The following is a 72,089-nucleotide window of genomic DNA, read 5'->3' as shown; positions in this document are numbered from 1 at the left end:
TATGTATTATACATGGAGATCATATCCCCCCTTATGTATTATACATGGAGATCATATCCCCCCCTTATGTATTATACATGGAGATCATATCCCCCTTATGTATTATTCATGGAGATCATATCCCCCCCTTATGTATTATACATGGAGATCATATCCCCCCTTATGTATTATACATGGAGATCATATCCCCCCTTATGTATTATACATGATGATCATATCCCCCCTTATGTATTATACATGGAGATTAGAGATGAGCGAATCGAAGTATCCGAAGTGGAATTCGAGTCGAATTTCGGAAAAATTTCGATTCGTGCCGAATCCGAAAAACAGCCTAATTCGGACGCGCGAATCGAAATTTTTCCGAAAATGGCGGCTGACATGTGCGGCGACGGAGCGGGGATGTCGGGGAAGGCGCGCAGACAAGGCGCGCTGCCCCATAATGCATTCCTCAACGACATGTGATCGCATCAGCCAATCAGCAGCCAGCCAGCCAGCACTGTGTAATGGTCGAGGTATATATAGCGGCCATTTTGGAAATCTTCATTTGCCTGCAGTCATTGAACAGAGGCAGACCGCTCTGTACTAGGGACAGGGACAGAGTTAGGGCCACAGAAACGAGAATAGGGGACAGAGAGAAGTTACTTAGGGACAGAGAACCATTACTCAGGGACACAGACTTGTTAATGAGGGCCACAGAATCGTTATTTAGGGACAAAGAAACGCTAGTTAGGGCCACAGAATTCATACTCAGGGACAGACAGAATTGTTACTCAGTGCCAGAGAATTGTTACTTAGGGCCACAGAAACGTTATTAGGGCCACAGAATTTTTACTCAGGGACAGACAGAATTGTTACTGAGTGCCAGAGAATTGTTACTCAGGGACAGACAGAATTGTTACTGAGTGCCAGAGAATTCTTACTCAGGGCCACAGAATTCATTCTCAGGGACAGACAGAATTGTTACTCAGGGACAGACAGAATTGTTACTGAGTGCCAGAGAATTGTTACTCAGGGACAGACAGAATTGTTACTGAGTGCCAGAGAATTGTTACTCAGGGACAGACAGAATTGTTACTGAGTGCCAGAGAATTGTTACTCAGGGACAGACAGAATTGTTACTGAGTGCCAGAGAATTGTTACTCTCACAGACACAAAATTGTTACTTGCACAGACACAGAATTGTTACTTGCACAGACACACAATTGTTACTCAGGGCCACAGAATTCATACTCAGGGACAGACAGAATTGTTACTGAGTGCCAGAGAATTCTTACTCAGGGCCACAGAATTCATACTCAGGGACAGACAGAATTGTTACTCAGGGACAGACAGAATTGTTACTGAGTGCCAGAGAATTGTTACTCAGGGACAGACAGAATTGTTACTGAGTGCCAGAGAATTGTTACTCAGGGACAGACAGAATTGTTACTGAGTGCCAGAGAATTGTTACTCTCACAGACACAAAATTGTTACTTGCACAGACACAGAATTGTTACTCGCACAGAGACAGAATTGTTACTCAGGGCCACAGAATTCATACTCAGGGACAGACAGAATTGTTACTGAGTGCCAGAGAATTGTTACTCAGGGACAGACAGAATTGTTACTGAGTGCCAGAGAATTGTTACTCTCACAGACACAAAATTGTTACTTGCACAGACACAGAATTGTTACTTGCACAGACACACAATTGTTACTCAGGGCCACAGAATTCATACTCAGGGACAGACAGAATTGTTACTGAGTGCCAGAGAATTCTTACTCAGGGCCACAGAATTCATACTCAGGGACAGACAGAATTGTTACTCAGGGACAGACAGAATTGTTACTGAGTGCCAGAGAATTGTTACTCAGGGACAGACAGAATTGTTACTGAGTGCCAGAGAATTGTTACTCTCACAGACACAAAATTGTTACTTGCACAGACACAGAATTGTTACTTGCACAGACACACAATTGTTACTCAGGGCCACAGAATTCATACTCAGGGACAGACAGAATTGTTACTGAGTGCCAGAGAATTGTTACTCAGGGACAGACAGAATTGTTACTGAGTGCCAGAGAATTGTTACTCTCACAGACACAAAATTGTTACTTGCACAGACACAGAATTGTTACTCGCACAGAGACAGAATTGTTACTCAGGGCCACAGAATTCATACTCAGGGACAGACAGAATTGTTACTGAGTGCCAGAGAATTGTTACTCAGGGAAGACAGAATTGTTACTGAGTGCCATAGAATTGTTACTCAGGGACAGACAGAATTGTTACTGAGTGCCAGAGAATTGTTACTCTCACAGACACAAAATTGTTACTTGCACAGACACAGAATTGTTACTCGCACAGAGACAGAATTGTTACTCAGGGCCACAGAATTCATACTCAGGGACAGACAGAATTGTTACTGAGTGCCAGAGAATTGTTACTCAGGGACAGACAGAATTGTTACTGAGTGCCAGAGAATTGTTACTCTCACAGACACAAAATTGTTACTTGCACAGACACAGAATTGTTACTTGCACAGACACACAATTGTTACTGAGTGCCAGAGAATTGTTACTCAGGGACAGACAGAATTGTTACTGAGTGCCAGAGAATTGTTACTCAGGGACAGACAGAATTGTTACTGAGTGCCAGAGAATTGTTACTCAGGGACAGACAGAATTGTTACTGAGTGCCAGAGAATTGTTACTCTCACAGACACAAAATTGTTACTTGCACAGACACAGAATTGTTACTCGCACAGAGACAGAATTGTTACTCAGGGCCACAGAATTCATACTCAGGGACAGACAGAATTGTTACTGAGTGCCAGAGAATTGTTACTCAGGGACAGACAGAATTGTTACTGAGTGCCAGAGAATTGTTACTCTCACAGACACAAAATTGTTACTTGCACAGACACACAATTGTTACTCAGGGCCACAGAATTCATACTCAGGGACAGACAGAATTGTTACTGAGTGCCAGAGAATTGTTACTCAGGGACAGACAGAATTGTTACTGAGTGCCAGAGAATTGTTACTCAGGGACAGACAGAATTGTTACTGAGTGCCAGAGAATTGTTACTCGCACAGACACAAAATTGTTACTTGCACAGACACAGAATTGTTACTCGCACAGAGACAGAATTGTTACTCAGGGCCACAGAATTCATACTCAGGGACAGACAGAATTGTTACTGAGTGCCAGAGAATTGTTACTCAGGGACAGACAGAATTGTTACTGAGTGCCAGAGAATTGTTACTCTCACAGACACAAAATTGTTACTTGCACAGACACAGAATTGTTACTTGCACAGACACACAATTGTTACTCAGGGCCACAGAATTCATACTCAGGGACAGACAGAATTGTTACTGAGTGCCAGAGAATTCTTACTCAGGGCCACAGAATTCATACTCAGGGACAGACAGAATTGTTACTCAGGGACAGACAGAATTGTTACTGAGTGCCAGAGAATTGTTACTCAGGGACAGACAGAATTTTTACTGAGTGCCAGAGAATTGTTACTCTCACAGACACAAAATTGTTACTTGCACAGACACAGAATTGTTACTTGCACAGACACACAATTGTTACTCAGGGCCACAGAATTCATACTCAGGGACAGACAGAATTGTTACTGAGTGCCAGAGAATTGTTACTCAGGGACACCTAATCGTTGAATTAAATAGTATGTCAGACAACATGCAGAGGAGTGGCAGAGGAGGCAATGTTTTAGGAGCGAGCAGACGTGGCAGCAGAGGAAGGGGTCGAGGCAGCAGTATTCGCAGCCAGAGGCCAGTGCTCCCGGTGTCATCCAGCGGTCGTGTCTCCACCGACAACCCTGCCGTCATTGATTGGTTGGCTCGGTCGTCTTCCTCTTCCCAGGTCACCTCTGACACCTACAGCCAACGGTCGGTGGGTACGTCAGACACAACCGTTAGTTGGCATGGCCCGGGACCAAGCCCACTGAAATCACGTGTCCTCTACCTGCCCCTGTCCTTTGCTGTTCCCTCACCAAGCGAAGTATCGCATGCTGTGGGCTCAGCCCCACTGTACAGTGAGGAAGAGCTAACAGAGGGCGGTCAGGAACGGGGGGAGACATCGGCCTTTTCAGCAGCCAAGCGAACAAGTACTGGCGAGGAGAGTGGCTCGGTAGCCGGTCTAGAGACAGGTCTGTCTCCTGTCTCATGTGCCACTTTCAGGTCTCTTCACACTGCTGGTGTGTTTAATTTTTTGACATAGGGTGCAGGCAGATTACGGGCCTCACATAGCTGCTGCCAGGCCCCTAATCTGCCATGGGCCCCTATATACCGCCTCCTCATGCTGCTGCCAAGTCCAGAGTCTGTCATGGTCCCTGTACGGCCTCCCATTGCTGCTGTCTCCATCGCCACACTCTGCTGCCATGTGCCACTTTCAGGTCTCTTCACACTGCTGGTGTGTTAAATTTTTTGACATAGGGTGCTGCAAGATAACGGGCCTCACATAGCTGCTGCCAGTCCCCTAATCAGCCATGGGCCCCTATACCGCCTCCTCCTGCTGCTGCCAGGTCCAGAGTCTCTCATGCCATGTGCCACTTTCAGGTCTCTTCACACTGCTGGTGTGTTAAATTTTTTGACATAGGGTGCTGCAAGATAACGGGCCTCACATAGCTGCTGCCAGGCCCCTAATCTGCCATGGGCCCCTATATACCGCCTCCTCATGCTGCTGCCAAGTCCAGAGTCTGTCATGGTCCCTGTACGGCCTCCCATTGCTGCTGTCTCCATCGCCACACTCTGCTGCCATGTGCCACTTTCAGGTCTCTTCACACTGCTGGTGTGTTAAATTTTTTGACATAGGGTGCAGGCAGATTACGGGCCTCACATAGCTGCTGCCAGGCCCCTAATCTGCCATGGGCCCCTATATACCGCCTCCTCATGCTGCTGCCAAGTCTAGAGTCTGTCATGGGTCCCTGTACGGCCTCCCATTGCTGCTGTCTCCATCGCCACACTCTGCTGCCATGTGCCACTTTCAGGTCTCTTCACACTGCTGGTGTGTTAAATTTTTTGACATAGGGTGCAGGCAGATTACGGGCCTCACATAGCTGCTGCCAGGCCCCTAATCTGCCATGGGCCCCTATATACCGCCTCCTCCTGCTGCTGCCAGGTCCAGAGTCTCTCATGGGTCCCTGTACGGCCTCCCATTGCTGCTGTCTCCATCGCCACACTCTGCTGCCATGTGCCACTTTCAGGTCTCTTCACACTGCTGGTGTGTTAAATTTTTTGACATAGGGTGCAGGCAGATTACGGGCCTCACATAGCTGCTGCCAGGCCCCTAATCTGCCATGGGCCCCTATATACCACCTCCTCCTGCTGCTGCCAGGTCCAGAGTCTCTCATGGGTCCCTGTACGGCCTCCCATTGCTGCTGTCTCCATCGCCACACTCTGCTGCCATGTGCCACTTTCAGGTCTCTTCACACTGCTGGTGTGTTAAATTTTTTGACATAGGGTGCTGCAAGATAACGGGCCTCACATAGCTGCTGCCAGGCCCCTAATCTGCCATGGGCCCCTATATACCGCCTCCTCATGCTGCTGCCAAGTCCAGAGTCTGTCATGGTCCCTGTACGGCCTCCCATTGCTGCTGTCTCCATCGCCACACTCTGCTGCCATGTGCCACTTTCAGGTCTCTTCACACTGCTGGTGTGTTAAATTTTTTGACATAGGGTGCAGGCAGATTACGGGCCTCACATAGCTGCTGCCAGGCCCCTAATCTGCCATGGGCCCCTATATACCGCCTCCTCCTGCTGCTGCCAGGTCCAGAGTCTCTCATGGGTCCCTGTACGGCCTCCCATTGCTGCTGTCTCCATCGCCACACTCTGCTGCCATGTGCCACTTTCAGGTCTCTTCACACTGCTGGTGTGTTAAATTTTTTGACATAGGGTGCTGCAAGATAACGGGCCTCACATAGCTGCTGCCAGGCCCCTAATCTGCCATGGGCCCCTATATACCGCCTCCTCATGCTGCTGCCAAGTCCAGAGTCTGTCATGGTCCCTGTACGGCCTCCCATTGCTGCTGTCTCCATCGCCACACTCTGCTGCCATGTGCCACTTTCAGGTCTCTTCACACTGCTGGTGTGTTAAATTTTTTGACATAGGGTGCAGGCAGATTACGGGCCTCACATAGCTGCTGCCAGGCCCCTAATCTGCCATGGGCCCCTATATACCGCCTCCTCCTGCTGCTGCCAGGTCCAGAGTCTCTCATGGGTCCCTGTACGGCCTCCCATTGCTGCTGTCTCCATCGCCACACTCTGCTGCCATGTGCCACTTTCAGGTCTCTTCACACTGCTGGTGTGTTAAATTTTTTGACATAGGGTGCTGCAAGATAACGGGCCTCACATAGCTGCTGCCAGGCCCCTAATCTGCCATGGGCCCCTATATACCGCCTCCTCATGCTGCTGCCAAGTCCAGAGTCTGTCATGGTCCCTGTACGGCCTCCCATTGCTGCTGTCTCCATCGCCACACTCTGCTGCCATGTGCCACTTTCAGGTCTCTTCACACTGCTGGTGTGTTAAATTTTTTGACATAGGGTGCTGCAAGATAACGGGCCTCACATAGCTGCTGCCAGTCCCCTAATCAGCCATGGGCCCCTATACCGCCTCCTCCTGCTGCTGCCAGGTCCAGAGTCTCTCATGCCATGTGCCACTTTCAGGTCTCTTCACACTGCTGGTGTGTTAAATTTTTTGACATAGGGTGCTGCAAGATAACGGGCCTCACATAGCTGCTGCCAGGCCCCTAATCTGCCATGGGCCCCTATATACCGCCTCCTCATGCTGCTGCCAAGTCCAGAGTCTGTCATGGTCCCTGTACGGCCTCCCATTGCTGCTGTCTCCATCGCCACACTCTGCTGCCATGTGCCACTTTCAGGTCTCTTCACACTGCTGGTGTGTTAAATTTTTTGACATAGGGTGCAGGCAGATTACGGGCCTCACATAGCTGCTGCCAGGCCCCTAATCTGCCATGGGCCCCTATATACCGCCTCCTCATGCTGCTGCCAAGTCTAGAGTCTGTCATGGGTCCCTGTACGGCCTCCCATTGCTGCTGTCTCCATCGCCACACTCTGCTGCCATGTGCCACTTTCAGGTCTCTTCACACTGCTGGTGTGTTAAATTTTTTGACATAGGGTGCAGGCAGATTACGGGCCTCACATAGCTGCTGCCAGGCCCCTAATCTGCCATGGGCCCCTATATACCACCTCCTCCTGCTGCTGCCAGGTCCAGAGTCTCTCATGGGTCCCTGTACGGCCTCCCATTGCTGCTGTCTCCATCGCCACACTCTGCTGCCATGTGCCACTTTCAGGTCTCTTCACACTGCTGGTGTGTTAAATTTTTTGACATAGGGTGCTGCAAGATAACGGGCCTCACATAGCTGCTGCCAGGCCCCTAATCTGCCATGGGCCCCTATATACCGCCTCCTCATGCTGCTGCCAAGTCCAGAGTCTGTCATGGTCCCTGTACGGCCTCCCATTGCTGCTGTCTCCATCGCCACACTCTGCTGCCATGTGCCACTTTCAGGTCTCTTCACACTGCTGGTGTGTTAAATTTTTTGACATAGGGTGCAGGCAGATTACGGGCCTCACATAGCTGCTGCCAGGCCCCTAATCTGCCATGGGCCCCTATATACCGCCTCCTCCTGCTGCTGCCAGGTCCAGAGTCTCTCATGGGTCCCTGTACGGCCTCCCATTGCTGCTGTCTCCATCGCCACACTCTGCTGCCATGTGCCACTTTCAGGTCTCTTCACACTGCTGGTGTGTTAAATTTTTTGACATAGGGTGCTGCAAGATAACGGGCCTCACATAGCTGCTGCCAGGCCCCTAATCTGCCATGGGCCCCTATATACCGCCTCCTCATGCTGCTGCCAAGTCCAGAGTCTGTCATGGTCCCTGTACGGCCTCCCATTGCTGCTGTCTCCATCGCCACACTCTGCTGCCATGTGCCACTTTCAGGTCTCTTCACACTGCTGGTGTGTTAAATTTTTTGACATAGGGTGCTGCAAGATAACGGGCCTCACATAGCTGCTGCCAGGCCCCTAATCTGCCATGGGCCCCTATATACCGCCTCCTCATGCTGCTGCCAAGTCCAGAGTCTGTCATGGTCCCTGTACGGCCTCCCATTGCTGCTGTCTCCATCGCCACACTCTGCTGCCATGTGCCACTTTCAGGTCTCTTCACACTGCTGGTGTGTTAAATTTTTTGACATAGGGTGCAGGCAGATTACGGGCCTCACATAGCTGCTGCCAGGCCCCTAATCTGCCATGGGCCCCTATATACCGCCTCCTCATGCTGCTGCCAAGTCTAGAGTCTGTCATGGGTCCCTGTACGGCCTCCCATTGCTGCTGTCTCCATCGCCACACTCTGCTGCCATGTGCCACTTTCAGGTCTCTTCACACTGCTGGTGTGTTAAATTTTTTGACATAGGGTGCAGGCAGATTACGGGCCTCACATAGCTGCTGCCAGGCCCCTAATCTGCCATGGGCCCCTATATACCGCCTCCTCCTGCTGCTGCCAGGTCCAGAGTCTCTCATGGGTCCCTGTACGGCCTCCCATTGCTGCTGTCTCCATCGCCACACTCTGCTGCCATGTGCCACTTTCAGGTCTCTTCACACTGCTGGTGTGTTAAATTTTTTGACATAGGGTGCAGGCAGATTACGGGCCTCACATAGCTGCTGCCAGGCCCCTAATCTGCCATGGGCCCCTATATACCACCTCCTCCTGCTGCTGCCAGGTCCAGAGTCTCTCATGGGTCCCTGTACGGCCTCCCATTGCTGCTGTCTCCATCGCCACACTCTGCTGCCATGTGCCACTTTCAGGTCTCTTCACACTGCTGGTGTGTTAAATTTTTTGACATAGGGTGCTGCAAGATAACGGGCCTCACATAGCTGCTGCCAGGCCCCTAATCTGCCATGGGCCCCTATATACCGCCTCCTCATGCTGCTGCCAAGTCCAGAGTCTGTCATGGTCCCTGTACGGCCTCCCATTGCTGCTGTCTCCATCGCCACACTCTGCTGCCATGTGCCACTTTCAGGTCTCTTCACACTGCTGGTGTGTTAAATTTTTTGACATAGGGTGCTGCAAGATAACGGGCCTCACATAGCTGCTGCCAGGCCCCTAATCAGCCATGGGCCCCTATACCGCCTCCTCCTGCTGCTGCCAGGTCCAGAGTCTCTCATGCCATGTGCCACTTTCAGGTCTCTTCACACTGCTGGTGTGTTTAATTTTTTGACATAGGGTGCAGGCAGATTACGGGCCTCACATAGCTGCTGCCAGGCCCCTAATCTGCCATGGGCCCCTATATACCGCCTCCTCATGCTGCTGCCAAGTCTAGAGTCTCTCATGGGTCCCTGTACGGCCTCCCATTGCTGCTGTCTCCATCGCCACACTCTGCTGCCATGTGCCACTTTCAGGTCTCTTCACACTGCTGGTGTGTTAAATTTTTTGACATAGGGTGCTGGCAGATTACGGGCCTCCTATAGCTGCTGCCAGGCCCCTAATCTGCCGTAGGCCCCTATATACCGCCTCCTCATGCTGCTGCCAGGTCCAGAGTCTCTCATGGGTCCCTGTACGGCCTCCCATTGCTGCTGTCTCCATCGCCACACTCTGCCATGTGCCACTTTCAGGTCTCCTCACACTGCTGGTGTGTTCCATTTTTTGTCATAGGGTGCTGGCAGATTATGGGCCTCCCATAACTGCTGCCAGGCCCCTAATCTGCCATGGGCCCCTATACCGACTCCTCATGCTGTGACGTTGCAACAAGGTGGAATTCAACCCTACATATGTTAGACCGCCTTTACGAACAGCAAAAGGCCATCACAGATTTCCTGATGTTAAAAGCAGATAAAGGTACTCCCTGTGTAACTTAGATGTCAGCCATTGGCAGCTCATGCGTGACACCTGCGCTTGCTCAGGCCCTTTGAGGAGGCCACGCTATTCGTGAGTCGGCAGGACTATGGGATGAACGACGTCATTCCTCTGTTGCACGTCCTGGAACAAATGCTGTTAACAATGGCTGGTCAGGGTGCGGTAGACGTGGCGCACAGATCTCAACGCCACATGGCCCCTGTGGGGGCAGGACTGGAAGAAGAGGAGGAGGTAGAGGAGGACATTGGTGCTCAGGAATTATTGAGTGAAATGGGTGGTTTTTCCACTCAGCGGACAGGAGTGGAGGAGCAGGAGCATCTGGTAGAGGAGGAGGAAGAGGAGACAGAGGACCTAGACGCACCGTGGCAGTATGCTGTGGAGATGGAGGCAGGGAGTCCCTCGCATTCCTTGGCACAAATGGCCCATAGCATGCTCGGTTGCTTGCGTAGCGACAGCCGAATAATAACCATCAGACAGAGGGATGACTTTTGGCTGTCCACCTTGTTGGACCCTCGCTACCGTTCAAAAATGGTGGCCTTTTTCACACCTGCTGAGAGGGAGGCCAAAATAACGTACTATAAAAAACACCTATGTAGTCAGCTGGTCTCTGCCTGTCTGCGCCAACGTCCATCCTCAGACACTGTGGGCCCTGTGCGCTCGTGTTCCGCTGCCATGGCAGCAGGGGAGGGGTGGGGTGGTAGGAGCAGTGGCAGCTCCACCAGCAGCGGCTGCCTCAGTCTGCAGTCGATGATGAGTAGCTTTCTTCACCAGCGCAGTGAGGAAACTACTAACCAGCCGCAGCAGCAGCAGCAGCATCAGGTGGACCTGGAGCAGGACCTCAAACAACAGGCTTAGGCCTACTTGGACAGCACCCTGCCAACCGAGGTAGACAATCCCCTTGACTACTGGGCAACGAAACTTGACCTTTGGCCCCAACTAGCTGAATTTGCCCTTGAAAGGCTGTCATGCCCGGCCAGTAGCGTGGCATCGGAGCGCGTGTTTAGTGCGGCAGGAGGTATTGCAACTCCGCGGAGGACACGACTGTCCACCCAAAGTGTGGAGAGACTCACGTTTGTGAAAATGAATCAGGCGTGGATTAGTCTGGATTTCAAACCACCAGTTCCTGACACAACTGACTAAATCCGCCATGAATCATGCCCCAAACATGTGCCACTTTCAGGTCTCCTCACACTGCTGGTGTGTTCCATTTTTTGTCATAGGGTGCTGGCAGATTACGGGCCTCCCATAGCTGCTGCCAGGCCCCTAATCTGCCATGGGCCCCTATACCGCCTCCTCATGCTGCTGCCAAGTCCAGAGTCTCTCATGGGTCCCTGTACGGCCTCCCATTGCTGCTGCCTCCATCGCCACACTCTGCCATGTGCCACTTTCAGGTCTCCTCACACTGCTGGTGTGTTCCATTTTTTGTCATAGGGTGCTGGCAGATTACGGGCCTCCCATAGCTGCTGCCAGGCCCCTAATCTGCCATGGGCCCCTATACCGCCTCCTCATGCTGCTGCCAGGTCCAGAGTCTCTCATGGGTCCCTGTACGGCCTCCCATTGCTGCTGTCTCCATCGCCACACTCTGCCATGTGCCACTTTCAGGTCTCCTCACACTGCTGGTGGGTTCCATTTTTTGTCATAGGGTGCTGGCAGATTACGGGCCTCCCATAGCTGCTGCCAGGCCCGTAATCTGCCATGGGCCCCCGTACCGACTCCTCATGCTGCTGCCAGGCCCGTAATCTGTCATGGGCCACTGTTGTCGCTTGTTGGCATATTCCGCTCGTTCAGATGCTCCTTCTCCTGCTACTCCTCTTCACGGATTCCGTCAGCAGTCTTTCTTGGAATCCGTTTCCAAGAGACAACAGTTTGCGAGCACGCACCCGACGGTGCAGAAGCTGAACGTCCTCCTGTCCAAGTTGCTGCTGCCAGGCTCGTAATCTGTCATGCGCCCCTGTACCGCCTCCTCATGCTGCTGCCAGGTCCAGAGTGTGTCATGGGCCCCCGTACCGACTCCTCATGCTGCTGCCAGGCCCGTAATCTGTCATGGGCCCCTGTACCGCCTCCCCATGCTGCTGCCAGGTCCAGAGTGTGTCATGGGTCCCTGTACGGCCTCCCATTGCTGCTGCCAGGCCCGTAATCTGCCATGGGCCCCTGTACCGACTCCTCATGCTGCTGCCAGGCCCGTAATCTGTCATGGGCCCCTGTACCGCCTCCTCATGCTGCTGCCAGGTCCAGAGTGTGTCATGGGTCCCTGTACGGCCTCCCATTGCTGCTGTCTCTATCGCCACACTCTGCCATGTGCCACTTTCAGGTCTCCTCACACTGCTGGTGGTTTCCATTTTTGTCATAGGGTGCTGTATGGCCTCCCATTGCTGCTGCCTCCACCGCCACACTGTGGCTCCACACTCTGGTTTTGGCCCCGTGACTGCCCAAATGAGTGAAGTGTGCGGTGATTCTAAGATCGACGGCACTCATCTGCATGTCATACTGACTGACAGTATTATTTCTCTTCCCCAGCAGACTCCAAGGGCATTTAAATTAAAGGTACAGTGTTCTGCACTAATATTAAGTCTCTCTGAAGCCTAGAAACACCCTTTTTTAAGTTAAATTCACAGCGAATTTATTCGACTCGAATCGAATATTGTCCACGAATTCGCCGAATCAGTCGAATCGAATTTTTCATTTCTTCGCTCATCTCTAATGGAGATCATATCCCCCTTCTGTATTATACATGGAGATCATATCCCCCTTCTGTATTATACATGGAGATCATATCCCCCCCTTATGTATTATACATGGATATCATATCCCCCCCTTATGTATTATACATGGAGATCATATCCCCCCTTATGTATTATACATGGAGATCATATCCCCCTTCTGTATTATACATGGAGATCATATCCCCCTTCTGTATTATACATGGAGATCATATCCCCCCCTTATGTATTATACATGGATATCATATCCCCCCCTTATGTATTATACATGGAGATCATATCCCCCCTTATGTATTATACATGGAGATCATATCCCCCCTTATGTATTATACATGATGATCATATCCCCCCTTATGTATTATACATGGAGATCATATCCCCCCTTATGTATTATACATGGAGATCATATCCCCCTTATGTATTATACATGGAGATCATATCCCCCCTTATGTATTATACATGGAGATCATACCCCCCCCTCATGTATTATACATGGAGATCATATCCCCCTTATGTTTTATACATGGAGATCATATCCCCCCCTTATGTATTATACATGGAGATCATATCCCCCTTATGTATTATACATGGAGATCATATCCCCCCCTTATGTATTATACATGGAGTTCATATCCCCCTTATGTTTTATACATGGAGATCATATCCCCCCCTTATGTATTATACATGGAGATCATATCCCCTCTTATGTATTATACATGGAGATCATATCCCCCCTTATGTATTATACATGGAGATCATATCCCCCCCTTATGTATTATACATGGAGTTCATATCCCCCTTATGTTTTATACATGGAGATCATATCCCCCCCCCTTATGTATTATACATGGAGATCATATCCCCCCTTATGTATTATACATGGTGATCATATCCCCCTTATGTATTATACATGGAGATCATATCCCCCTTATGTATTATACATGGTGATCATATCCCCCCCTTATGTATTATACATGGAGATCATATCCCCCCCTTATGTATTATACATGGAGATCATATCCCCCCTATGTATTATACATGGTGATCATATCCCCCCCTTATGTATTATACATGGAGATCATATCCCCCCCTTATGTATTATACATGGTGATCATATCCCCCCCCTTATGTATTATACATGGAGATCATATCCCCCTTATGTATTATACATGGAGATCATATCCCCCCTTATGTATTATACATGGAGATCATATCCCCCCTTATGTATTATACATGGAGTTCATATCCCCCTTATGTTTTATACATGGAGATCATATCCCCCTTATGTATTATACATGGAGATCATATCCCCCCCTTATGTATTATACATGGAGTTCATATCCCCCTTATGTTTTATACATGGAGATCATATCCCCCCCCCTTATGTATTATACATGGAGATCATATCCCCCCTTATGTATTATACATGGTGATCATATCCCCCTTATGTATTATACATGGAGATCATATCCCCCTTATGTATTATACATGGTGATCATATCCCCCCCTTATGTATTATACATGGAGATCATATCCCCCCCTTATGTATTATACATGGAGATCATATCCCCCCTATGTATTATACATGGTGATCATATCCCCCCCTTATGTATTATACATGGAGATCATATCCCCCCCTTATGTATTATACATGGTGATCATATCCCCCCCTTATGTATTATACATGGAGATCATATCCCCCTTATGTATTATTCATGGAGATCATATCCCCCCCTTATGTATTATACATGGAGATCATATCCCCCTTATGTATTATACATGGTGATCATATCCCCCCCTTATGTATTATACATGGAGATCATATCCCCCCTTATGTATTATTCATGGAGATCATATCCCCCTTATGTATTATACATGGAGATCATATCCCCCCTTATGTATTATACATGGAGATCATATCCCCCCTTATGTATTATACATGGAGATCATATCCCCCCTTATGTATTATACATGGAGATCATATCCCCCCTTATGTATTATACATGGAGATCATATCCCCCCTTATGTATTGTACATGGAGATCATATCCCCCCGTATGTATTATACATGGAGATCATATCCTCCCTTATGTATTATACATGGAGATCATACCCCCCTTATGTATTATACATGGAGATCATATCCCCCCTTATGTATTGTACATGGAGATCATATCCCCCCGTATGTATTATACATGGAGATCATATCCCCCCTTATGTATTATACATGGAGATCATATCCCCCCCTTATGTATTATACATGGAGATCATATCCCCCCTTATGTATTATACATGGAGATCATATCCCCCCTTATGTATTATACATGGAGATCATATCCCCCTTATGTATTATACATGGAGATCATATCCCCCCTTATGTATTATACATGGAGATCATATCCCCCCCTTATGTATTATACATGGCGATCATATCCCCCCTTATGTATTATACATGGAGATCATATCCCCCCTTATGTATTATACATGGAGATCATATCCCCCCCTTATGTATTATACATGGAGATCATATCCCCCCTTATGTATTATACATGGAGATCATATCCCCCCCTTATGTATTATACATGGAGATCATATCCCCCCTTATGTATTATACATGGAGATCATATCCCCCCTTATGTATTATACATGGAGATCATATCCCCCCTTATGTATTATACATGGAAATCATATCCCCCCTTATGTATTATACATGGCGATCATATCCCCCTTATGTATTATACATGGAGATCATATCCCCCTTATGTATTATACATGGTGATCATATCCCCCCTTATGTATTATACATGGTGATCATATCCCCCCTTATGTATTATACATGGAGATCATATCCCCCTTTTGTATTATACATGGTGATCATATCCCCCCTTATGTATTATACATGGAGATCATATCCCCCCTTATGTATTACACATGGAGATCATATCCCCCCCTTATGTATTATACATGGTGATCATATCCCCCCCTTATGTATTATACATGGTGATCATATCCCCCCCTTATGTATTATACATGGTGATCATATCCCCCCTTATGTATTATACATGGTGATCATATCCCCCCCTTATGTAATATACATGGAGATCATATCCCCCCTTATGTATTATACATGGAGATCATATCCCCCCTTATGTATTATACATGGTGATCATATCCCCCCCTTATGTATTATACATGGTGATCATATCCCCCCCTTATGTATTATACATGGAGATCATATCCCCCTTATGTATTATACATGGTGATCATATCCCCCCTTATGTATTATACATGGTGATCATATCCCCCCCTTATGTAATATACATGGAGATCATATCCCCCCTTATGTATTATACATGGAGATCATATCCCCCCTTATGTATTATACATGGAGATTATATCCCCCCTTATGTATTATACATGGTGATCATATCCCCCCTTATGTATTATACATGGTGATCATATCCCCCCTTATGTATTATACATGGTGATCATATCCCCCCTTATGTATTATACATGGAGATCATATCCCCCCCTTATGTATTATACATGGAGATCATATCCCCCCTTATATATTATACATGGAGATCATATCCCCCCTTATGTATTATACATGGAGATCATATCCCCCTTATGTATTATACATGGAGATCATATCCCCCCTTATGTATTATACATGGAGATCATATCCCCCCTTATATATTATACATGGAGATCATATCCCCCCTTATGTATTATACATGGAGATCATATCCCCCCTTATGTATTATACATGGTGATCATATCCCCCCCTTATGTATTATACATGGAGATCATATCCCCCCTATGTATTATACATGGTGATCATATCCCCCCCTTATGTATTATTCATGGAGATCATATCCCCCCCTTATGTATTATACATGGTGATCATATCCCCCCCTTATGTATTATACATGGAGATCATATCCCCCCCTTATGTATTATACATGGAGATCATATCCCCCCCTTATGTATTATACATGGAGATCATATCCCCCTTATGTATTATACATGGTGATCATATCCCCCCCTTATGTATTATACATGGAGATCATATCCCCCCTTATGTATTATTCATGGAGATCATATCCCCCTTATGTATTATACATGGAGATCATATCCCCCCTTATGTATTATACATGGAGATCATATCCCCCCTTATGTATTATACATGGAGATCATATCCCCCCTTATGTATTATACATGGAGATCATATCCCCCCTTATGTATTATACATGCAGATCATATCCCCCCCTTATGTATTATACATGGAGATCATATCCTCCCTTATGTATTATACATGGAGATCATACCCCCCTTATGTATTATACATGGAGATCATATCCCCCCTTATGTATTGTACATGGAGATCATATCCCCCCGTATGTATTATACATGGAGATCATATCCCCCCTTATGTATTATACATGGAGATCATATCCCCCCCTTATGTATTATACATGGAGATCATATCCCCCCTTATGTATTATACATGGAGATCATATCCCCCCTTATGTATTATACATGGAGATCATATCCCCCTTATGTATTATACATGGAGATCATATCCCCCCTTATGTATTATACATGGAGATCATATCCCCCCTTATGTATTATACATGGAGATCATATCCCCCCCTTATGTATTATACATGGAGATCATATCCCCCCTTATGTATTATACATGGAGATCATATCCCCCCTTATGTATTATACATGGAGATCATATCCCCCCCTTATGTATTATACATGGAGATCATATCCCCCCTTATGTATTATACATGGAGATCATATCCCCCCTTATGTATTATACATGGAGATCATATCCCCCCTTATGTATTACACATGGAGATCATATCCCCCCTTATGTATTATACATGGTGATCATATCCCCCCCTTATGTATTATACATGGTGATCATATCCCCCCTTATGTATTATACATGGAGATCATATCCCCCCTTATGTATTATACATGGAGATCATATCCCCCCCTTATGTATTATACATGGAGATCATATCCCCCCCTTATGTATTATACATGGAGATCATATCCCCCCTTATGTATTATACATGGAGATCATATCCCCCCTTATGTATTACACATGGAGATCATATCCCCCCTTATGTATTATACATGGTGATCATATCCCCCCCTTATGTATTATACATGGTGATCATATCCCCCCTTATGTATTATACATGGTGATCATATCCCCCCCTTATGTATTATACATGGAGATCATATCCCCCCCTTATGTATTATACATGGAGATCATATCCCCCCCTTATGTATTATACATGGAGATCATATCCCCCCTTATGTATTATACATGGAGATCATATCCCCCCTTATGTATTATACATGGAGATCATATCCCCCCTTATGTATTACACATGGAGATCATATCCCCCCCTTATGTATTATACATGGTGATCATATCCCCCCTTATGTATTATACATGGTGATCATATCCCCCCTTATGTATTATACATGGAGATCATATCCCCCCTTATGTATTATACATGGTGATCATATCCCCCCTTATGTATTATACATGGTGATCATATCCCCCCCTTATGTATTATACATGGTGATCATATCCCCCCTTATGTATTATACATGGTGATCATATCCCCCCTTATGTATTATACATGGAGATCATATCCCCCCTTATGTATTATACATGGAGATCATATCCCCCCCTTATGTATTATACATGGAGATCATATCCCCCCTTATGTATTATACATGGAGATCATATCCCCCCTTATGTATTATACATGGAGATCATATCCCCCCTGTATCTATTATGTATATTTGTAGGTTGTCACCAGAACAGGAAGAGAGGGGAAATCTTGCAACGGGGGACACTAGGGGTTTCCTCTCACATTCTGCTTTGGTTGTGGGACAGGAAGTGAAGGGAAATCCCCCCCCTCCCCCGACAGGTTGCAGCCCTCCCTTACTTGATGAAAAAAATTCAAAAAATAAAAGTTTTAGTGAATTTTCTGCTTTATTGAATTTTGTCATTTCATTCATTTCTATTTCTACGTCGGACTCAGCGGTTGCCCGGAGAGGCGGTGACGTCACGTTGGTCGGTCGGCCTCACTTTTGGGAGCCGTACTTCTTGTTGTAGTGCGAGATGATGTATTGCATCTGAAGTTTCACAAATTCGTTGTATTCTAGTTCTCCGTCTCGGTCTTCATCCAGAGATGCCAAAGTCCTGGGAAGGAAATCTGGACCCTGACCCTGAGAGGACAGAGAAAGGGAGGGAATCACACAACCAGTGACACCGAGAGTGCCCATCCTCCACTATACCGAACCAGTGACACCAAGAGTGCCCATCCTCCACTATACCGAACCAGTGACACCAAGAGTGCCCATCCTCCACTATACCGAACAAGTGACACCGAGAGTGCCCATCCTCCACTATACCGAACCAGTGACACCAAGAGTGCCCATCCTCCACTATACCGAACCAGTGACACCGAGAGTGCCCATCCTCCACTATACCGAACCAGTGACACCAAGAGTGCCCATCCTCCACTATACCGAACCAGTGACACCGAGAGTGCCCATCCTCCACTATACCGAACCAGTGACACCGAGAGTGCCCATCCTCCACTATACACAACCAGTGACACCGAGAGTGCCCATCCTCCACTATACCGAACCAGTGACACCGAGAGTGTCCATCCTCCACTATACCGAACCAGTGACACCAAGAGTGCCCATCCTCCACTATACCGAACCAGTGACACCAAGAGTGCCCATCCTCCACTATACCGAACCAGTGACACCGAGAGTGCCCATCCTCCACTATACACAACCAGTGACACCGAGAGTGCCCATCCTCCACTATACCGAACCAGTGACACCGAGAGTGCCCATCCTCCACTATACCGAACCAGTGACACCGAGAGTGCCCATCCTCCAATATACCGAACCAGTGACACCGAGAATGCCCATCCTCCAATATACACAACCAGTGACACCGAGAGTGCCCATCCTCCACTATACACAACCAGTGACACCGAGAGTGCCCATCCTCCAATATACCGAACCAGTGACACCAAGAGTGCCCATCCTCCACTATACCGAACCAGTGACACCAAGAGTGCCCATCCTCCAATATACCGAACCAGTGACACCGAGAGTGCCCATCCTCCAATATACCGAACCAGTGACACCGAGAGTGCCCATCCTCCACTATACCGAACCAGTGACACCGAGAGTGCCCATCCTCCACTATACCGAACCAGTGACACCGAGAGTGCCCATCCTCTACTATACCGAACCAGTGACACCGAGAGTGCCCATCCTCCACTATACCGAACCAGTGACACCGAGAGTGCCCATCCTCTACTATACCGAACCAGTGACACCGAGAGTGCCCATCCTCTACTATACCGAACCAGTGACACCGAGAGTGCCCATCCTCCACTATACCGAACCAGTGACACCGAGAGTGCCCATCCTCCACTATACCGAACCAGTGACACCGAGAGTGCCCATCCTCTACTATACCGAACCAGTGACACCGAGAGTGCCCATCCTCTACTATACCGAACCAGTGACACCGAGAGTGCCCATCCTCTACTATACCGAACCAGTGACACCGAGAGTGCCCATCCTCCAATATACCGAACCAGTGACACCAAGAGTGCCCATCCTCCACTATACCGAACCAGTGACACCAAGAGTGCCCATCCTCCAATATACCGAACCAGTGACACCGAGAGTGCCCATCCTCCGCTATACCGAACCAGTGACACCGAGAGTGCCCATCCTCCACTATGCCAAATACACAACCTCACATCGATCTTCTTCAGTCACTGAGCCTGGAGAACCACACATGGAAAAAGGGACTTCTCTGCTGAAGAGTTCACCTTAGGGCCCGAACAATGACACCCTGACACCTGAGGGCCCGAACAATGACACCCTGACACTTGGGGGTCCCAAAACAATGACACCCTGACACCTGAGGGCCCGAAAAATGACACCCTGACACCTGAGGGCCCGAACAATGACACCCTGACACCTGAGGGCCCGAACAATGACACCCTGACACCTGAGGGCCCGAACAATGACACCCTGACACTTGGGGGTCCCAGAACAATGACACTCTGACACTTGGGGACCCCAGAACAATGACACCCTGACACTTGGGGACCCCAGAACAATGACACCCTGAGACTTGGGGTCCGTAATATTATGTAAATGATGGTCCTACCTCGAGGGTCTCCGGCATGTTCAGCTTTATATATTCTTCCAGCTCATTGAGGTTCATTGTCTCCGGATTTCCTTCTTTCTTTGCGATGTCTTTAAATCCGTCCAGCAAACTGTGTAATATCCTCTCCAGCCAGGGGGTCCGATTGTTCTGCACAAATATATCCGAACCATCGATTATCCCCGACCCCCAATATCACCAACATACATGTATATGTACCGGAGGAGCTGACACTCTAATGTCCCCTCCCCCACAGTCCCATCAGTCTCTGTACCAGAGGAGCTTACACTCTAATGTCCCCTCCCCCACATTCATATCAGTCTCTGTACCAGAGGAGCTTACGCTCTAATGTCCCCTCCCCCACAGTCCCATCAGTCTCTGTACCAGAGGAGCTTACACTCTAATGTCCCCTCCCCCACAGTCCCATCAGTCTCTGTACCAGAGGAGCTGACACTCTAATGTCCCCTCCCCCACAGTCCCATCAGTCTCTGTACCAGAGGAGCTTACACTCTAATGTCCCCTCCCCCCGCAGTCCCATCAGTCTCTGTACCAGAGGAGCTTACGCTCTAATGTCCCCTCCCCCACAGTCCCATCAGTCTCTGTACCAGAGGAGCTTACACTCTAATGTCCCCTCCCCCACATTCATATCAGTCTCTGTACCAGAGGAGCTTACGCTCTAATGTCCCCTCCCCCACAGTCCCATCAGTCTCTGTACCAGAGGAGCTGACACTCTAATGTCCCCTCCCCCACAGTCCCATCAGTCTCTGTACCAGAGGAGCTTACACTCTAATGTCCCCTCCCCCCGCAGTCCCATCAGTCTCTGTACCAGAGGAGCTTACGCTCTAATGTCCTCTCCCCCACAGTCACATCAGTCTCTGTACCAGAGGAGCTTACGCTCTAATTCCCCCTCCCCCCACAGTCACATCAGTCTCTGTACAGAGGAGCTTACGCTCTAATGTCCCCTCCCCCACAGTCACATCAGTCTCTGTACCAGAGGAGCTTACGCTCTAATGTCCCCTCCCCCACAGTCCCATCAGTCTCTGTACCAGAGGAGCTTACGCTCTAATGTCCCCTCCCCCACAGTCACATCAGTCTCTGTACCAGAGGAGCTGACACTCTAATGTCCCCTCCCCCACAGTCACATCAGTCTCTGTACAGAGGAGCTTACACTCTAATGTCCCCTCCCCCACAGTCCCATCAGTCTCTGTACAGAGGAGCTTACACTCTAATGTCCCCTCCCCCACAGTCCCATCAGTCTCTGTACAGAGGAGCTTACACTCTAATGTCCCCTCCCCCCCGCAGTCACATCAGTCTCTGTACCAGAGGAGCTTACGCTCTAATGTCCCCTCCCCCAAAGTCACATCAGTCTCTGTACAGAGGAGCTTACACTCTAATGTCCCCTCCCCCACAGTCCCATCAGTCTCTGTACAGAGGAGCTTACGCTCTAATGTCCCCTCCCCCCACAGTCCCATCAGTCTCTGTACCAGAGGAGCTTACACTCTAATGTCCCCTCCCCCACAGTCACACAATGGATTCTATCCCTCCTATTAATAAAATATTAATACAATAATATTATAGTCCTTGGTAATGAGGGGAGGTAGGTACTCACCCTGATAATGAGGGGAGGTAGGTACTCAGCCTGGTAATGAATGGAGGTAGATACTCAGCCTGGTAATGAGGGGAGGTAGGTACTAACCCTGGTAATGAAGGGAGGTAGGTACTCAGCCTGGTAATGAGGGGAGGTAGATACTCAGCCTGGTAATGAGGGGAGGTAGGTACTCAGCCTGGTAATGAAGGGAGGTAGGTACTCAGCCTGGTAATGAAGGGAGGTAGGTACTCAGCCTGGTAATGAGGGGAGGTAGGTACTCAGCCTGGTAATGAAGGGAGGTAGGTACTCAGCCTGGTAATGAGGGGAGGTAGGTACTCAGCTTGGTAATGAGGGGAGGTAGGTACTCAGCCTGGTAATGAGGGGAGGTAGGTACTCACCCTGGTGCTGTAGGCAGAGAACAGACTCAGGAAGATAAGAAGGACGCACAGCTTGCTGGTGGGAGTCTGAGGATGGGGAGAAGAGGACACAATGAGGAGGATGATGTCGGGTGAGGACGGGTCATATACAATCTCTGTAGATGTCACTTACCATGGTGGGGGGGACACGGGTATCACTTATAATGGTGGAGGGGACACGGGTATCACTTACCATGGTGGGGGGGACACGGGTATCACTTATAATGGTGGAGGGGACACGGGTATCACTTACCATGGTGGAGGGGACACGGGTATCACTTACCATGGTGGAGGGGACACGGGTATCACTTACCATGGTGGGGGGGACACGGGTATCACTTACCATGGTGGGGGGGACACGGGTATCACTTACCATGGTGGGGGGGACACGGGTATCACTTACCATGGTGGGGGGGACACGGGTATCACTTACCATGGTGGGGGGGACACGGGTATCACTTACCATGGTGGAGGGGACACGGGTGCCTCACAATGCTGGATCCAGGGGTGAGGAGACCTTTATAAGGACTGAGATCTGGTCAGACCCTCCTCTCCCCACCCCCTCTCCAGGTTATGTATATTATATTCATTGTGTGGACACGCCCACCTCTGTACTGATACCTCTCTACAGGTGACCTCCTCCGTACAGGTGACCTCTTCCCTACAGGTGACCTCTTCCGTACAGGTGACCTCCTCCGTACAGGTGACCTCTTCCCTACAGGTGACCTCTTCCGTACAGGTGACCTCCTCCGTACAAGTGACCTCCTCCGTACAGGTGACCTCTTCCATACAGGTGACCTCCTCCGTACAGGTGACCTCCTCCGTACAGGTGACCTCTTCCGTACAGGTGATCTGTTCCCTACAGGTGACCTCTTCCATACAGGTGACCTCTTCCGCACAGGTGATCTGTTCCCTACAGGTGACCTCTTCCATACAGGTGACCTCTTCCGTACAGGTGACCTCCTCCGTACAGGTGACCTCTTCCATACAGGTGACCTCTTCCGTACAGGTGACCTCCTCCGTACAGGTGACCTCCTCCGTACAGGTGACCTCTTCCGTACAGGTGATCTGTTCCCTACAGGTGACCTCTTCCGTACAGGTGATCTGTTCCCTACAGGTGACCTCTTCCGTACAGGTGATCTGTTCCCTACAGGTGACCTCCTCCGTACAGGTGACCTCTTCCGTACAGGTGATCTGTTCCCTACAGGTGACCTCTTCCCAACAGGTGATCTGATCCTTACAGGTGACCTCTTCCGTACAGGTGACCTCCTCCGTACAGGTGACCTCCTCCGTACAGGTGACCTCTTCCCTACAGGTGACCTCCTCCGTACAGGTGACCTCTTCCCTACAGGTGACCTCTTCCCTACAGGTGACCTCCTCCCTACAGGTGACCTCCTCCCTACAGGTGACCTCTTCCCTACAGGTGACCTCCTCCCTACAGGTGACCTCTTCCATACAGGTGACCTCCTCCGTACAGGTGACCTCCTCCGTACAGGTGATCTGTTCCCTACTGGTGACCTCTTCCATACAGGTGACCTCTTCCCAACAGGTGATCTGATCCCTACTGGTGACCTCCTCCCTACAGGTGACCTCCTCCCTACAGGTGATCTGATCCCTACAGGTGACCTCTTCTGTACAGTTGACTTTTTCCCTACAGGCGATCTTTTCCCTACAGGTGACCTCTTCTACACAGGTGACCTCTTCCATACAGGTGATCTGTTCCCTACATGCAATCTGATCCCTACAGGTGATCTCTTCCATACATGTGATCTGTTCCCTACATGCGATCTGATCCCTACAGGTGATCTCTTCTGTACAGTTGACCTGTTCCCTGCAGGTGATCTGATCCCTACAGGTGATCTCTTCTGTGGACAGTTGTGAATGTGTAGGCCGTGTGACATTAGTGGCGGAAGGGATTCCAAGCTTGATGCCTCCATGTTTATTCTATGTAGGGGAGAGCAGCGACTGGATGTTCACTGGTCCCCCTCCTCTCTACCTGGTGGCACTCGCCATGGGGGGGGGGGGGGGTCCTGGGGCAACAGGTGGGGGAACATGATAGGAGAAGGGGGTGGCAATCAGGCTGCTGTGTATGTGTGCGCGCATGTTAAACCCAACATGACAGCCCTTGGTGGCAGTGAAGGGGTTAATATATTCTGCGCCCCCCCGTGGGGGGGGGGGGGGGGGGGAGTTCATGTAGCACCCCACCTTCCTAGGTGTGGTCAAAGACTAGCTGTGAGGTCAGAGGGGGGGGGGTCACCCTACCTCCCTCACTGCTGTCCGACAACGCAGTCAGCAAGGAGACGGCTGGTTCCGTAGACGCCTCCCCTCTCCAGGTTCTCACTTGGAGGCATCCAACTGGTGGCCCTCCAGCTGTTGTGGAACTACAAGTCCCATGAGGCATTGCAAGATTGACAGTAACAAGCATGACACCCACCGGCAGAGGCATGATGGGACTTGTAGTTCAACAGCTGGAGGGCCACCAGTTGGACACCCTCTAAGCAGCAGTCTCCTTGCTAGCGGTGTTGTCGTACGGCCATGCAGGGAGGAGGGGAGCCCCCCCCCCCCAACCCCACAGCTAGATGTAGTACAGGTGAAGACGGGACAAAAGGACGACATGTTCCCCCCACCACCACCGGGGAACAGGACACATTACATCGGAGAGACGTCAACCCAACCAGTGTTCCATGGACGGTGACCATGTAGGAGGTGCGTCCCGGAAACGTTGACATTGTTTGAGGATTCATCTCCCCCTCCCCCCGCTATTCCCGGCAATCACTGCCTGCCAAACCCCAGTGACCCCTCTGTGACATGACACCCGCAGATCATCTACAGGTGTCACCGAGTCAATGTAACCATGTATGTATCTCCATTTACCAGTTTGTGGTTTTTATCTTGCTCATCTGTAGGGGGGGGGGGGGGGGGGGGGCTGTGCTCCCTTCCCCCCCAGTCTCAGAGTACATCCACTCTGATGGGGGCCAATTGATGTAAGGGGGCACTCTGATGGGGGCAGCCTAAAGCTATACGAAGTACATTTAAATGTCCCCATCAGGTTCCCCCTTACATCAAGTGCCCTCTTGCATCAATTGGCCCCATCAGAGGGCCCCCACTCTGGATGAAGGAGCACAGGAGGCACCTTTGGACAGCAGCATTGTCAGCCTGGTGGGGGGAGTTCAGCCTAAAGCTATACGAAGTCTCTTGGTGACCAAACCTGCCCGCAGTGGGTATGAAATACCCGTTCTGGTCCATAGGGGGAGCTCTAGTGGTGAAGGCTGTGGATAGGTCAGGGTACAGCCCTGTAGTGGGGCATTCTTGCCTTGCTGGAGACACTAGGAGACTTCGAAGGCCAGGAAATGCCTCAGCCAACCAGACTCCACCCACCACGCAAATAATCACTCACGGGCAGACTGGCGCTTTAAATTCGGTCACCAAAGGCCCCCCCGTGTATTCAGACAACCAGACCGATATCACGTCTTCTCGGGTCACCAGAACAAGAATTTTTTTTATCAATTAAACTTTTATTAGAAGAAAATACAAGTAAATCATCGACAGTAGAACGTGGAATGGTTGGAATACGTGGCCCTCGCCTCCGGCGTCCTCAGACCCTCTTCAGGTGGCTCACAAAGGCAGAGTGACAGGCGACCAGTATCCCACCGATCAGGTTCATGAACTCCTGGAAATTCAATTGTTTGTCCTGTTTCCCATCCGTGCTGCCGTCCACCGACTCCATCAACCGACGCACGATGTTCGGGTCCTTCTGACTCTACAGGAGGCAACAGAAAACATGAATGGAGACGTGATTTGCGCTCTTTATGCTCCACCCCCCTCTGTGGAGATTTGATTCCCAGGAGATCTATAGTCTATCTGCTTGAGGGACTGAAGGTTCAATACTTTGTTCTGCCACTAGATGTCCTCAGTCTCAGCCAGGATCAGTGAACCCATATCATCCCGGACGAGCCCCCAACCTGTGAGTGGACAGTGAAATGAGAAGCAGCACAGGGATGAGCTCTCGTCTGTCTCTCTGCTCTCTCCTATCGGCATGCTTCTTGTGAGAACTTGAACTAAATGGCTCCTTGTACTGCTTCTCCCTCCCTCAGTCTAAGCTCTGCTGTAGAGGGACTGCAAGAGGCTGATACCAGGTCACATTCAAGTACTTACACTTCTGGCATCTCCCCTTTTCTGGTTCCACCCCCTCATCAACATGCTAATGAGATTCTTAAATAAGGCAAGTAATGGCAACTGGAAAATGTATTTAGGTACCAGTGATTTTATCATGCAATGGGGGCAGATCATGGCTGGTGGGAGGGGCCATGTGGGTCAGCCCTGATGCAAGCAGTGGGAGGAGTTATGCAAAATGTCAAAGTCCCTTGGGGGAGTAGGGGTCAGTATGGAGGAGTGGGTAGGGTTCCTTTAAAAGATACCTTGGCAAATGTCTCCATCTACTGCTGGGGTGGTGCATTACACCCATCAGATTGTCAGATTTCCTTTTCTCAGAGTCGACCCAAAGCAAGAAAAATCATGGAGCAAACCAAGGAGCCTATCCAGAAGATACTACAGGAGGTACATACGTCAGTGAAAGACTTGAGTTCCGTCTTCATAAATCCCTCGAACTCGGAGTAATCCATCTGGTCGCTCGCGCCTTTCTTGCCGGCATAGTGTTGGAAGACCAGAATGATGCTTTCCATGGCAGTTTCAATGTCTGTTGGTTTGGTGGCGGTGACAGGGTTCTGGGGAAAGATACGGCAGATGTGCAGTCAAATGTTGGATTTCGATGCTCTGAGCCTCCACTGAAGGCCATAAAAAAGGCAGATATGGAGTCTATATACACTATATAGTCAAAAAGTATGTGAACCCCCCCCTTCCAAATGAGTTAAGGTGTTCCCAGTGAAGGGTACTGAATACTACAGCATAGAAAGATATTGTAGTCCAGCCGTTCTCAACCAGGGTTCCTCTAGAGGTTTCTACGGGTTCCTCAAGCTGTGGCTGATTGACCTCCCATGTGGTGGTGCCTACATAGTTCCATGTGGTGGTGCCTACATAGTTCCATGTGGTGGTGCCTACATAGTTCCATGTGGTGGTGCCTACATAGTTCCAGGAACAAACTTAGAGACAACTTCATGACCCCAATTATCTTTTTTTAAGCTGCCTTTTAGGGTTGCATTCTTACTACGGACAACCAGCAAAAGACAGTTTCGTAACGGACCTCCATTAAATTGGTTTTAGTAAGGGTACCCCAAGACCTGAAAATGTTAGGGGGTCCTCTGGAGCGGTGGTTGATCTATTTGACGGTACCGACATATTTCCAAGCCCAACACCACCTGGCTAAGCCAGCATCATGGCACCAAGTTTTTTTTAGCAGTCTGTAAGGGTTGCATTCTTCCTACTGACCACCAATATAAAAGGCAATTTTGCCATTGACCTCCAATAAGTTGGTTTTGGTAAGAGTTCCCCAACACCTGAAAATTTTAGGGGTTCCCCCTGGAGGAAAAAAAAAAAAAAAAAAAAAAAAAAAAAAGTTGAGAAAAGCTGTTCTATAAGTTTATAAAATCTTTTCTGTTCCAGTATGACTGGTGTCCAAAGCCAACTCCATAAAGACATGGATGACCAGTCTGGTGAGGAGGAACCCGAGTGTCCGGCACGGAGCCCCGACCTACTGAACACCCGACATGCCGATTGGAAGCCAGTTTGGTGGCAATGCTGGGACAAGGTCAACCATGCCCAGGGCAAAGATGGGAAACTGCGCCCTCCGTTGTGTAGATGCATAGCTCCCACCTTCTCCCAACCCCCAGTACACAAAGCCCCCCCCCCTCCGAAAGAACAGAAGTCCCCCCTCCCCAGGACAGAGCTCCCCCACCCGGTAGCACCCCTAATACACAGCTTCCCCCTCCTCCTGCACTCATCCAGTGCACAGAGCTCCCACCACCTCCTAGCCACCAAGTACACAGAGCACCCCCCCCCCACAAACACACACACCTCCTAGCCCCCCAATACAGAGCTCTACCCCACCTCCTAGCCCCAAAATACGGTGCCCCCACCTCCCAGCCCCCCCCCCCCAATACACAGCACTCCCCACCATTATTCAGAGCTCCCCCACCTCCTAACCCCCCAATACACAGTTCCCCCACCTCTTAGCTACTCCAATACACAGAGTTCCCCCCTCCTCCCCACAGCCACCCAGTGCTTAGAGCTTCCCCCCAGCCCCCCCCCCCCCTCAATACACAGAGCTCCCCCACCAACACACACACACACACACACACACACACACACACCCCAATACACAGCTGTTCCCCCACCTCAGTCCCCCCCCCCCCTTTACACAGACCTCCAATTTCCTATCCCCAATACACAGAGCTGCCCCCCCCCCCCCAATTCACAGAGCTCCCCCACCTCCTAGCCCTCCCCAATACACAGAGCTATTCCCACCAATACACAGAGCTCCCCCACTCTTAGCCCCCCCAATACACAGCTATTCCCCACCTCCTAGTCCGCCCCACATACAGAGCTCCCATCTCCCCCATCAATTCACAGAACTCCCCTACCTCCTAGCCCCCTGTAAATACACAGAGCTCCCTCCCACCTCCTAGCACCCCCCCCCCACAATTCACAGCTCTGCCCACCTCCTAGCCCCCCCACCCTCTTAACCCCCCCAAAATACATAGCCCCCCCCCACCTCTATACTGAAGAGTCCGCGTCACGTGAACAGAACTGGCACAGGAAGCTGCTTCTGCGTTTACAAATGACAGCGGCCAGTGGGGGGGGGCAGAGGGTTGGTGACTGAGGTGGCCACTGAGCTCTGGATGGGGGAAAAACAAAACAAACAAAACAAACAAAACAAACAAAACAAACAAAACAAACAAAACAAACAAAACAAACAAAACAAACTCTGCTGCCAGGAGTGACACTGCAATCACTCCCGTCAGCAAGAGGCAAGCTCCTGAGACCTCCAACTACACACCCAGCCAGCACCTGGACACCCCCCCCCCCCCTTTCATCCTGGCCCTGTGTGGAGGAACTGGAGTTCTTATCTTCAGCCCAAACACCTTTGGGTGGACCTGCATGCCCCCTTTTTTTGGCTAGGAAGGCCCCCTTTCCTTGCATATTCTACATGGATATCTCCAGAAGAGAAGCTGGTAAGTATCTCCCAATAAATGGTTAAACTGCAAGGAGAAGATCCTCTTCTTAAACCTATTTCTGCCTTAAAATTGCCTTCTGCTTTCATTTTTCATTCCAGGTGCGGTCTGTCCCTTTAAAATCCTCCCCGCCGTACACTCTGGCTGTTGACTTTTGCAGCGTCTCTCATCACACATCCGGCATGATCTGCCAAATCTACAAACCAACCAGGATGATTCATCTCATCAACACACAAATGCTGCTAAGCAACAAGTTTGCCCGTCGGGGAGGCAGAGGCGGGAAAGCTCAGATAGGTTTGGAGGGATAGGCGAGGAAGATACCTTTTGCTTTGGTGGGCACTTCATCAAGGCTTCATGGCAGGCCACCATCATCCCACCGATGAGGTTGAGAAACTCTTGAAAGTCAATCTCTCCGTCCTTCTTCCCATCGACCCCACCGTCTACAGACTTCATTATCTTCTGTAGGATCTGCGGGTCCTTCTGGTTCTTGGGGAGAAAAAACAAAAAAACCGTCAATTATGAACTCTTATCGGCAAGGTAGACTTGTTCTAGGTGAGGATCCCAAGATCCTTGTAGACCTTTATTAAATATGGTGCAAGCCACATTGGCAAGAAAGACGCATGGTGCCGAATATTTTTATGAACCAGCACCACTTGTTAGTGGCTTCCCGGACTTCTGACCATATATTATATTCTTTTACTAGAAGAACCCCCAAGGACTTTACGTGTTCTCTGAAAGCCAACCTTTTTTTTTTTTTTTTTCCTAAAACAATTGTCGGTTTAAACCGGCTTAGACACCAAACCAAGAAAAAACTCCTTTCACTAAAAATGCCTTCAAACCAGTTAAACTGCCCCTCCCCTTCCTCCAGACTTGTTACAGTCATCCTACCGCTTAAGCCATTGTTCTACCACCATCAATGAGATCTTTCTTCTGGAAAAATCCATCCACCCAACCCATTCATTGAAGTACCCCTCAGTCCTACAGTCTGAAGAAAGAGGTGCTCTTCCTGAAAACTGGAACATCCCCAGAATTCAATTTTAGCAGTTGCCCAGACTGACACCTTCTGGTGGAGGACAGAAGAAGTGACAATGCTACATACAAGTCCTTTTCAAGGGACCTTTACAAGTGCACAGTCTGCTTATGAAGACCCTCTTCTTCCAAGCCAAAGTTTGAATGACTTCTATTCCAACTACACTAGTTTTTACAAAGAGGAGGAGTCTTTGGTGGTGTGGTCACATTGTCCATACTTATTCAGCATGGTGGAACCCAAGACCACCCTTACCAGGCGTGTGGTTTTTTTTTTTGGGTGACTTGGTGGTCATACGTTCTTGTTTTAGCTTTGACCTTCTGATCCACCAGTGGTTGATTTTGGCTTCCTTAAGGCAAGGAGCCAAATGGTATGGACTGGATACTCCTAAGCAGTGCCGGGACATGTTCACCCAGGGCAAAGAGGCCAAAATGTCCCCCATAGAGGATCCCATGCCCAGCTGTCACTTGTCAAAATCACTGCGCAGCTCCTGATCGGTCAGTCAGGTTTTGCATTGACCTGGTTTTAGTAGTCCCACCACAAGAGGCAGGAAGGAGGAGAGAGAACAGTCTACACCTCCTCCTGGCTCTCTCCTCGCCACTCCCAGGAGTAGTGATGCCACCGTCACCACTCTTGTAACTGATGGAATTCCCCCCCCCCCCCCATCTCTACAGTAGACCATCATGCCCATGCAAGATACCCCTTCCACCCACCCCTTGTCCCAGCCCTGCTCCCAAGTAGCTACTCTCACGTGACCAACTGGCTACAACGGATTAAAGCCAAGCTTCCAGTATGCCGTGGGCAGGCAGGTTACCCTTAAGCAAACAGGAGACACATTGAAGCAGTGAGAAGTTATGGATTCTAGTAGTAGATCCAGGAGACCAAAACCGGGACCTCTTAGTAGGTATGGGCCCAGCGCATGTAGAGAACTTACAATTATCTTTGGTGACACCACCTACACGCACCGGGTTCTTGTGCTTCACAACCAACACGTATCTCTAGACAATAGGAGCCAAAGCTGAAGGAACAAATGATCCACCACCTGTAGGAACAGAGGATCACCTGCTTCCTCGGGAAGGTGGTTACCAACAGATGGAAGCTGCACATTTTGGAGGTCGTCATTCTGCCCCACTGTAGAACTCTTCCAGTCATCAGACGAGGCACCGGACACACTGGCAGACAAGGTAATAGACCGAAAAAAAAGACTCAACACATTGACCGCTCACCTTGGTGAAGGAGCCCAGCTCTGTGGTCATGAACTGCTCAAACTCCTTGAAGTTCATGGAGGTGGCATTGCCTTCCTTGCCGGCGTACCTCTGGAAGATCGTAATGATCTTCTCCATGGATCGCTCGATTTCTGTGGGGGTACTCTGCTTCATCTGAGCCTGGAAGAAAAAAAAATAAAGAAATTGTGAGATGCATCAGCATGAACAAGGGGAACATGTACATACATCATCCCTGCACCCATTACGCAAGGTTCCTACCATCCCTACGCCAAGTAACCAGGTCTGTACACCCGCTGTGCCCATTATGGGAGATTCCCACCATACCTGTGCCGAGTTCCCACCATCCCTGGGCTGAGTTCCCGGGTCTGTACATCCGCTGTACCCATTATGAGGTGTTCCCACCATCCCTGTGTTGCATTCCACCGCTCTGTACACTCTCTGTGCCCAGTATGAGGGGTTCCTACCATCCCTGTACTGAGATCCCTGGTCTGTACACCCACTGTGCCCATTATGAGGGGTTCCTACCATCCCTGTACTGAGATCCCAGGTCTGTACACCCACTGTGCCCATTATGAGGGGTTCCCGCCATCCCTGTACTGAGTTCCTGGGTCTGTACGCCCGCTGTGCCCATTATGAGGGGTTCCCACCATCCCTGTGCTGAGTTCCTGGGTCTGTACACCCACTGTGCCCATTATAAGGGGTTCCCACCATCCCTGTGCCAAGTTCCTGGGTCTGTACACCCACTGTGCCCATTATGAGAGATTCCCACCATACCTGTGCCGAGTTCCCGGGTCTGTACACCCGCTGTGCCCATTATGAGGGGTTTCCACCATCCGTGTTGCGTTCCCCAGTCTGTACACCCGCTGTGCCCATTATGAGGGGTTCCCACCATCCCTGTGCCGAGTTCCCCAGTCTGTACGTCCGCTGTGCCCATTATGAGGGGTTCCCACCACCCCTGTGCCCATTATGAGGGGTTACCACCACCCCTGTGCCGAGTTGCCGGGTCTGTACGCCTCCTGTGCCCATTACGAGGGGTTCCTGCCATCCCTGTGCAAAGTTCCCGGGTCTGTACGCCCGCTGTGCCCATTACGAGGGGTTCCTGCCATCCCTGTGCCGCATTCCCGGGTCTGTACGCCCGCTGTGCCCATTACGAGGGGTTCCTGCCATCCCTGTGCCGCATTCCCGGGTCTGTACGCCCGCTGTGCCCATTATGAGGGGTTCCCACCATCCCTGTGCCGAGTTCCCCAGTCTGTACGTCCGCTGTGCCCATTATGAGGGGTTCCCACCACCCCTGTGCCCATTATGAGGGGTTACCACCACCCCTGTGCCGAGTTGCCGGGTCTGTACGCCTCCTGTGCCCATTACGAGGGGTTCCTGCCATCCCTGTGCAAAGTTCCCGGGTCTGTACGCCCGCTGTGCCCATTACGAGGGGTTCCTGCCATCCCTGTGCCGCATTCCCGGGTCTGTACGCCCGCTGTGCCCATTATGAGGGGTTCCCACCATCCCTGTGCTGAGTTCCTGAGTCTGTACACCCACTGTGCCCATTATGAGGGGTTCCCACCATCCCTGTGCTGAGTTCCTGAGTCTGTACACCCGCTGTGCCCATTATGAGGGGTTCCCACCATCCCTGGGCTGAGATCCCGGGTCTGTACACCCACTGTGCCCATTATGAGGGGTTCCCACCATACCTGTGCTGAGTTCTGGGTCCGTATGTCCACCATCCCTGTGCCGAGTTCCTGGGTCTGTACGCCCACTGTGCCCATGAGGGGTTCCCACCATCCCCGTGCCGAGTTCCCAGGTCTGTACGCCTGCTGTGCCCATTATGAGGGGGTTCCCTGTGGGGGCCCCCCATAGAAATCCCATCAAGACCCCCCCCCCCTTGTAAAGATGCAGAACAGTTCTGTTCCTCAAGCCATCATACAATATATCTGTTCATCTCACCCAAGACATATTTGCCGATCGCCGTTACTGCCGGCATAAATGACTATGTAGCCAGGTAGCTTAGGACCCCGCTTGTGCTACTGGGCTCCATTCTGGTCACATGGTACGTTGTGGTCGGGTTACAGCTTTGTTTACAGGTTGACAAAATAGAACAGATTTTTTTTCTATTGGCAAACCGCATAATGGAGAAATGATGTATTCCACGGCAACGGGTCCAATATTTATATCATTTGCAGTATCTCGGGTTTTAGCTTTTTTTTTTTTAGCAGGACAAGGATTGATGAATTATGGAAGGGATTGGACTGGACGGGAGGGTGGATTGATGGTAATTAATGATGAAATGGATTTATTGATGATGGGGTGATGGAGTGGAATGATAAATATGGTGGACTGATGGATGGAATGGAATGATGAGGATGATGATGGGTTGGGTGGGATTGGATGGGATGGAATGATGGGTTGGATGGGATTGGACTGATGATGGGTTGGATGGGATGGGACTGCATGGGATGGAATGATGGGTTGGATGGGATGGAATGATGGGTTGGATGGGATTGCGCTGGATGGGATGGAATTATGGGTGGGATGGGATTGGACTGGATGGGATGGAATGATGGGTTGGATGGGATTGGACTGGATTGGATGGAATGATGATGGTTGGGTGGGATTGAATGATGAAAGGATGGACTGGATAACTGTAATTGATGATGGGATGGGATCAGGGCTGGACTGACAACTCATGGGGCCCCAGGGTAATAGGGGGATCATGGGGCCCCATGTCCTCTCCCACACTCAAAAAAAGCCTATAAAAAAAAAAAAAAAAGTGTACCAGGGGCATCTCATGGGGCCCCCTACTGACCCTGGGCCCTCGGGTAGTGCCCGAGTGCTCGAATGGTCAGTCCACCCCTGGATGGGATGATGAATGGAATGATTAACATGGTGGACTGATGGATAGGATTGAATGGAATTGATGATGGGATGGAATAATGATGGGTTGGGTGAGGATGATGGGTTGGATGGGATTGAATAATGAAAGGATGGAATGGATAACTAATCGATGATGGGATGGGTAGGGTGGATGGGACGAAATTTTGGATGACTGAATGGAATGGGTTGGAAAGAAGGATGTAGGATGATGACAGTTTGGTGTTCTTGTGACTTTATACATGATGTATGTATGTATGTATGTATGTATGATGAGAATTGATGGGATGGATGAGATTGAATGATGAAAAGGAAGGAACGATGGATGATGGGATAGGATGATGGATGGAATAATGGATAATGGTAATTAATGATGGGATTGGAATGGACAAGATGATGGCTGGGATGGAATATGGTCATTGCTGGTGGGATAGAATGGATGAAAGGATGCAATAATGGATCATGGTAATTGATGGATGGAATGATCAATATGATGGGATGGGATGTGGTCTCAGGCGATGGGATGGGATGTGGTCTCAGGCGATGGGATGGGATGTGGTCTCAGGCGATGGGATGGGATGTGGTCTCAGGCGATGGGATGGGATGTGGTCTCAGGCGATGGGATGGGATGTGGTCTCAGGCGATGGGATGGGATGTGGTCTCAGGCGATGGGATGGGATGTGGTCTCAGGCGATGGGATGGGATGTGGTCTCAGGCGATGGGATGGGATGTGGTCTCAGGCGATGGGATGGGATGTGGTCTCAGGCGATGGGATGGGATGTGGTCTCAGGCGATGGGATGGGATGGATGATGAATAGAATTGAAGGACGAAAGGATGGAATAATGGATCATGGTCATTGATAATGGGGTGGAATTGAATGGGTAGGATGAATGGGATGAAATGGAATTATGGATGATGGGTCAGACCGGTTGGGGAAGGAGGATGGATGACCATTGATGACAGTTGGTGTTACCAATTGTGCCTTTGCACGTAGAACATTGATGCGCCATCGACGAGAGGACATGTGTGGTTACAATAACAATGTCTTCCCCAAAATTTAGGGTGGCTAAACGCTCCCCCTTATCCCAAGGTCTCGAAGTCTGGAGTGGGGAGACAGATGTGGAAGGCAGCGAAGGAAAAGTTCTGGTTTTACGGCACGGCTGCCTTCATACCTCTGCATGCTCTCTGGATTCCAGAATGTCAGGTTCTATGTACACGTGAAGACGTGCCCAAGGTGCTAACAGACAGACTCGTCCCTGCAGATGTTTGGGGTGGGCGTTGGCCGGAAGTGGGAAAGCCATGACCGCCGTGTTAGAAAACACACAAAAGCAATAAATGGAATTTCAGCACAGGGAGAGTCTTCAGCCCAGTCCATACACTATACTCTACCTGCACCCAGTTCTACAAACCCACGGGGCCTCAGACTGTTCTAGGGCTTTCCAAACCTGGCCACCAAAGGCCCCTCACAGGACCTCCAGGAGTGAAGGAGTTGGCTTCATACATGAGAGAATCTGTCACCCGTGCCGCAAGGTTGAGCTTCGCCCTGGAAGCAGCACCATTTCTGGAAGCCCCAGGCTTGTAGCCCACTTCAACATCTGGGATATTATTGGCTCATCAATAAAATGCCCTTCATTTGGCAGTTGACCTTCTACTGGGCACTGCGTTACAAATAAAGGGTCATGCACCCCTTCAGGAATGTTAGGGTGTTCCGAGCCCATGCAATTATGTCAATGGACCCTAAAGGGTTACAAAAGGAAGAAAAACTAAAATATTCAACAGCAACGTCTCCTGATCTCTACATACCATGGTCCTCCATGCTGCATGGTCCTCTATCGATGGGCCACCAAACTTCGGCCCTGAGGCTGGATGTAGGCCCTTTGCTTGCCTTCATTCAGCCCTTGGGGCACGGTTCCTCTCACTGATACCAGGACTTCAGTCCTCCCACTGACGCCAATGGTGGGGTGTTAGCCCCCTTCCTCTGATGACAACGATGGGGCGCTAGTCTCCCCCCCACTGACACCAACCACGGGGCGCTAGTCTCCCCCCCCCCACTGACACCAACCACGGGGCGCTAGTCTCCCCCCCCCACTGACACCAACCACGGGGCGCTAGTCTCCCCCCCCCACTGACACCAACCACGGGGCGCTAGTCTCCCCCCCCACTGACACCAACCACGGGGCGCTAGTCTCCCCCCCCACTGACACCAACCACGGGGCGCTAGTCTCCCCCCCCACTGACACCAACCACGGGGCGCTAGTCTCCCCCCCCACTGACACCAACCACGGGGCACCGTCCCTCCCACTGACACCAACCACGGGGCACCGTCCCTCCCACTGACACCAACCACGGGGCACCGTCCCTCCCACTGACACCAACCACGGGGCACCGTCCCTCCCACTGACACCAACCACGGGGCACCGTCCCTCCCACTGACACCAACCACGGGGCACCGTCCCTCCCACTGACACCAACCACGGGGCACTATATGTACAACAGAGGAGCCCGCCATCCCCCGTCTGTGCGTCACCCAAACAGAGCCCCACGGTTTATGCAGTTTGGGTTGGAGGGTCTGCACAGCCACGCCCAGTGCTCACAGAGATCAGGAAGAGGTCAGTGAGTCAGGCTGAGGGGGTGACAACCGCAGGCCCGGAACCTTCTGCCGCTCTCCCGTTCCGTGGAGAGAATGAGTCACAGGAAGAGGCGATGACGACATCGATCAAATATTCCTCTAAAAACAAATTCCACCGAAGGTTAACCCCTGCATGTCGACAGAGTCCCCCCCCTCTCCTATGTATGGGGGGGGGGGGGGGTTGGGGGACTGTGGGGATCTGATGCGCGCAGGGGGGGGGGGGTACAGTCAAGAACTAGTGTTTTGGGGGTACAGTGGGGATATGGGGGGGGTACAGTGGGGATCTGGTGGGGTGTTTAAATTTAATTTTTTTAATTGTAATTGGGTGGTGGGGGGGCTGTCTGGGGCGCCATGATTTCTAATTGCAGCCCTGGGTGACACCACCAAGTAGGACGTGATATCTGACCACAATGGTGTCACCCCCATCCATGACAGCACAGAGATTGGCGCAACTGCATCATTCACAGGGGCCAGTTTTTTGTTTGGGGGCGGGGGGGAGGGGGGTGACACTGCGTTTTACGGCACCAGGTGACACCAACCCCAGCGCTGCCACTCCATGCCGTGATGGGATCCCAGCGGGATGTCGGTGGAAATATGGACCAGCAAGGCCTTGCAGTGTGAAGGTCTCAGTGGTTGCATTGGAATCATTGGAATAGTTTGAGTGACACCAACAGTGATAACAGTCAGCTGCCGCCATGACAACAGACAGAACGGGTTTGGATCACATGGGGACAGACGCTGCGGTGGCCAAGCCCCGCACTGGAGGTTATCAGCTCCACCTTGATTAAACAATCTCCATCAATGGCTGCGACCGTTACAGGTCAGGCCTGTCACCATCACCGACTCCCCAGGATTGATGGTGTCACGTCTGGGATGAGTGCCCAGTGTGTGACGTCATGGCACTACAAGTTCCAGCATGCCCTGGGATGGGGCGGTTAGGGGCCATGGGGGGGGGGGTCAGGGGCAGCTTGGAGGATCAGACTCAGACCAATTATTTCACGTATACCAACTCCAACCAATTTTCAGACAGAGTAGGGGAGGGGCTCTGTGTCCCCAGTGGGCAATTTCCCCCTCACTTCCTGTCCCGGTGACCACACATGAATGCGTGACACCCTGGAGAGAAGGGGGTCAGGGAAACACAATAGGACACCCTGGACTACTGCAGAGAGGAGAACTCAGGGGGTCTGGATGGACCAACAAACCCAGCATGCCCTGGGAGCACCAGATCCTCCAATGGATGGGGGAGGGAGGCATGCTGGGAGGTGTAGTGCCATGGCAGCTAATAGAGACAACAAGATCTGCATGTAGATGGATACAATGTATACCGAGACCCAACGTACTACACAGGGGATGGATGGATGGATGGATACCGAGACCCAACGTACTACACGGGATGGATGGATGGATGGATACCGAGACCCAACGTACTACACAGGGGAGGGATGGATACCGAGACCCAACGTACTACACAGGGGAGGGATGGATGGATGGATCCCGAGACCCAACGTACTACACGGGATGGATCCCGAGACCCAACGTACTACACAGGATGGATGGATGGATCCCGAGACCCAACGTACTACACAGGATGGATGGATGGATGGATGGATACCGAGACCCAACGTACTACACAGGGGAGGGATGGATGGATGGATCCCGAGACCCAACGTACTACACGGGATGGATGGATGGATGGATCCCGAGACCCAACGTACTACACGGGATGGATGGATCCCGAGACCCAACGTACTACACAGGATGGATGGATGGATCCCGAGACCCAACGTACTACACGGGATGGATGGATCCCGAGACCCAACATACTACACGGGATGGATGGATGGATCCCGAGACCCAACATACTACACGGGATGGATGGATGGATGGATCCCGAGACCCAACGTACTACACGGGATGGATGGATGGATGGATCCCGAGACCCAACGTACTACACGGGATGGATGGATGGATGGATCCCGAGACCCAACGTACTACACGGGATGGATGGATGGATGGATCCCGAGACCCAACGTACTACACGGGATGGATGGATACAATGTATAGAAGATTTAATTTCCCAACTGTATGGATCTATATGTATATATATATATCTCTCCATCCATTGTATCTGCCTGTCTATTGTCTGATCGGCACATTGTATCGATTTCTTGCACCTGTATCTATTATCTGTATGGATTGATACAACGATCGTTCACAGACAGATATACAGACCCTCCCAGGAGTCTCACTTCCCTTCCTGCATAGAATATTCTGTGCAACAACCAAACAGAAAACTAAAATGTCCCCCCATCCCCCTCCCCCCATCCTCAGTCCCCCCATCCCCCTGTGCCCCTACCCTCCAATCCCCCTGATCCTCCCATCCTCCATCCCCAGTCCCCCCCATCCCTCTGTGCTCCCATCCTCCAATCACCCTGATCCTCCAGCCTCAGTCCCCCCAGCCTCCAATCCCCCCGATCCTCCAGCCTCAGTCCCCCCGATCCTCCAGCCTCAGTCCCCCCGATCCTCCAGCCTCAGTCCCCCCCGATCCCCCCGCCTCAGTCCCCCCATCTCAATCCCCCCATACCCCCCGCCTCAGTCCCCCCCATCCCCCAGCCTCAGTCCCCCCCATCCTCCCATCCTCCAGCCTCAGTCCCCCCCATCCTCCAGCCTCAGTCCCCCCCATCCTCCCATCCTCCAGCCTCAGTCCCCCCCATCCTCCAGCCTCAGTCCCCCCCATCCTCCAATCCCCCTGATCCTCCCGCCTCAGTCCCCCTGATACTCCATCCCCCAGCCTCTGTCCCCCTGATCCTCCATCCCCCCCATCCTCAGTCCCCCCCGATCCCCCCCATCCTCCAGCCTCAGTCCCCCCCGATCCTCCCATCCTCCAGCCTCAGTCCCCCCCGATCCCCCCACCTCAGTCGCCTCAATCCCCCCAGCCTCAGTCCCCCCATCCTCCAGCCTCAGTCCCCCCATCCTCCAATCCCCCTGATCCTCCCGCCTCAGTCCCCCTGATCCTCCATCCCCCAGCCTCTGTCCCCCTGATCCCCCCATCCTCCGCCCCCCCCGATCCTCCCATCCTCCAGCCTCAGTCCCCCCCGATCCCCCCACCTCAGTCGCCTCAATCCCCCCAGCCTCAGTCCCCCCCATCCTCCAGCCTCAGTCCCCCCATCCTCCAATCCCCCTGATCCTCCCGCCTCAGTCCCCCTGATCCTCCATCCCCCTGATCCTCCATCCCCCCCCATCCTCCTGATCCTCCATCCCCCTGATCCCCCTGATCCTCCATCCCCCTGATCCTCCATCCCCCCCCATCCTCTTGATCCTCCATCCCCCCCCATCCTCCTGATCCTCCATCCCCCCCATCCCCCTGTGCCTCCATCCCCCCCATCCTGGAATATTCCTAATCCCACATCAGTACGATGACCCCCCCCATCCAGTCTATCTATATACACACAAAGTAAGTGGAGGGCCCCGTAGGCCCCCGGCGTGCGGTTTCGGGGGGCTCTTACCATGGTTCTGGGAGGAGGAGGGTGCCGCCGTGGAGGTGCGAGGAAGGATCAGAGTCGCCGTTGTCAGGAAAGGAGGAACTTTAAGAGTTGGGAGAGCCGCACCCAAGGGCCCGGGGCCAACGCCCTGCCCAATTCTACATTCTTCATGTCTGGGACAGGAACTGCTGAGCCGTGAGAGGGGGGAGAGCGCCCCCAGGTGGACTAGAGAATAATACCTGTCATAAGGTGACCCCACCATCTTTTCTACCCCCCCTGGGGACACCCCAGACTCCTATAAAGAGGACCGGTCTACGTCATACCAGCTGCTGCACACAATGCAACTCGATGTCACCATTTCCTTGCTTGCTGGGGCCACACAGGAGATCTATCGGGCGCCGTGGGAATGCGCACCAACGCATGTCACATGTGCCACGGCAGCATTGATTGTGATTGGCCGCGACGCACATCGCACGGCAACGCACCATAGCGACACGCCAGGTTCTTGGAGCGTTCTGATGCGTTGGGCGCACATTGACTGCGATAGGCGGCCCTCATGCCATGTACATTCGCGTGTTGATGCGCCGCACCGATGTACATGAGCCCCAGCGGGCCCCGCATTATTGTCTGTGGGGGCCCATCCCCATCTATGCGCCCCCCTGCGTCTCGGATGAAGGTGCCGCCGCTCTCCTTGCTGCATTATTGGCCCCATAGACTTCAATGGAGGAGCATGAAGGAAAAACGCAGGAAAATGCGGACGCAGAGTGTGCCTCCTGTGACGTTCCTACCGCCTACTCCGCGGCCGCTGACGGGTGATGTGCGCTGCGCTGGGTGACTCCATGCGTTGTGAGTGCGTGTCGCAGTGTGACGCACTTCATTACAGCGCATAGCCATCCAATCCCAAGGAAGGAACGGCTCCCAGCCCCCCAGGATTGGCTCCCAGCCCCCAGGAATGGCTCACAGCCCCCAGGATTGGCTCCCAGCCCCCAGGAATGGCTCCCAGCCCCCAGGATTGGCTCCCAGCCCCCAGGAATGGCTCACAGCCCCCCAGGATTGGCTCCCAGCCCCCAGGAATGGCTCCCAGCCCCCAGGATTGGCTCCCAGCCCCCAGGAATGGCTCACAGCCCCCCAGGATTGGCTCCCAGCCCCCAGGAATGGCTCACAGCCCCCAGGATTGGCTCCCAGCCCCCAGGAATGGCTCCCAGCCCCCCAGGATTGGCTCCCAGCCCCCAGGAATGGCTTACAGCCCCCAGGATTGGCTCCCAGCCCCCAGGAATGGCTCACAGCCCCCCAGGATTGGCTCCCAGCCCCCAGGAATGGCTCACAGCCCCCAGGATTGGCTCCCGGCCCCCCAGGAACTCGGAATGGCTCACAGCCCTCCCCAAGATTGGCTCACAACCCCCCAGTAATGACTCATAGCCCCCCAAAAATGGCTCACAGCCCCCCAGGAATGGCTCACTTCCCTCCAGTAATGGCTCCCTCCCCCCAGGAATGGCTCCCTCCCCCCCAGGAATGGCTCCCTCCCCCCCAGTAATGGCTCCCTCCCCCCAGGAATGGCTCACAGCCCCCCAGTAATGGCTCCCTCCCCCTCAGGAATGACTCCCTCCCCCCAGGAATGGCTCACAGCCCCCAGTAATGGCTCCCTCCCCTCAGGTAATGGCTCACAGCCCCCCAGGAATGGCTCCCACCCCTCTGGGAATGGCTCACAGCCCCCCAGGAATGGCTCCCTCCCGTCCGGGAATGGCACACAGCCCCCCAATAATGGCTCACAGCCCCCCAGTAATGGCTCCCTCCCCTCAGGTAATGGCTCACAGCCCCCCAGGAATGGCTCCCTCCCGTCCGGGAATGGCACACAGCCCCCCAATAATGGCTCACAGCCCCCCAGGAATGGCTCACAGCCCCCCAGGAATGGCTCCCTCCCCTCCAGGAATGGCTCACAGCCCCCAGTAATGGCTCACAGCCCCCCAGGAATGGCTCCCTCCCCTCTGGGAATGGCTCACAGCCCCCAGTAATGGCTCACAGCCCCCCAGGAATTGCTCCCTCCTCTCCGGGAATGCTCACAGGCCCCCAGGAATGGCTCCCTCCCCTCCGGGAATGGCTCACAGCCCCCCAGGATTGGCTCACAGCCCCCCAGGATTGGCTCACAGCCCTCCAGGAATGGCTCACAGCCCCCCAGGAATGGCTCCCTCCCCTCCGGGAATGACTCGCAGCCCCCCAGGAATGGCTCCCTCCCCTCCGGGAATGGCTCACAGCCCCCCAGGGATGGCTCCCTCCCCTCCGGGAATGACTCACAGCCCCCCAGGAATGGCTCCCTCCCCTCCGGGAATGACTCACAGCCCCTCAGGAATGGCTCTCTCCCCTCCAGGAATGGCTCACAGCCCCCAGTAATGGCTCACAGCCCCCCAATAATGGCTCACAGCCCCCTAGGAATGGCTCACAGCCCGCAGTAATGTCTCACAGCCCCCCAGGATTGGCTCACAGCCCCCAGTAATGGCTCACAGCCCCCCAGGAATTGCTCACTCTCCTCCAGGAATGGCTCACAGCCCCCCAGGATTGGCTCACAGTCCCCCAGGAATGGCTCACAGCCCCCAGTAATGGCTCACAGCCCCCAATGAATGGCTCCCTCCCCTCCGGGATTGGCTCACAGTCCCCCAGGATTGGCTCACAGTCCCCCAGGATTGGCTCACAGCCCCCCAAGAATGGCTCACAGCCCCCCAGGAATGGCTCCCTCCCCTCCGGGAATGGCTCACGGTCCTGCACAGGGACAGATGATTGTTACTCAATAACAGATCCCATAAATACAGTCTGCTGACACCATCACATGTACGGTGCGGTTCCCTTTGCGTGTGACGCAGGCGGATCCCATGACCGCAATCACTCAGCTCGCTGCTGCAGTTCTAATGTTTTTAAAGGGGAACTCCAGACAAAGCGGTGTCCTGTAGGGCCCCTCTCCATTTCATACCCTGACATGCCGAAAGTCAGACGGGACCCTTCTTTCCTGTATTGCTGCGCGTTGCGTCACCCTAAAACCAGGCGTGGGGAAAGGTAACGTCAGCACTCCAGTTGTGGTGAACTACAAATCCCACCATGTCCATGGCAATGCCTCCTGGGAACAGCCGAGTGCTGAGGTTACCTCCCCTTCTTGATTGGTGTTCAGCAGGGACTGGAGGGATCTTCATCGGTGTGACCGACCTCATTGGAAAGTTGTTCTCCGCCAATCAGCTGAAGATTAGAGTGGGGAGGGGCCAGAACATCTGTACAATGGGTGGGGTTGGGATTTCCCCTCACTTCCTGTCCTGGTGACCCCCATAATTTATGAGTAGAGTAGAGTGGGGAGGGGTTAGAACCTCTGTCTAGTGGGTGAGGGGATATTCCTTCACTTCCTGTCCTGGTGACCCCCATAAGTTATGAGTAGAGTGGGGAGGGGTTAGAACCTCTGTGTAGTGGGTGGGGGATATCCCTTCACTTCCTGTCCTGGTGACCCCCATGAGTTATGAATGAGTATGGGTTAGAACCTCTGTCTAGTGGGTGGGGGATATTCCTTCACTTCCTGTCCTGGTGACCCCCATAAGTTATGAATGGGGATGGGTTAGAACCTCTGTCTAGTGGGTGGGGGATATTCCTTCACTTCCTGTCCTGGTGACCCCCATAAGTTATGAATGGGGATGGGTTAGAACCTCTGTCTAGTGGGTGGGGGATATTCCTTCACTTCCTGTCCTGGTGACCCCCATATGTTATGAGTAGAGTGGGGAGGGGTTAGAACCTCTGTCCAGTGGGTGGGGGGATATCCCTTCACTTCCTGTCCTGGTGACCCCCATAAGTTATGAGTAGAGTGGGGAGGGGTTAGAACCTCTGTGTAGTGGGTGGGGGATATCCCTTCACTTCCTGTCCTGGTGACCCCCATGAGTTATGAATGAGTATGGGTTAGAACCTCTGTCCAGTGGGTGGGGGGATATTCCTTCGCTTCCTGTCCTGGTAACCCCCATAAGTTATGAATGGGGATGGGTTAGAACCTCTGTCTAGTGGGTGGGGGATATTCCTTCACTTCCTGTCCTGGTGACCCCCATAAGTTATGAATGGGGATGGGTTAGAACCTCTGTCTAGTGGGTGGGGGATATTCCTTCACTTCCTGTCCTGGTGACCCCCATAAGTTATGAATGGGGATGGGTTAGAACCTCTGTCTAGTGGACGGGGGATATTCCTTCACTTCCTGTCCTGGTGACCCCCATATGTTATGAGTAGAGTGGGGAGGGGTTAGAACCTCTGTCCAGTGGGTGGGGGATATTCCTTCACTTCCTGTCCTGGTGACCCCACAGGAAATGAGGGGAAATCTCATGCATGTACAATCCCGAGTGGGAATAGATGATGAACCAATGGAAAGTCGTGGTTATGAAGCTCCGATGGTGGAGGGACAGGCCGGGTCATGTCTCCAGGGACAACGTCTGGGCCGGTTCCCCTACTGGAAGACTTCCATGGTGCAGGTTATGACCCGCGGCGTGCCCATCCCCCACACTGCAGAAAGTATGTCGGTATTTATTCAGCGAGGAGCCCTCCCTTCCTCAGAGATCGCCCCGGGGCCAGGATCTGCTCCACTGCTGGGAGGACCGGTTCCCTCATCCATTATTCATCACCGACTTACCAATCGTCACTCCCACAACTCTGAGAGATTGTACAATCCGATTGTGTGGTGTATGGCCGGCTTCACACGCCAGCAGCATTTCTTTTTCAATACGATTGTTTAGGTCCAGCCATAGGGGGCCCCACATGGACAGGTGTGTCCCCCTTTGATGCAGAAGACCCTGATCTTTTTTATTGTATCTTACTGGATTGGGAGAGATCAGAGTGCTCGCCCATAGATGAAGGCTGTCCCGGATTGGCTGGTACGGTCTCGAATCATCGACCTCGGTCCTGACAATGATGCCTTTATCAGTCTCTAACAGTCCCCTGCAGATTGGGAAAAATAATTGAACCTGGCTAAGAAATAGGGGTCCATATTTAGGTTTAGGGTTCCTTCAGAGGGGCAATGAGACCCATCCAGGGGCGGACTGACCATTTGGAAACTCGTGCACTGCCTGAGGGCCCGGGATCAGTAGGGGGCCCCATGAGATGCCCCTGGTACCTTTTTCATAGGTTTTTTTGAGTTTGAGCAAGGACACAGGGGCCCCATGATCCCCTATTGCCCGGGGCCCCATGAGTTGTCAGTCCGCCCCTGGACCCATCCTCTGTGCCGAGCCACTGCCTGCTATGTCTGCTATCTCAACAGCGGCTCAGCAAGGAGGACGGGACTCAGCGCGGAGGACGGGACTCAGCGCAGAGGACGGGACTCAGCGTGGAGGACGGAGTTCAGCGCGGAGGACAGGGCTCAGCGTGGAGGACGGGACTCAGCGCAGAGGACGGGACTCAGCGTGGAGGACGGAGTTCAGCACGGAGGACGGGACTCAGCGCAGAGGACGGGACTCAGCGTGGAGGACGGAGTTCAGCGCGGAGGACGGAGCTCAGCGCGGAGGACGGGACTCAGCGTGGAGGACGGAGTTCAGCGCGGAGGACAGGGCTCAGCGTGGAGGACGGGACTCAGCGCAGAGGACGGGACTCAGCGCGGAGGACGGGACTCAGTGCAGAGGACGGGACTCAGCGTGGAGGACGGAGTTCAGCGCGGAGGACAGGGCTCAGCGTGGAGGACGGGACTCAGCGCAGAGGACGGGACTCAGCGTGGAGGACGGAGTTCAGCGCGGAGGACGGGACTCAGCGCGGAGGACGGAGCTCAGCGCGGAGGACGGGACTCAGCGCAGAGGATGGGACTCAGCGTGGAGGACGGAGTTCAGCGCGGAGGACAGGGCTCAGCGTGGAGGACGGGACTCAGCGCAGAGGACGGGACTCAGCGTGGAGGACGGAGTTCAGCACGGAGGACGGGACTCAGCGCAGAGGACGGGACTCAGCGTGGAGGACGGAGTTCAGCGCGGAGGACGGAGCTCAGCGCGGAGGACGGGACTCAGCGTGGAGGACGGAGTTCAGCGCGGAGGACAGGGCTCAGCGTGGAGGACGGGACTCAGTGCAGAGGACGGGACTCAGCGTGGAGGACGGAGTTCAGCGCGGAGGACAGGGCTCAGCGTGGAGGACGGGACTCAGCGCAGAGGACGGGACTCAGCGTGGAGGACGGAGTTCAGCGCGGAGGACGGGACTCAGCGCGGAGGACGGAGCTCAGCGCGGAGGACGGGACTCAGCGCGGAGGACGGGACTCAGCGCGGAGGACGGAGCTCAGCGCGGAGGACGGGACTCAGCGCGGAGGATGGGACTCAGCGCGGAGGACGGGAGTCAGCATCTCTTATGAGAGGTGAATACATGCCATTCACTCAACCATTCCTGGTAGCTGAGGTCCTCCAGACTCCTTATTTTGTGGCCCCAGACCCCGCATTTTGGGGTACAGTCCAGATCCCGTCTACTGCCCTTCCTTTATCTAAACTACTGATCCCTTCCTTGTAGGTTGTCCTGACAACAAGAGCGGTCCTTCATAAATCCATGTGGACACCCTTTTCTCTGACAAATTCTTCTACTGAGTCCTTTAGCACAACCTTGTAAACTATTGATGTTAGGCTGACTGGTCTGGAGTTACCCCGTGTACATCAAGACTTCTTTTTTGAATATTGGTACCATGTTTGCTCTGTGCCAATCAGTGGGTACCATTCCCATTAATAAAACCAAGCTAAGCTCCCTGAGGACTCATGGATGTAGGCTGACTGGTCTGTAGTTGCAAGGTGGGCATCTAGACCCCTTTTTTTGAATGTTGGTACCACATTTGCTCCTCACCAATCAGTGGGAACTGTTCCAGTCAATAAAATGCCTTTTAAAACCAGGAATGGTGACCTGGCTATCACCGAGCTAAGCTCCCTCAGGACTCATGGATGTAGCTTGACTGATCTGTAGTTGCCTGGTGGACATCTAGACCCCTTTTTTTAATATTTTCTGTAGGCCAATCAGCAGGTATCCTTCCAGTCAATAAAATGTCTTTAAAAATGAGGAATAGCAACCCGGTTATTATTGAGCTAAGCTCTCTGAGGACACGTGGATGTAGGCTGACAGCTCTGTAGTTGCCTGGTATACATCTAGACCCCCTTTTTTGAATGTTGGTACCACATTTGCTCCTCACCAATCAGTGAGCACGGTTCCAGCCAATAAAATGTCTTTTAAAACCACAAATAGTGACCTGGCTATTACTGAACTAAGCTCTCTGAGGACTCATGGATGTAGGCTGACAGCTCTGTAGTTGCCTGGTATACATCTAGACCCCCTTTTTTGAATGTTGGTACCACATTTGCTCCTCACCAATCAGTGAGCACGGTTCCAGCCAATAAAATGTCTTTTAAAACCACAAATAGTGACCTGGCTATTACTGAACTAAGCTCTCTGAGGACTCATGGATGTAGGCTGACAGCTCTGTAGTTGCCTGGTATACATCTAGACCCCCTTTTTTGAATGTTGGTACCACATTTGCTCCTCACCAATCAGTGAGCACGGTTCCAGCCAATAAAATGTCTTTTAAAACCACAAATAGTGACCTGGCTATTACTGAACTAAGCTCTCTGAGGACTCATGGATGTAGGCTGACAGCTCTGTAGTTGCCTGGTATACATCTAGACCCCCTTTTTTGAATGTTGGTACCACATTTGCTCCTCACCAATCAGTGAGCACGGTTCCAGCCAATAAAATGTCTTTTAAAACCACAAATAGTGACCTGGCTATTACTGAACTAAGCTCTCTGAGGACTCATGGATGTAGGCTGACAGCTCTGTAGTTGCCAGGTATACATCTAGACCCTTTTTTTGAATGTTGGTACCACATTTGCTCCTCGCCAATCAGTGGGTTCCGTTCTAGCCAATAAAGTATATTTAAAAATGAGGAATAGCAACCTGGTTATTATTGAGCTAAGCTCCCTGAGGACTCATGGATGTAGGTTGACTGGTGGACATCTAGACCCCTTTTTTAATATTTTCTGTAGGTCAATCAGCAGGTATCCTTCCAGTCAATAAAGTGTCTTTAAAAATGAGGAATAGCAACATGACTATTGTTGAGCTAAGCTCTCTGAGGACACGTGGATGTAGGCTGACTGGTCTGTAGTTACCTGCTATGCATCTAGACACCTTTTTTTGATTATTTCTACCACATTTGCTCCACACCAATCAGTGGGCATTGTTCCAACCAATAAAATGTATTTTAAAACCAGAAATAGTGACCTGACTATCACCGAGCTAAGCTCCCTCAGGACTCATGGATGTAGGCTGACTGGTCTGTAGTTGCCTGGAATACATCTAGAACCCCTTTTTTGAATAATGGCCACATTTGCTCCTCACCAATCAGTGGGTACCATTCCAACCATTAAAGTGTCTCTAAAATCAGGAATAGTGACCTGGCTATCACCAAGCTAAGCTCCCTCAGGACTCATGGATGTAGGCTGACTGGTCTGTAGTTGCCAGGTATACATCTAGACCTCTTTTTTGAATGTTGGTACCACATTTGCTCCTCACCAATCAGTGGGCACTGTTCAAATCAATAAAATGTATTTTAAAACCAGAAATAGTGACCTGACTATCACCGAGCTAAGCTCCCTCAGGACTCATGGATGTAGGCTGACTGGTCTGTAGTTGCCAGGTATACATCTAGACCTCTTTTTTGAATGTTGGTACCACATTTGCTCCTCACCAATCAGTGGGCACTGTTCAAATCAATAAAATGTATTTTAAAACCAGAAATAGTGACCTGGCTATTACCGAGCTAAGCTCCCTCAGGTCTCATGGATGTAGGTTGACTGATCTGGTGGACATCTAGACCCCTTTTTTAATATTTTAATACCAATCAGCAGGTATCCTTCCAGTGAATAGAATGTCTTTAAAAATGAGGAATAGCAACATGACTATTGTTGAGCTAAGCTCCCTCAGGACTCATGGATGTAGGCTGACTGGTCTGTAGTTGCCTGGAATACATCTAGACCCCCTTTTTTGAATAATGGTACCACATTTGCTCCTCAACAATCAGTGGGTACCATTCCAACCATTAAAGTGTCTCTAAAATCAGGAATAGTGACCTGGCTATCACCGAGCTAAGCTCCATCAGGACCCATGGATGTAGGCTGACTGGTCTGTAGTTGCCTGGTATACATGGAGACCCATTTCACCCCTCTACAATCATGTCACCTCTAGGGGCTCATTTAGACCCATCCTCCATGCTAGACCATGTTTGTCCCAGTGGAGCCACTCATCCCCCCCAACTGAGGCTGATGTTACCCCACAGATGGAGGTTTTCTCTCCTGGGCCCATTGGGGGAAGTTGGATAGAATTCCCTCCCTCCCTCACATAGAAGACACATGTGAAGCAGATTCCCCGTCATGATAACCCATCATACAGAGGACACATGTGAAGCAGGTACCCCTTTATGATAACCCGTCATACAGAGGACACATGTGAAGCAGGTACCCTGTCATGATAACCCGTCATAAAGAGGAGACATGTGAAGCAGGTACCCCGTCATGATAACCCGTCATACAGAGGACACATGTGAAGCAGGTACCCCGTCATGATAACCCGTCATACAGAGGACACACGTGAAGCAGATTCCCCGTCATACAGAAAAAAACACGTGAAGCAGGTACCCCGTCATGATAACCCATCATACAGAGGACACATGTGAAGCAGGTACCCCGTCATGATAACCCGTCATACAGAGGACACATGTGAAGCAGGTACCCCGTCATGATAACCCGTCATACAGAGGACACATGTGAAGAAGGTACCCCGTCATGATAACCCGTCATACAGAGGACACATGTGAAGCAGGTACCCCGTCATGATAACCCGTCATACAGAGGACACACGTGAAGCAGGTACCCCGTCATGATAACCCGTCATACAGAGGACACATGTGAAGCAGGTACCCCGTCATGATAACCCGTCATACAGAGGACACACGTGAAGCAGATTCCCCGTCATACAGAGGACACACGTGAAGCAGATTCCCTGTCATACAGAGGACACACGTGAAGCAGATTCCCCGTCATACAGAGGACACACGTGAAGCAGGTACCCCGTCATACAGAGGACACACGTGAAGCAGGTACCCCGTCATGATAACCCATCATACAGAGGACACACATGAAGCAGATTCCCCGTCATACAGAGGACACACGTGAAGCAGGTACCCCGTCATGATAACCCGTCATACAGAGGACACATGTGAAGCAGGTACCCCATCATGATAACCCGTCATACAGAGGACACATGTGAAGCAGGTACCCCGTCATGATAACCCGTCATACAGAGGACACACGTGAAGCAGATTCCCCGTCATACAGAGGACGCACACCATGATGTGATGCTGAGTACGATACTTTATTCTACAATCTACACATACTACATAGACCAAACATACAACAGACAGGCGTGTTCTCTGAACACGTTCCAGCTCGGGGCAGACCACGGAGACACGGTTCACATACATCTTCTTTCCTTCGACTCCTCACAGCAATTCCTCTTCTAGTAATAGTATTCTTCGACCCAAATCACCGACCCGACACCGTCATCACATACACAATACGGGACCGGGAAGAACTGCTCCTCAGGGACCACCTGGCATATGGCTTGAGTATAGAACTCTTGGTTTGGGACCTGATAAACTGGCACTGGTGCTACAGGGACCTGATGGGCTGGCACTGGTGCTCCAGGGACCTGATGGGCTGGCACTGGTGCTCCAGGGACCTGATGGGCTGGCACTGGTGCTACAGGGACCTGATGGGCTGGCACTGGTGCTCCAGGGACCTGATGGGCTGGCACTGGTGCTACAGGGACCTGATGGGCTGGCACTGGTGCTCCAGGGACCTGATGGGCTGGCACTGGTGCTCCAGGGACCTGATTAACTGGCTCTGGAGCTCCAGGGACCTGAGTAGCTAGCTGTGGTGCTCCAGGGACCTGATGAACTGGCACTGGTGCTCCAGGGACCTGATGAACTGGCACTGGTGCTCCAGGGACCTGATGAACTGGCACTGGTGCTCCAGGGACCTGATAAACTGGCACTGGTGCTCCAGGGACCTGATTAACTGGCACTGGTGCTCCAGGGACCTGGTGAACTGGCACTGGTGCTCCAGGGACCTGATGAAGTGGCACTGGTGCTCCAGGGACCTGATGAACTGGCACTGGTGCTCCAGGGACCTGATTAACTGGCACTGGTGCTCCAGGGACCTGATGAACTGGCACTGGTGCTCCAGGGACCTGTTTAACTGGCACTGGTGCTCCAGGGACCTGATTAGCTGGCACTGGTGCTCCAGGGACCTGATGGACTGGCACTGGTGCTCCAGGGACCTGATTAACTGGCACTGGTGCTCCAGGGACCTGGTGAACTGGCACTGGTGCTCCAGGGACCTGATTAACTGGCACTGGTGCTCCAGGGACCTGATGGACTGGCACTGGTGCTCCAGGGACCTGATTAACTGGCACTGGTGCTCCAGGGACCTGATGAACTGGCACTGGTGCTCCAGGGACCTGATTAGCTGGCACTGATGCTCCAGGGACCTGATGAACTTGCATTGGTGCTCCAGGGACCTGATGGGCTGACACTGTTGTTCCAGGGACCTGAGTAGCTAGCTGTGGTGCTCCAGGGACCTGATTAACTGGCACTGGTGCTACAGGGACCTGATGAGCTGGCACTGGTGCTCCAGGGACTTGATTAACTGGCACTGGTGCTCCAGGGACCTGATGAACTGGCACTGGTGCTCCAGGGACCTGATGAACTGACACTGGTGCTCCAGGGACCTGATGAACTGGCACTAATGCTCCAGGGACTTGATGAGCTGGCACTGGTGCTCCAGGGACCTGATTAACTGGCACTGGTGCTACAGGGACCTGATAGGCTGGCACTGGTGCTCCAGGGACCTGATGAACTGGCACTGGTCCTCCAGGGACTTGATTAACTGGCACTGGTGCTCCAGGGACCTGATTAACTGGCACTGGTGCTACAGGGACCTGATGAACTGGCACTGGTGCTCCAGGGACCTGATGGGCTGGCACTGATGCTCCAGGGACCTGATGAACTTGCATTGGTGCTCCAGGGACCTGATGGGCTGACACTGTTGTTCCAGGGACCTGAGTAGCTAGCTGTGGTGCTCCAGGGACCTGATTAACTGGCACTGGTGCTACAGGGACCTGATGAGCTGGCACTGGTGCTCCAGGGACTTGATTAACTGGCACTGGTGCTCCAGGGACCTGATGAACTGGCACTGGTGCTCCAGGGACCTGATGAACTGACACTGGTGCTCCAGGGACCTGATGAACTGGCACTAATGCTCCAGGGACTTGATGAGCTGGCACTGGTGCTCCAGGGACCTGATTAACTGGCACTGGTGCTACAGGGACCTGATAGGCTGGCACTGGTGCTCCAGGGACCTGATGAACTGGCACTGGTCCTCCAGGGACTTGATTAACTGGCACTGGTGCTCCAGGGACCTGATTAACTGGCACTGGTGCTCCAGGGACCTGATTAACTGGCACTGGTGCTCCAGGGACCTGATGAACTGGCACTGGTCCTCCAGGGACCTGATGAACTGGCACTGGTGCTCCAGGGACCTGATGAACTGGCACTGGTGCTCCAGGGACCTGATGAACTGGCACTGGTGCTCCAGGGACCTGGATAACTGGCACTAATGCTCCAGGGACCCGATGAACTGACACTGGTGCTCCAGGGACCTGAGTGGCTAGCAATGGTACTTCAGGGACCTGATGAACTGGCACTGGTGCTGTGGGGGAATGTAGAACTGGAACTTGCTGCCCAGGTTCCTGAGGTTCTGGTCCTGAAGATGCAACAGGCTGAGGAACTGGGACTGGTGCGGTAGGGACATGGTGACCTTGTACTGCCACCGGAGAGACCTGAGAAGCTTGCTGTGGTGCTGCTGGGACCTGAGCTGGCACTGATCCTGCAGGGGTCTGAGGGACTGGCACTGATCCTGCAGGGGTCTGAGGGACTGGCACTGGTGCTGTATGGGTCTGAGGGACTGGCACTGATCCTGAAGGGGTCTGAGGGACTGGCACTGGTGCTGTATGGGTCTGAGGGACTGGCACTGATCCTGAAGGGGTCTGAGGGACTGGCACTGGTGCTGTATGGGTCTGAGGGACTGGCACTGGGACACAATAGCACTGGAGAACTGGCACTGGTGTTGTGGGGGAATGGGGAACGGGAACTTGTTGCTCAGGGGTCTGAGGGGCTGGTCCTGAAGTTCCAATGGCCTGAGGGACTGGCACCGGTGCTGTAGGGTTATGGTCAGCTTGTACTGGCACCACAGGGACCTGAGAGGCCTGCTGTTGGGCTGCTGCTGGGGCCTGAGCTGGCACTGATCCTGTATGGGTCTGAGGGACTGGCACCGATGTACCATGGTCCTGGTGCGCTGGCACTGGTTCTGTATGGACCTGATGAATTGGTAAATTTGGCACATGGGCATTAAGAGCTGGTCCTGAAGATGCAACAGGCTGAGGAACTGGCACTGGTGCTGTAGGGACACGGTGACCTTGTACTGCCACCGGAGAGACCTGTGGTGCGGCTGGGGCATGAACTGGCTCTGGTAGTGCATGGGTCTGAGGGACTGGGACTGGTTCTTTGGGGAAAAGTGGAAAGGGCACTGGTTGCACAGGTTCCTGAGGGCCTGAAGGTGCAACAGGCTGAGGAACTGGGACTGGTGTGGTAGGGACATGGTGACCTTGTACTGCCACCGGAGAGACCTGAGAAGCTTGCTGTGGTGCTGCTGGGACCTGAGCTGGCACTGAACCCGCATGGGTCTGATAGACTGGTACTGATGCACCATAGCCCTGAAATGGCACTGGTGCTGTGGGGGGATGTGGAACGGGAACTTGTTGCCCAGGTTCCTGAGGAGCTGGTCCTGAAGTAGCAACATGCTGAGGAACTGGGACTGGTGCGGTAGGGTCATGGTGAGCTTGACCTGGCACCACAGGGACCTGAGATGGTTGCTGTGGTGCTGCTGGAGTCTGAGCTGGCAGTGATCCTGCATGGGTTTGAGGGACTGGCACTGGTGCTGTATGCATCTGAGGGACTGGCACTGGTGCTGTATGGGTCTGAGGGACTGGTACTGGTGCTGTATGGATCTGAGGGACTGGCACTACATTGACCTGAGATGGTTGCTTTGGTGCTGGTGAGGCTTGAACTGGCACTGGTGCTGTATGGATCTGAGGGACTGGCACTGGTGCTGTATGGGTCTGAGGGACTGGTACTGGTGCTGTATGGGTCTGAGGGACTGGTACTGGTGCTGTAGGGGTCTGAGGGACTGGCACTACATTGACCTGAGATGGTTGCTTTGGTGCTGGTGAGGCTTGAACTGGCACTGGTGCTGTATGGATCTGAGGGACTGGCACTGGTGCTGTATGGGTCTGAGGGACTGGTACTGGTGCTGTATGGGTCTGAGGGACTGGTACTGGTGCTGCGGGGGGATATGGAACAGGAACCTGTTGTACAGGGGCCTGAGGTGCTGGACCTGAAGTAGCAACAGGCTTAGGAACTGGGACTGGTGCTGTAGAGTCATGGTGAGCTTGACCTGGCACCACAGGGACCTGAGATGGTTGCTGTGGTGCTGCTGGAGTCTGAGCTGGCAGTGATCCCGCATGGGTCTGAGGGACTGGTACTGGTGCTGTATGGGTCTGGGGGACTGGCACTGGTGCTGTATGGGTCTGAGGGACTGGCACTGGTGCTGTAGGGGTCTGAGGGACTGGCACTGGTGCTGTATGGGTCTGAGGGACTGGCACTGGTGCTGTAGGGGTCTGAGGGACTGGCACTGGTGCTGTAGGGGTCTGAGGGACTGGCACTGGTGCTGTATGGGTCTGAGGGACTGGCACTGGTGCTGTATGGGTCTGAGGGACTGGCACTGGTGCTGTATGGGTCTGAGGGACTGGTACTGGTGCTGTAGGGGTCTGAGGGACTGGCACTACATTGACCTGAGATGGTTGCTGTGGTGCTGGTGAGGCTTGAACTGGCACTGGTGCTGTATGGGTCTGAGGGACTGGCACTGGTGCTGTATGGGTCTGAGGGACTGGTACTGGTGCTGTATGGGTCTGAGGGACTGGTACTGGTGCTGTGGGGGGATATGGAACAGGAACCTGTTGTACAGGGGCCTGAGGTGCTGGACCTGAAGTAGCAACAGGCTTAGGAACTGGGACTGGTGCTGTAGAGTCATGGTGAACTTGTACTGGCACCATAGGGGCCTGAGCTGGCAGTGATCCCACATGGGTCTGAGGGACTGGCACTGGTGCTGTATGGGTCTGAGGGACTAGCACTGGTGCTGTATGGGTCTGGGGGACTGGCACTGGTGCTGTATGGGTCTGAGGGACTAGCACTGGTGCTGTGGGGGTATGTGGAACGGGAACCTGTTGTACAGGGGCCTGAGGAGCTGGTCCTGAAGTAGCAACAGGCTTAGGAACTGGGACTACATTGACCTGAGATGGTTGCTGTGGTGCTGTTGCTGGGGCCTGGTCTGGCACTGATCCTGCAGGGGTCTGAGGGACTGGCACTGGTGCTGTATGGGTCTGAGGGACTGGTGCTGTATGGGTCTGAGGGACTGGTGCTGTATGGGTCTGAGGGACTGGCACTGGTGCTGTATGGGTCTGAGGGACTGGTGCTGTATGGGTCTGGGGGACTGGTGCTGTATGGGTCTGAGGGACTGGCACTGGTGCTGTATGGGTCTGAGGGACTGGCACTGGGACACAATAGCACTGGAGAACTGGCACTGGTGTTGTGGGGGAATGTGGATCGGGGACCTGTTGCACCGGGGTCTGAGGGGCTGGTCCTGAAGTTCCAATGGCCTGAGGGACTGTAGGGTCATGGTGAGCTTGTACTGGCACCAGAGAGACCTGAGATGGTTGCTGTGGTGTTGCTGGGACCTGAGCTGGCACTGTAGGGGTCTGAGGGACTGGCACTAGACTGCAATATCCCCAGTGAACTGGCACTAGTTCTGTGGGGGAATGTGGAACGGGAACTTGTTGCCCAGGTTCCTGAGGAGCTGGTCCTGACGTTGCAGGAGCCTGAAGAACTGGGACTGGTGCTGTGGGGTCATGGTGACTTTGTATTGGCACCACAGAGACCTGAGATGGTTGCTGTGGTGCTGGAGGGGCCTGAGCTGGCACTGATCCTGCAGGGGTCTGAGGGACTGGCACTGGTGTACCTTGGGTCTGAGGGACTGGCACTGGTGTACCATGGGTCTGAAGGACCGGCACTGGTGTACTAAGGATCTGAGGGACTGGCACTGGTGTACCTTTGGTCTGAGGGACCGGCACTGGTGTAACTTGGGTCTGAGGGACCGGCACTGGTGTACCTCGGGTCTGAGGGACTGGTACTGGTGTATCTTGGGTCTGAGGGACTGGCACTGGTGTTCCTTGGGTCTGAGGGACTGGCACTGGTGTACTAAGGATCTGAGGGACTGGCACTGGTGTACCTTGGGTCTGAGGGACTAGCACTGGTATAACTTGGGTCTGAGGGACTGGCACTGGTGTACCTTGGGTCTGAGGGACTGGCACTGGTGTACCATGGGTCTGAGGGACTGGCACTGGTGTACTAAGGATCTGAGGGACTGGCACTGGTGTACCTTGGGTCTGAGGGACTGGCACTGGTGTACTAAGGATCTGAGGGACTGGCACTGGTGTACCTTGGGTCTGAGGGACTGGCACTGGTATAACTTGGGTCTGAGGGACTGGCACTGGTGTGCTAAGGATCTGAGGGACTGGCACTGGTGTACTAAGGATCTGAGGGACTGGCACTGGTGTACCTTTGGTCTGAGGGACTGGCACTGGTGTAACTTGGGTCTGAGGGACTGGCACTGGTGTACCTTGGGTCTGAGGGACCGGCACTGGTGTACCTTGGGTCTGAGGGACTGGCACTGGTGTACCTTGGGTCTGAGGGACTGGCACTGGTGTACCATGGGTCTGAGGGACTGGCACTAGTGTACTAAGGATCTGAGGGACTGGCACTGGTGTACCTTGGGTCTGAGGGACTGGCACTGGTATAACTTGGGTCTGAGGGACTGGCTTTGGTGTAACTTGGGTCTGAGGGACTGGCACTGGTGTACCTTGGGTCTGAGGGGCTGGCACTGGTGTACCCTGGATCTGAGGGACTGGCACTGGTGTACCTTGGGTCTGAGGGACTGGCACTGGTGTACCATGGGTCTGAGGGACTGGCACTGGTGTACTAAGGATCTGAGGGACTGGCACTGGTGTACCTTGGATCTGAGGGACTGGCACTGGTGTGCTAAGGATCTGAGGGACTGGCACTGGTGTACTAAGGATCTGAGGGACTGGCACTGGTGTACCTTTGGTCTGAGGGACCGCCACTGGTGTACTAAGGATCTGAGGGACTGGCACTGGTGTAACTTGGGTCTGAGGGACTGGCACTGGTGTACCTTGGGTCTGAGGGACCGGCACTGGTGTACCTTGGGTTTGAGGGACTGGCACTGGTGTACCTTGGGTCAGAGGGACTGGCACTGGTGTACCTTGGGTCTGAGGGACTGGCACTGGTGTACCATGGGTCTGAGGGACTGGCACTGGTGTACCTTGGGTCTGAGGGACTGGCACTGGTGTACCTTGGGTCTGAGGGACTGGCACTGGTGTACCTTGGGTCTGAGGGACTGGCACTGGTGTACCTTGGGTCTGAGGGACTGGCACTGGTGTGCTAAGGATCTGAGGGACTGGCACTGGTGTACTAAGAATCTGAGGGACTGGCACTGGTGTACTAAGGATCTGAGGGACTGGCACTGGTGTACCTTGGGTCTGAGGGACTGGCACTGGTGTGCTAAGGATCTGAGGGACTGGCACTGGTGTACTAAGGATCTGAGGGACTGGCACTGGTGTACCTTGGGTCTGAGGGACTGGCACTGGTGTGCTAAGGATCTGAGGGACTGGCACTGGTGTACCTTGGGTCTGAGGGACTGGCACTGGTGTGCTAAGGATCTGAGGGACTGGCACTGGTGTACCTTGGGTCTGAGGGACTGGCACTGGTGTACTAAGGATCTGAGGGACTGGCACTGGTGTACTAAGGATCTGAGGGACTGGCACTGGTGTACCTTTGGTCTGAGGGACCGGCACTGGTGTACCTTGGGTCTGAGGGACTGGCACTGGTGTACTAAAGATCTGAGGGACTGGCACTGGTGTACCCTGGGTCTGAGGGACTGGCACTGGTGTACTAAGGATCTGAGGGACTGGCACTGGTGTACCCTGGGTCTGAGGGACTGGCACTGGTGTACTAAGGATCTGAGGGACTGGCACTGATGTACCATGGGTCTGAGGGACTGGCACTGGTGTACCTTTGGTCTGAGGGACCGGCACTGGTGTACCTTGGATCTGAGGGACTGGCTCTGGTGTACCTTGGGTCTGAGGGACTGGCACTGGTGTACTAAGGATCTGAGGGACTGGCACTGGTTTACCAAGGATCTGAGGGACTGGCACTGGTGTACCATGGGTCTGAGGGAGTGGCACTGGTGTACCATGGGACTGAGGGACTGGCACTGGTGTACCCTGGGTCTGAGGGACTGGCACTGGTGCACTAAGGATCTGAGGGACTGGCACTGGTGTACCCTGGGTCTGAGGGACTGGTACTGGTGTAACTTGGGTCTGAGGGACTGGCACTGGTGTACTAAGGATCTGAGGGACTGGCTCTGGTGTTCCATGGGTCTGAGGGACTGGCACTGGTGTACTAAGGTTCTGAGGGACCGGCACTGGTATAACTTGGATCTGAGGGACTGGCACTGGTGTACCCTGGATCTGAGGGACTGGCACTGGTGTACCTTTGGTCTGAGGGACCGGCACTGGTGTACCCTGGGTCTGAGGGACTGGCACTGGTGTACTATGGATCTGAGGGACTGGCACTGGTGTTCCTTGGGTCTGAGGGACTGGCACTGGTGTTCCTTGGGTCTGAGGGACTGGCTCTGGTGTACCTTGGGTCTGAGGGACCGGCACTTGTGTACCTTTGGTCTGAGGGACTGGCACTGGTGTACCTTTGGTCTGAGGGACTGGCACTGGTGTACCTTGGGTCTGAGGGACTGGCACTGGTGTTCCCTGGATCTGAGGAACTGGCACTGGTGTACTAAGGATCTGAGGGACCGGCACTGGTGTACCTTTGGTCTGAAGGACCGGCACTGGTGTAACTTGGGTCTGAGGGACTGGCACTAGTGTACCTTGGATCTGAGGGTCTGGCACTGGTGTACTAAGGATCTGAGGGACCGGCACTGGTGTACCTTTGGTCTGAAGGACCGGCACTGGTGTAACTTGGGTCTGAGGGACTGGCACTGGTGTACCTTGGGTCTGAGGGACTGGCACTGGTGTAACTTGGGTCTGAGGGACCGGCACTGGTGTAACTTGGGTCTGAGGGACTGGCACTGGTGTACGCTGGGTCTGAGGGACTGGCACTTGTGTTCCTTGGGTCTGAGGGACTGGCACTGGTGTTCCCTGGGTCTGAGGGACTGGCACTTGTGTACCCTGGGTCTGAGGGACTGGCACTGGTGTACCATGGGTCTGAGGGACTGGCACTGGTGTACCTTTGGTCTGAGGGACTGGCACTGGTGTACCTTGGGTCTGAGGGACTGGCACTGGTGTACCATGGATCTGAGGGACTGGCACTGGTGTACCTTTGGTCTGAGGGACTGGCACTGGTGTACCTTGGGTCTGAGGGACTGGCACTGGTGTACCATGGATCTGAGGGACTGGCACTGGTGTACTAAGGATCTGAGGGACTGGCACTGGTGTACCCTGGGTCTGAGGGACTGGCACTGGTGTACCTTGGGTCTGAGGGACTGGCACTGGTGTACCTTGGGTCTGAGGGACCGGCACTGGTGTACCTTGGGTCTGAGGGACTGGCACTGGTGTACCTTGGGTCTGAGGGACCGGCACTGGTGTTCCTTGGGTCTGAGGGACTGGCACTGGTGTACCTTGGGTCTGAGGGACTGGCACTGGTGTACCTTGGGTCTGAGGGACAGGCACTGGTGTACCATGGATCTGAGGGACTGGCACTGGTGTACTAAGGATCTGAGGGACTGGCACTGGTGTACCCTGGGTCTGAGGGACTGGCACTGGTGTACCTTGGGTCTGAGGGACCGGCATTGGTGTACTAAGGATCTGAGGGACCGGCACTGGTGTACCTTTCGTCTGAGGGACCGGCACTGGTGTGCCTTGGATCTGAGGGACTGGCACTGGTGTACCCTGGATCTGAGGGACTGGCACTGGTGTACCCTGGATCTGAGGGACTGGCACTGGTGTTCCTTGGGTCTGAGGGACTGGCACTGGTGTTCCTTGGGTCTGAGGGACTGGCACTGGTGTACCTTGGGTCTTAGGGACTGGCACTGGTGTACCTTGGGTCTGAGGGACTGGCACTGGTGTTCCTTGGGTCTGAGGGACAGGCACTGGTGTATCCTGGATCTGAGGGACTGGCACTGGTGTTCCTTGGATCTGAGGGACTGGCACTGGGGTTCCTTGGGTCTGAGGGACTGTCCCTGGTGTACCTTGGGTCTGAGGGACTGGCACTTGTGTTCCTTGGGTCTGAGGGACTGGCACTGGTGTACCCTGGGTCTGAGGGACTGGCACTGGTGTACCTTGGGTCTGAGGGACTGGCACTGGTTTTCCTTGGGTCTGAGGGACTGGCACTGGTGTACCTTGGATCTGAGGGACTGGCACTGGTGTGCCTTTGATCTGAGGGACTGGCACTGGTGTGCCTTGGATCTGAGGGACTGGAACTGGTGTACCCTGGATCTGAGGGACTGGCACTGGCGTTCCCTGGATCTGAGGGACTGGCACTGGTGTACCTTGGATCTGAGGGACTGGCACTGGTGTTCCCTGGATCTGAGGGACTGGCACTGGTGTACCCTGGATCTGAGGGACTGGCACTGGTGTACCCTGGATCTGAGGGACTGGCACTGGTGTACCTTGGATCTGAGGGACTGGCACTGGTGTACCTTGGATCTGAGGGACTGGCACTGGTGTTCCTTGGGTCTGAGGGACTGGCACTGGTGTACCCTGGGTCTGAGGGACTGGCACTGGTGTACCTTGGGTCTGAGGGACTGGCACTGGTGTACCTTGGGTCTGAGGGACTGGCACTGGTGTACCTTGGGTCTGAGGGACTGGCACTGGTGTTCCTTGGGTCTGAGGGACTGGCACTGGTGTACCCTGGGTCTGAGGGACTGGCACTGGTGTACCTTGGGTCTGAGGGACTGGCACTGGTTTTCCTTGGGTTTGTGGGACTGGCACTGGTGTACCTTGGATCTGAGGGACTGGCACTGGTGTGCCTTTGATCTGAGGGACTGGCACTGGTGTGCCTTGGATCTGAGGGACTGGCACTGGTGTGCCTTGGATCTGAGGGACTGGAACTGGTGTACCCTGGATCTGAGGGACTGGCACTGGTGTACCTTGGATCTGAGGGACTGGCACTGGTGTACCTTGGATCTGAGGGACTGGCACTGGTGTTCCCTGGATCTGAGGGACTGGCACTGGTGTACCCTTGATCTGAGGGACTGGCACTGGTGTACCTTGGATCTGGGGGACTGGCACTGGTGTACCTTGGATCTGAGGGACTGGCACTGGTATACCTAAGATCTGAGGGACTGGCACTGGTGTACCTTGGGTCTGAGGGACTGGCACTGGTTTTCCTTGGGTCTGAGGGACTGGCACTGCTGTTCCTTGGGTCTGAGGGACTTGCACTGGTGTTCCTTGGGTCTGAGGGACTGGCACTGGTGTTCCTTGGGTCTGAGAAACTGGCACTGGTTTTCCTTGGGTCTGAGGGACTGGCACTGGTTTTCCTTGGGTCTGAGGGACTGGCACTGCTGTTCCTTGGGTCTGAGGGACTTGCACTGGTGTTCCTTGGGTCTGAGGGACTGGCACTGGTGTTCCTTGGGTCTGAGAAACTGGCACTGGTTTTCCTTGGGTCTGAGGGACTGGCACTGGTGTACCCTGGATCTGAGGGACTGGCACTGGTGTACCTTGGATCTGAGGGACTGGCACTGGTGTACCTTGGATCTGAGGGACTGGCACTGGTGTTCCTTGGGTCTGAGGGACTGGCACTGGTGTACCCTGGGTCTGAGGGACTGGCACTGGTGTACCTTGGGTCTGAGGGACTGGCACTGGTGTACCTTGGGTCTGAGGGACTGGCACTGGTGTACCTTGGGTCTGAGGGACTGGCACTGGTGTTCCTTGGGTCTGAGGGACTGGCACTGGTGTACCCTGGGTCTGAGGGACTGGCACTGGTGTACCTTGGGTCTGAGGGACTGGCACTGGTTTTCCTTGGGTTTGTGGGACTGGCACTGGTGTACCTTGGATCTGAGGGACTGGCACTGGTGTGCCTTTGATCTGAGGGACTGGCACTGGTGTACCTTGGATCTGAGGGACTGGCACTGGTGTGCCTTGGATCTGAGGGACTGGAACTGGTGTACCCTGGATCTGAGGGACTGGCACTGGTGTTCCCTGGATCTGAGGGACTGGCACTGGTGTACCTTGGATCTGAGGGACTGGCACTGGTGTTCCCTGGATCTGAGGGACTGGCACTGGTGTACCTTGGATCTGAGGGACTGGCACTGGTGTACCTTGGATCTGAGGGACTGGCACTGGTGTTCCCTGGATCTGTGGGACTGGCACTGGTGTACCCTTGATCTGAGGGACTGGCACTGGTGTACCTTGGATCTGGGGGACTGGCACTGGTGTACCTTGGATCTGAGGGACTGGCACTGGTATACCTAAGATCTGAGGGACTGGCACTGGTGTACCTTGGGTCTGAGGGACTGGCACTGGTTTTCCTTGGGTCTGAGGGACTGGCACTGCTGTTCCTTGGGTCTGAGGGACTTGCACTGGTGTTCCTTGGGTCTGAGGGACTGGCACTGGTGTTCCTTGGGTCTGAGAAACTGGCACTGGTTTTCCTTGGGTCTGAGGGACTGGCACTGGTGTTCCTTGGGTCTGAGGGTCTGGCACTGGTGTACCTTGGATCTGAGGGACTGGCACTGGTGTACCCTGGATCTGAGGGACTGGCACTGGTGTACCTTGGATCTGAGGGACTGGCACTGGTGTACCTTGGATCTGAGGGACTGGCACTGGTGTTCCTTGGGTCTGAGGGACTGGCACTGGTGTACCCTGGGTCTGAGGGACTGGCACTGGTGTACCTTGGGTCTGAGGGACTGGCACTGGTGTACCTTGGGTCTGAGGGACTGGCACTGGTGTACCTTGGGTCTGAGGGACTGGCACTGGTGTTCCTTGGGTCTGAGGGACTGGCACTGGTGTACCCTGGGTCTGAGGGACTGGCACTGGTGTACCTTGGGTCTGAGGGACTGGCACTGGTTTTCCTTGGGTTTGTGGGACTGGCACTGGTGTACCTTGGATCTGAGGGACTGGCACTGGTGTGCCTTTGATCTGAGGGACTGGCACTGGTGTACCTTGGATCTGAGGGACTGGCACTGGTGTGCCTTGGATCTGAGGGACTGGAACTGGTGTACCCTGGATCTGAGGGACTGGCACTGGTGTACCTTGGATCTGAGGGACTGGCACTGGTGTACCTTGGATCTGAGGGACTGGCACTGGTGTTCCCTGGATCTGAGGGACTGGCACTGGTGTACCCTTGATCTGAGGGACTGGCACTGGTGTACCTTGGATCTGGGGGACTGGCACTGGTGTACCTTGGATCTGAGGGACTGGCACTGGTATACCTAAGATCTGAGGGACTGGCACTGGTGTACCTTGGGTCTGAGGGACTTGCACTGGTGTTCCTTGGGTCTGAGGGACTGGCACTGGTGTTCCTTGGGTCTGAGAAACTGGCACTGGTTTTCCTTGGGTCTGAGGGACTGGCACTGGTGTACCCTGGATCTGAGGGACTGGCACTGGTGTTCCTTGGGTCTGAGGGACTGGCACTGGTGTACCTTGGATCTGAAGGACTGGCACTGGTGTACCCTGGATCTGAGGGACTGGCACTGGTGTACCTTGGATCTGAGGGACTGGCACTGGTGTACCCTGGATCTGAGGGACTGGCACTGGTGTACCCTGGATCTGAGGGACTGGCACTTGTGTTCCTTGGGTCTGAGGGACTGGCACTGGTGTTCCTTGGGTCTGAGGGACCGGCACTGGTGTTCCTTGGGTCTGAGGGACTGGCACTGGTGTTCCTTGGGTCTGAGGGACTGGCACTGGTGTACCTTGGATCTGAGGGACTGGCACTGGTGTACCTTGGATCTGAGGGACCGGCACTGGTGTACCCTGGATCTGAGGGACCAGCACTGGTGTACCCTGGATCTGAGGGACCAGCACTGGTGTACCCTGGATCTGAGGGACCGGCACTGGTACTGCAGTTACTTGATGAGCCGATATTTGTGGTACGCGGACCAGTCTAACTGGCACTGTTGGGTCATGGGGAGCTTGTACTGGAACCACAGGGACCTGGGGAGCGTGCTGTGCTGCTGAGGTCTGAGAGCCTGGCACTGGTGCTTCAGGGACCTGATTAACTGGCACTGGTGCTCCAGGGACCTGATAGGCTGACACTGTTGTTCCAGGGACCTGAGTAGCTAGCTGTGGTGCTCCAGGGACCTTTTGAACTGGCACTGGTGCTCCAAGGACCTGATGAGCTGGCTGAGCTGGTCCCTGAGGTGGTACCATTACTAGAGAGCCATATGGAGCTGCCACTTGTGGTCCAGTAACTGGAGGAGCTGGCACTGGTCCTGTAGGGACCTGATGAACAGGCACTGCCACAGGTGCTGCGGGGCTCTCAGAAACTGGTACTGGTGCCACATGGACCTCCGGTGCTGGTACCTGTGATGAAGGGACTTGGTGAGCTTGCAGTGGTGCTGCAGGGTCCTGGTGAACTACAGGGACCTGAGAATCTGCTGCTGGGACCTGAACTGCCATTGCAGGACTCTGAATAACAAACACTACTGTAACATTGACCTGGAGAACAAGTGCTGGGACTGCAATGGCCTGACCAACTGTCACTGGGACTGCAATGGCCTGAGAAACTGACACTGGGACTGCAGTGGCCTGACCAACTGTCACTGGGACTGCAGTGGCCTGAGAAACTGGTACTGGGACTGCAGGGGCCTGAGAAACTGACACTGGGACGGTAGTGGCCTGAGAAACTGGTACTGGGACCGCAGTGGCTTGAGAAACTGTCACTGGGACTGCAGTGGCCTGAGCAACTGGCACTGGGACCGCAGGGGTCTGTGGAACTAGCACTGATGCAACATAGACCAGAGGAACTGCCACTTGGACTGCAGTGGCCTCAGAAACTGGCACTTGGACTGCAGTGGCCTGAGGAACTGTCAATGGGACTGCAGTGGCCTGAGAAACTGGCACTGGGACTGCAGTGGCCTGAGAAACTGGCACTGGGACTGCAGTGGCCTGAGAAACTGGCACTGGGACTGCAGTGGCCTGAGAAACTGGCACTGGGACTGCAGTGGCCTGAGAAACTGGCACTGGGACTGCAGTGGCCTGAGGAACTGTCACTGGGACCGCAGTGGCTTGAGGAACTGTCACTGGGACTGCAGTGGACTGAGAAACTGCCACAGGGACTGCAGTGGCCTGAGCAACTGGCACTTGGACCGCAGGGGTCTGTGGAACTAGCACTGATGCAACATAGACCAGAGGAACTGCCAGTGGGACTGCAGTGGCCTGAGAAACTGTCACTGGGACTGCAGTGGCTTGAGGAACTGTCACTGGGACTGCAGTGGCCTGAGGAACTGTCACTGGGACCGCAGTGGCTTGAGGAACTGTCACTGGGACTGCAGTGGCCTGAGAAACTGTCACTGGGACTGCAGTGGCCTGAGCAACTGACACTGGGACTGCAGTGGCCTGAGGAACTGTCACTGGGACTGCAGTGGCCTGAGAAACTGGCACTGGGACTGCAGTGGCCTGAGAAACTGGGACTGCAGTGGCCTGAGAAACTGACACTGGGACTGCAGGGATCTGAAGGACTAGCACTGGTGTAACAGCACCCTGAGAATCTGTCACTGGTACTATAGGGATCTTAGGAACTTGCACTGGTTCCACAGGGACCTTATGAGCTAGCACTGACACTGCTGGGGACTGAGCTGGTGCAATTACTGTAGAAACCTGAGGAACTGCTCCTGAGACTCCAAGGACTGGTACTATAGGGTCCTGATGAACTGACACTGGTTGCATAGGAGATCCTGCTCCTTGGGCCTGAACTGGCACTGTTACTGCAGGGGTCTGAGGGACTGGCACTGGTGCTGCATGGGTCTGAGGGACTGGCACTGGTGCTGTATGGGTCTGAGGGACTGGCACTGGTGCTGTATGGGTCTGAGGGACTGGCACTGGTACTGTATGGGTCTGAGGGACTGGTACTGTATGGGTCTGAGGGACTGGCACTGGTGCTGTATGGGTCTGAGGGACTGGCACTGGTGCTGTATGGGTCTGAGGGACTGGCACTGGTGCTGTATGGGTCTGAGGGACTGGCACTGGTGCTGTATGGGTCTGAGGGACTGGCACTGGTGCTGTAGGGGTCTGAGGGACTGGCACTGGTGCTGTATGGGTCTGAGGGACTGGCACTGGTGCTGTAGGGGTCTGAGGGACTGGCACTGGTGCTGTAGGGGTCTGTGGGACTGGCACTGGTGCTGTATGGGTCTGAGGGACTGGCACTGGTGCTGTATGGGTCTGAGGGACTGGCACTGGTGCTGTAGGGGTCTGTGGGACTGGCACTGGTGCTGTAGGGGTCTGAGGGACTGGCACTGGTGCTGTATGGGTCTGAGGGACTGGCACTGGTGCTGTATGGGTCTGAGGGACTGGCACTGGTGCTGTAGGGGTCTGTGGGACTGGCACTGGTGCTGTAGGGGTCTGAGGGACTGGCACTGGTGCTGTATGGGTCTGAGGGACTGGCACTGGTGCTGTAGGGGTCTGAGGGACTGGCACTGGTGCTGTGGGGGAATGTGGAATGGGAACTTGTTGCCCAGGTTCCCGAGGAGCTGGTCCTGAAGGTGCAACAGCCTGAGGAACTGGCACTGGTGCTACAGGGACATGGTGACCTTGTACTGGCACCACAGGGACCTGAGAGGCATGCTGTGGTGCTGCTGGGGCCTGAGCTGGCACTGGTACTGCAGTGGTCTGAGGGACTGGCACTGGTGCACCATGGATCTCATGAACTGACACTGCTTCTGTATGGACCTGATGAACATTAAGAGCTGGTTGTGATGCTACAGTAGCCTGAAGGACTGGCACTGGTGCTGCAGGGTCATGGTGAGCCTGTCCTGGCACCACAGGGACCTGAGATGCTGAAGGGTCATGGTGAGCCTGTCCTGGCACCACAGGGACCTGAGATGCTGAAGGGTCATGGTGAGCCAGTACTGGCACCACAGGGACCTGAGATGCTGTAGGGTCATGGTGAGCCTGTCCTGGCATCACAGGGACCTGAGATGCTGTAGGGTCATGGTGAGCCTGTCCTGGCACCACAGGGACCTGAGATGCTGAAGGGTCATGGTGAGCCAGTACTGGCACCACAGGGACCTGAGATGCTGAAGGGTCATGGTGAGCCTGTCCTGGCACCACAGGGACCTGATATGCTGTAGGGTCATGCTGAGCCAGTACTGGCACCACAGGGACCTGAGATGCTGTAGGGTCATGGTGAGCCAGTCCTGGCACCACAGGGACCTGATTTGCTGTAGGGTCATGGTGAGCCTGTCCTGGCACCACAGGGACCTGATATGCTGTAGGGTCATGGTGAGCCTGTCCTGGCACCACAGGGACCTGAGATGCTGTAGGGTCATGATGAGCCTGTCCTGGCACCACAGGGACCTGATATGCTGTAGGGTCATGGTGAGCCTGTCCTGGCACCACAGGGACCTGATATGCTGTAGGGTCATGGTGAGCCTTTCCTGGCACCACAGGGACCTGATTTGCTGTAGGGTCATGGTGAGCCAGTACTGGCACCACAGGGACCTGAGATGCTGTAGGGTCATGGTGAGCCAGTACTGGCACCACAGGGACCTGAGATGCTGTAGGGTCATGGTGAGCCTGTCCTGGCACCACAGGGACCTGATTTGCTGTAGGGTCATGGTGAGCCAGTACTGGCACCACAGGGACCTGAGATGCTGTAGGGTCATGGTGAGCCAGTACTGGCACCACAGGGACCTGAGATGCTGTAGGGTCATGGTGAGCCTGTCCTGGCACCACAGGGACCTGAGATGCTGTAGGGTCATGGTGAGCCAGTACTGGCACCACAGGGACCTGAGATGCTGTAGGGTCATGGTGAGCCTGTCCTGGCACCACAGGGACCTGAGATGCTGTAGGGTCATGGTGAGCCAGTACTGGCACCACAGGGACCTGAGATGCTGTAGGGTCATGGTGAGCCTGTCCTGGAACCACAGGGACCTGAGATGCTGTAGGGTCATGGTGAGCCTGTCCTGGAACCACAGGGACCTGAGATGCTGTAGGGTCATGGTGAGCCAGTACTGGCACCACAGGGACCTGAGATGCTGTAGGGTCATGGTGAGCCAGTCCTGGCACCACAGGGACCTGATTTGCTGTAGGGTCATGGTGAGCCAGTCCTGGCACCACAGGGACCTGAGATGCGGTAGGGTCATGGTGAGCCAGTACTGGCACCACAGGGACCTGAGAGGCATGCTGTGGTGCTGCTGAGGCCTGAGCTGGCACTGGTACTGCAGGGGTCTGAGGGACTGACACTGGTGCACCATAGCCTTGAAGAACTGGCACTGGTTCTGTATGGACCTGAGAAGCTGGCACTGGTACTGCATGTTGCTCAGGTAAATGCACTGGTAGAGGAGGGTTCTGAGAAGCTGGCAATGGCGTTGCAGTCTTTTGGGAAGCTGGCACTTGGGGTACAGGGACTTGATGTGCTGGCACTGGTGCTCCAGACCCCTGAGGAACTGTCAATGATCCCACGGGGACTTGAGAAGATGGTAATGCAGGAACCTGAGGAGCTGACACCAGTGGCACTGGTACAAGAGGAGGCAAAGCTTGTGATACAGGGACTTGAGGAGTTGGTGTAGTTACAGTAGGTCCCTGGGGAGTAGGCACAAGTGGTGCAGAAGGATGAGAAGTTGGCACTGAGGCAACGGGGACCTGATGAGCAGGCACCGGCATGGCTGGGACTTGTGTTGCTGGGTGCTGAGGAGCAACCGGTTGTAAGCTTTCCCATGTACAAACACAGGGACTGTCAGCCGTCTGAGTTGACACTTGGTGAACTTGAGTTGCTGATTGAGCTGGCAGCCCTTGGACAGGTGGTGTGCCGGGTGCCGGAGCTGGCAATCCTTGGACAGGTGGTGTGCCGGGTGCCGGAGCTGGCAATCCTTGGACAGGTGGTGTGCCGGGTGCTGGAGCTGGTGGTTGAGCTGGTGCACCCTGTAGACCTCGAGCCTCTGCTGGAAGCAGTGCTTGGTGTGGAGATACTTGACTTGGAAGGTGGACAGTTGGTGGCTGTGGTGGCTGTGGTGGCTGTGGTGGTGGTGGTGGTGGACCTCCAGCGGTTGGTTGTTGACCGGCAGAACCTGGCTGTGGCTCAATACAAGGCAGTGAGCCGTTGGCCTTGAGCAGATGCTTGTAGTAGGCCTTGCCGACCACACACACCAACGAGATGTATTCCTTAAAGCTGATTTCACCGTCTCGGTTCCTGTCCACTGCTTTCCAGACAAGGCCGATGGTTTCTGCATCCTCCGAGTTCTGTAAGAGGAACGGGAGAAATGGTCAAGGCTTGTCTCCTACCATGTTGGATCCATCAATTCCACCCCCCACTTCTGGTCTCATACTCACGTTGATGGCCTCAGATAGCTCCTCCTGTATGAACTGCTCCATTTGTGCAGGTTTTAGGTGCTGACCATGACAGGGAAAATATTTCTCGTAGATTTCAATAAGTGTCTTAATTACTTGCATGAGGTCAGACATCTTGGATGTTGTTCTCCTAAAACCTGAAAATTTAAAAAATGAAAAATGTTAATTACTGATTTGTTTGGTAGTTAAAGAATAATTCTTTTTAATAACAATGAGGTGTGAGAGGAGGTATAGGATGAGGTATGGGAGGAGGTGTAGCATGAGGTATGGGAGGAGGTGTAGCATGAGGTATGGGAGGAGGTGTAGGATGAGGTATGGAGGAGGTGTAGGATGAGGTATGGAGGAGGTGTAGGATGAGGTATGGGAGGAGGTGTAGCATGAGGTATGGAGGAGGTATAGGATGAGGTATGGGAGGAGGTATAGGATGAGGTATGGGAGGAGGTGTAGGATGAGGTATGGAGGAGGTGTAGGATGAGGTATGGAGGAGGTATAGGATAAGGTATGGGAGAAGGTGTAGGATGAGGTATGGGAGAAGGTGTAGGATGAGGTATGGGAGGAGGTGTAGGATGAGGTATGGGAGGAGGTGTAGGATGAGGATTGTGAGGTGGTATAGGATGAGGTACAGTATATCAGAAGGTATAGAATGACATTTGTGGGGTGGTGTAGAATGAGGTATGGGAAGAGGTGTACAATGATACATGGGAGAAGGAGGCGTAGGATGAGGTGTGAGAGGAGGTATGGAGGAGGTGTAGGATGAGGTATGGGAGGAGGTGTAGGATGAGGTTTGTGAGGAGGTATAGGATGAGGTATGGGAGAAGGTGTAGGATGAGGATTGTGAGGCGGTATAGGATGAGATGTGGTATGGGAAGAGGTGTACAATGATGCATGGGAGATACGTCCTCACAAACCTCATCCTACTCCTCCTCCCATACCTCATCCTACATCTTTTCCCATACCTCATCCTACACCTCCTCCATACCTCATCCTACACCTCCTCCATACCTCATCCTATACCTCCTCTCACACCTCATCCTACACCTCCTTCTCCCATGTATCATTGTACACCTCTTCCCATACCTCATTCTACACCACCCCACAAATGTCATTCTATACCTTC

General features: G+C 53.1%; 3 protein-coding genes across 3 annotated transcripts; all 3 read right to left on the bottom strand.

Annotated features, from left to right (window-relative positions):
- Nucleotides 1-18,607: 18,607 nt before the first annotated feature.
- Nucleotides 18,608-23,115, bottom strand: LOC149432870 (protein S100-G-like). The gene is made up of 4 exons (XM_089664853.1): nucleotides 23,101-23,115; nucleotides 22,830-22,895; nucleotides 20,847-20,993; nucleotides 18,608-18,862 (listed from the first exon to the last, which is right to left on the bottom strand). Exons 1-4 carry the CDS (start codon nucleotides 23,101-23,103, stop codon nucleotides 18,719-18,721), a joined length of 360 nt encoding a protein of 119 aa, XP_089520979.1. The 5' UTR covers nucleotides 23,104-23,115; the 3' UTR covers nucleotides 18,608-18,718.
- Nucleotides 23,116-26,341: 3,226 nt separating this feature from the next.
- LOC149432869 (uncharacterized) lies at nucleotides 26,342-41,383 on the bottom strand. The gene is made up of 5 exons (XM_089664852.1): nucleotides 41,229-41,383; nucleotides 32,228-32,386; nucleotides 30,296-30,460; nucleotides 27,413-27,571; nucleotides 26,342-26,607 (listed from the first exon to the last, which is right to left on the bottom strand). The coding sequence occupies exons 1-5, from the start codon at nucleotides 41,229-41,231 to the stop codon at nucleotides 26,443-26,445; spliced, it is 651 nt and encodes a 216-aa protein (XP_089520978.1). The 5' UTR covers nucleotides 41,232-41,383; the 3' UTR covers nucleotides 26,342-26,442.
- Nucleotides 41,384-51,724: 10,341 nt separating this feature from the next.
- LOC149432868 (uncharacterized) lies at nucleotides 51,725-66,085 on the bottom strand. Its single transcript, XM_089664854.1, has 2 exons — nucleotides 65,410-66,085; nucleotides 51,725-57,750 (listed from the first exon to the last, which is right to left on the bottom strand). The coding sequence occupies exons 1-2, from the start codon at nucleotides 66,083-66,085 to the stop codon at nucleotides 51,725-51,727; spliced, it is 6,702 nt and encodes a 2,233-aa protein (XP_089520980.1).
- Nucleotides 66,086-72,089: the final 6,004 nt, after the last annotated feature.

This window comes from Staurois parvus, unplaced genomic scaffold (genome assembly GCF_062004578.1).
Source record: "Staurois parvus isolate SC_StPar_1 unplaced genomic scaffold, SC_StPar_1.0 ptg002072l, whole genome shotgun sequence".
NCBI lineage: Eukaryota > Metazoa > Chordata > Amphibia > Anura > Ranidae > Staurois > Staurois parvus.
Note: the sequence above shows the minus strand (reverse complement) of the source record. Positions and strands in the feature narration are given on the sequence as shown.

Bases quoted from the DNA above. Each gene is read 5' to 3' on its own strand.
- LOC149432870 (XM_089664853.1), bottom strand. The intron at 20,994-22,829 runs GTGAGTACCTAC...ATATTTGTGCAG, and splicing joins TCTCTGCCTACAGCACCAGG to AACAATCGGACCCCCTGGCT. The intron at 18,863-20,846 runs GTAGGACCATCA...CTGTCCTCTCAG, and splicing joins ACATGCCGGAGACCCTCGAG to GGTCAGGGTCCAGATTTCCT.
- LOC149432869 (XM_089664852.1), bottom strand. The intron at 30,461-32,227 runs GTGAGCGGTCAA...TTTCTCCCCAAG, and splicing joins AGCTGGGCTCCTTCACCAAG to AACCAGAAGGACCCGCAGAT. The intron at 26,608-27,412 runs GTATGTACCTCC...TGCCTCCTGTAG, and splicing joins AACTCAAGTCTTTCACTGAC to AGTCAGAAGGACCCGAACAT.
- LOC149432868 (XM_089664854.1), bottom strand. From the start codon at position 66,085: ATGGCAGTTCAGGTCCCAGCAGCAGATTCTCAGGTCCCTGTAGTTCAC. The intron at 57,751-65,409 runs GTACACCAGTGC...ATGGTACACCAG, and splicing joins GCCGGTCCCTCAGATCCAAG to TGCCAGTCCCTCAGACCCAA.